This window comes from Cololabis saira, chromosome 2 (genome assembly GCF_033807715.1).
Source record: "Cololabis saira isolate AMF1-May2022 chromosome 2, fColSai1.1, whole genome shotgun sequence".
Lineage (NCBI taxonomy): Eukaryota > Metazoa > Chordata > Actinopteri > Beloniformes > Belonidae > Cololabis > Cololabis saira.
The window spans coordinates 27,715,441-27,787,529 of record NC_084588.1 but is presented as its reverse complement, the minus strand read 5'-3'; the positions used below and the strand labels follow the sequence as shown (position 1 = coordinate 27,787,529).

The 72,089-nt window shown below is 41.2% G+C and overlaps 2 protein-coding genes across 3 annotated transcripts; both read left to right on the top strand.

The window, feature by feature from the left end:
• Positions 1–8,836: 8,836 nt before the first annotated feature.
• On the top strand, positions 8,837–19,081 carry spi1b (Spi-1 proto-oncogene b). Of its 2 annotated transcripts, XM_061742223.1 has the most exons (6): positions 8,837–9,193; positions 9,735–9,822; positions 10,975–11,171; positions 13,307–13,372; positions 13,741–13,891; positions 18,442–19,081. In XM_061742223.1, exons 1-6 carry the CDS (start codon positions 9,152–9,154, stop codon positions 18,753–18,755), a joined length of 858 nt encoding a protein of 285 aa, XP_061598207.1. In that variant the 5' UTR covers positions 8,837–9,151; the 3' UTR covers positions 18,756–19,081. The 2 variants fall into 2 exon arrangements, with proteins under 2 accessions (XP_061598207.1, XP_061598216.1); XM_061742232.1 differs by lacking the exon at positions 13,307–13,372.
• A 15,506-nt stretch (positions 19,082–34,587) lies between these two features.
• mybpc3 (myosin binding protein C3) lies at positions 34,588–67,864 on the top strand. The gene is made up of 31 exons (XM_061742212.1): positions 34,588–34,734; positions 39,774–40,043; positions 42,536–42,658; positions 44,455–44,532; positions 44,812–44,960; positions 45,540–45,657; positions 45,757–45,805; positions 48,116–48,175; positions 50,481–50,507; positions 50,757–50,902; positions 50,998–51,130; positions 51,257–51,259; positions 51,389–51,513; positions 51,599–51,704; positions 53,578–53,744; positions 55,046–55,211; positions 55,289–55,395; positions 55,494–55,523; positions 55,613–55,752; positions 58,229–58,388; positions 58,479–58,583; positions 58,680–58,868; positions 62,384–62,518; positions 62,655–62,822; positions 63,234–63,322; positions 64,112–64,307; positions 64,424–64,563; positions 65,648–65,807; positions 65,888–66,024; positions 66,478–66,664; positions 67,713–67,864. The coding sequence occupies exons 1-31, from the start codon at positions 34,710–34,712 to the stop codon at positions 67,751–67,753; spliced, it is 3,729 nt and encodes a 1,242-aa protein (XP_061598196.1). The 5' UTR covers positions 34,588–34,709; the 3' UTR covers positions 67,754–67,864.
• Positions 67,865–72,089: the final 4,225 nt, after the last annotated feature.

Below are 72,089 nucleotides of genomic sequence, written 5' to 3'. Positions count from 1 at the left end.
CATCCCATCCGGGTGTTCACTACTCAGCTTCCTCTGTGCTAAACATATTGGTGGGATTAAAAAGATCCTCGAAGTGTTCCTTCCACTGCCTGCTGACATCCTCAGTTAGGGATAGCAGAACTGTATATTTACTATACACAACCATGGTAATGGACTGCATCTTCTGACTGAGCTGACTAGTAATTTGCCAGAATCTTTTTGATTATTCTCACTTTATGTTTGGGCATACTAGCTCCTCCTGGGTGCTGCATCCTTCCCAGCCAACTCCTCTCTTCATCCGGGTGTTCAATACATAAACCCGCAAATCCAATAACACAACTATAAAGTCGATGGGTGTCCTGGTGCCACTTGCCTTTATAGAGAGGCTTATGTTTGAATGTGGTGTTCATTGTGGACTCCAGGGTAGAATACAGCTTTGCCCCTCCTGAGGAGAGGGGTTCTGAAACCTAAACCCAGCAATATCTAGTCAGTACTGCTTGACCTCATATACAGTACAAGCTCAAGTTCTTTCATCACTGGAACGGTGACATTTGGTGTCTGAAGGACTAGTAGACCAAGAGTTGAAATGTTGAGGCCCTTGACTATAGCTGCTAACTGTTGCACAGAAATGGACCCCTATTGACCCACTTATAGGTGGCGAGTCCACAGGAGGGCAAACCCCACTGTTTATTCAGGCTAACCCCACTTGAGCCCCATGGATGAAGGCCCAGCAATCCGGCACTCACCCAAGCCTGGTTCTAGGGTGGGGTCCCAATGAGCTCATCTGAGTGTGTTTCTCATGTGTACTATTGTATCACTCTTATCTGCCCATACCCCTGGACAAGTTTGCCTTTCATTAAACATACCATAGTTCCTTGGGAAGTTCAGAGACGCAATCCTCCAGCACTATAAAGCGACAATTTGAGAAAAAAGGTTGTCACTTTCGATTAAAAGAAGAATAAAAAGAGTAGCAATTATTTAAATCTCTATAGTCAGTGGAGAAAATGTATATATCTGGTTACTACCCCATTGTGCTAGTTTATTATAGCAACACATCCTTTACTGAAGGATCATTAATGTTTGAACTTTGTTCTTTATTTCTAACAAAATGTAGAGGATCATAAAAAGTTTAATGTAGTCATTTAAACACTAGTACTATTTGACATTCGCAAGTATACTACAGTGATCTGTGTAGCTGTTAAGAATAAGGACTTCTATGCAGAGCCGCCGCAAGGGGTGTGCGAACCGTGCGTTTTTTCCCTTATAAATATCAACAGTCACGTTCCATTACAGACCTAAATGTGTACTAGTCTGTGCATATCAATAAAATATATGTGCAATGATGCGCGTGTCTGTTGTTCAACACAACTGATCAGACCAAGCGCAGACACAAGCTGCTCTGATCCAGACGGGTGGAGTTGGAACAAACTGTCACACAATGTCGAGAGAACGAGACAGATTCAGGAAATTTCCATCAGGGGATGAAAAAAGAAAAAAACTAAAGAAAATGGAAGAGTTTAATGCCTCTCTGAAAGGCTCGGTTGATAAATTTGTTAGAAAAATCACCAATCCGACCGGGTCTCAAGCAGCCGTGGGGCCCCGCGTCCAGGCAAGTCCAGATGATGATGAGGCAGGGGAAGGTATCCAGTATTTTGCTAATTGGAGAGTTAAAATTGCGCATATAGACACCCGATCCGACCCAAAAAACCCCAAAACTTCGCGCGCGCTCGCTACGCTCACGCGCAAGGGCCCCCCCAAGCCATTTTGCACAGGGCCTCGCAAATCTCCCAGACGGCTCTGCTTCTATGTAATACTTTAATAAACTTATAAGATTTCTAGATTCTTTGGGCCAAGCAGGGATGCGGTTGAAGCGCATAATATGTATGCCAACATTTTTCTGGCACATAGTTAATCCATCTCAACCTGATATAACAAATGTGAGCTTTTACTTTTCAGACTTGGACCAGTACACACACACTGTATCAACCTTTTCTAAATGCTCCAAACTGTTATAATTTGAAATATATTAATATGCATGTTAGCAAAGTCAGTTTTTCACAATAGAAGTAGGCTTGAAGTCTCTGGTGGTTATTGCTTCATGTTTTCAGAGGGATAGAAATCAATGGTTTTAGCACCATATTTAAAAATTTCTAGAAAAATATTTTTGTAAGCCTTTTAAAAACATACCCTCACAAGATTTTATGTTTTTAATTTAAGAATTGAATCATCAATAACTGGTAAAAGTTTGAATCGTATACGCTCAGAATTGTAATCATTGTCTGATTTTTCGAAGTGAGTTGCCAGTTAAGTAGTAAATCTCTGTGAGGACAAGTAAGAAAGGACTAAAACGATGTCCGATTTTATATTAGCAATTTTAGTCAAAGCCAATTTTAATCATGTGCATATGACAAATGGAAATATTTCAGAAACACAATTGCATGTGATCTGTCAGGATGATGTTTATATGTTGTTTTTGAGATGTTGCAATCTGTAGGCAGAATGTAGAAAATAAAAGTGAAAGGCTTAACTGTGCTCAACAAGAGTTAGTCAAATTTGTAATTACTTATTTATTCATCATAAGAAATAAAGAACAAGAGCTTATGACCATTGCTGTGGCTGACTTGTACATTTTCTGAGCTCTGTGGAAAAAACAAACAAAAAAAAAATGTTGGTGTAATAAAGGCTAAAGTGTTATCTGACAGCATCTGTTTTTGTTGTTTTTTTTGTCTTTCACAATATTCTAAACCATAAGTGTTGGCAATGCAACTTTCATTAACATTATTAACAGTGTCTGGATGTTTTCTGTGAGATCTCATAAGAAACTCAAAACTTAGAGGAGATTTAAGTTCAGCACCTGAAACCGGTGAAGTGCTTTGCCATTTACGCAGGACAACGTGCTTGTTTTCTTGGCACAATAGTTAAACAATAAAGGATGCAACCTTCTAGGCCACCAACTAAAACGCAAGAGTAAAACATGTCATTGCAACTAGCTCCCCCAGCCAAACGTGGATCATCCTGACCATAGGCCACCTATATGGATTCATTTAAATGCAATCATCAAGGAAGTGAATCTCAAAGACAAGTTGCAGTTCCTTATTTACGAGTGGGCTATGTCACTTTTGTTGGGCATGTGCGCTGCAAGTAGTTTAATCTCCCAGGCCACAATGAAAACAAACAGTGGTACAATTATAAAAGCAGACTTTATCGCAATAAGCTATCACAGTAACAAAGTAGAGGAACACGCTGGTTTTGTGACATTCAGCAATGTCTGAATGAGAAAGGAAATAGTCAAAGATAAAATAAAAAATACATGTTATGCTGTTAACAGTTTAAATTACTGTATATTCATGGCCCAAAAAGCTTAAATATTGTGGAAATATTGAAAATAGCATTTAAACCTGTTATTTCATTGCAAAAAATACAAAGAATATGTATCTATTAAAAAAAGAGAAACACTGTGTGGTGTTTTTGTTAAACTCCTCTGTCAAATTTGGATCTGACGCTAGATCTGTATATAGTAGCCATGAAGAAAGGAAAATGTTAGACTAAAAATAAGATTTTTTTGACATCAACAGTATTTAAATAAACTTGAAAAATTTCAAATAATCCATGGAAATTACCTTACATGTCTTAAAAGCACAGTGAGTGGTTGTGATCTCAGGGCCCACAAATGGTTGCATTTAAAACAGACACAAATAAAAGGTAAACTTTTATTATTAAATACAATTGGATACTACGTACAGAGGGTTGCAAAAGTATTCACCCCCCTTGAACTTTGTGACCTTTTGCCACATTTCAGGCTTCAAACATAAAGATATAAAACTGTAATTTTTTGTGAAGAATCAACATCAAATGGGACACAATCATGAAGTGGAACGAAATGTATTGAAAATTTCAAACTTTTTTAACAAATAAAAAACTGAAAAATTGGGTGTGCAAAATTATTCACCCCCTTTACTTTCAGTGCAGTAAACTCTGTCCAGAAGTTCAGTGAGGATCTCTGAATGATCCAGTGTTGACCTAAATGACTAATGCTGATAAATGGAATCCACCTGTGTGTAACCACGTCTCCGTATAAATGCACCTGCACCGTGATCGTCTCAGAGGTCCGTTTAAAGCGCAGAGAGCATCATGAAGAACAAGGAACACACCAGGCAGGTCCCAGATACTGTTGTGGAGAAGTTTAAAGCTGGATTTGGATACAAAAAGATTTCCCAAGCTTTAAACATCCCAAGGAGCACTGTGCAAGCGATAATATTGAAATGGAAGGAGTATCAGACCACTGCAAATCTACCAAGACCTGGCCGTCCCTCTACACTTTCAGCTCATACAAGGAGAAGACTGATCAGAGATGCAGCCAAGAGGCCGATGATCACTCTGGATGAACTGCAGAGCTCTACAGCTGAGGTGGGAGACTCTGTCTATACGACAACAATCAGTCGTATACTGCACAATTCTGGCCTTTATGGAAGAGTGGCAAGAAGAAAGCCATTTCTTAAAGATATCCATATAAAGTGTTGTTTAAAGTTTGCCACAAGCCACCTGGGAGACACACCAAACATGTGGAAGAAGCTGCTCTGGTCAGATCAGACCAAAATCTAACTTTTTGGCAACAATGCAAGACGTTATGTTTGGCGTAAAAGCAACACAGCTCATCACCCTCAACACACCATCCCCACTGTCAAACATGGTGGTGGCAGCATCATGGTTTGGGCCTGCTTTTCTTCAGCAGGGACAGGGAAGATGGTTAACATTGATGGGAAGATGGATGGAGCAAAATACAGGACCACTCTGGAAGAAAACCAGATGGAGTCTGCAAAAGACCTGAGACTGGGACGGAGATTTGTCTTCCAACAAGACAATGATCCAAAACATAAAGCAAAATCTACAATGGAATGGTTCACAAAAAATATATCCAGGGGTTAGAATGGCCAAGTCAAAGTCCAGACCTGAATCAAATGGAGAATTTGTGGAAACAACTGAAAACTGCTGTTCACAAACGCTCTCCATCCAACCTCACAATATCCAATACATTTCGTTCCACTTCATGATTGTGTCCCACTTGATGTTGATTCTTCACAAAAAATTACAGTTTTATATCTTTATGTTTGAAGCCTGAAATGTGGCAAAAGGTCACAAAGTTCAAGGGGGGTGAATACTTTTGCAACCCTCTGTACATCCACAAAGCACGTTGAAACTCCACCATGCAAAGAAAAAACCTACAATATACAGGTAATATAAACAATTTATAGAAAAACTGCTACCTTCTGCGTACAACAACTTGGCAAATCAAAGACGCTACATACATGTGGTGAGCTCATAGCTTCAAGACAGCATCGTTAATGTTATGTGGGCCCATCTGTGCATATACCGCAGACAACTTACATGTCATGTAGACCATTATTGCAAAACAATATAAAAAGATTTGGACCAATATGCTGCACTCAGAGTGGTGTCATTGTTGGGAAAGGTCTTTCTCATTTAAGCAAGACAATGCAGACATGGTGTGCTTATAATGAAAAAGCATAAAAACAGAGTCTAGGTGCTAAACTGGCCTGCAGTCCTGCCTTAAACTAAAGACTTGTGGTGAATTGTGAAACAATTTTGCAGCAAAAGAGGCACTATATTTTTGACAAGTTGAAATCCTGCATTAAGTAAAAATGGGAAATCCAGAGTGTGTGTAAACCTCAAAACTTCAGCGGGGACCGCAATGAGAGTTTGACCAGTTGTTACCTTGACTTTACTTGACTTTAAACCAAGTCTTCACTTTTCCTACATGAAGGGATTAATAGCTCACATTTTTAAAGAAATATGCTGATGCATGTATTGAAATCATTTAGTATATTTTTATTGTATTTACTTTAAAAGTATAAGTAAATTGAAGACTCAATATACATTATTTAACACTGTACTTTTTCACACTCTGCATCACCTTTTACTATAAATCTATGACTGAATCCAAGTTAACAACATATCTTATTTTTGAAATATTAAATTAGCATATGATTGTACTTGAAGTTGAATTTTATTCAGTAAAACATTAACAGTGTTCATGTCGTGAATCCCTTTTTGGTAATTTTTGTGCATGAGAAACCCCCCTACATTTTGACTTCATTAAAAATAGTTGTGATAGAAATAGTTCTAGCTCCTGCTGCAATGCTCTTTGTATTAATATTATCTTAAAATGACACTGTATATGTTATTGGTTGTGCTCTGGCAGCTGTGATTAAGACAGAATCTAGTTCGGGGGGGTTGGCTTGGCCACAGTCTTTGTGGTTTTTAACAGCTTTCCAAACAAAGACTTCTTTTAAATTGTAATGCACATAACAAGCTTTAAAGAACAAACTTCAAAATGCAAATCTGCACACACTGTTTGTTAACGTCACCATAAGCACAATCTGTTGCAGTTTGTGTGTTTTAAAAGAAAATTTGGCTTCGTACGTTGATTTCAGGTCCCCGACTGACCCCAGTTTAGGAGATCAAGATAACCTCAGTATTTTAATCTCAGAAGTAATATTTTCAGATTACTGCCTTATCACAATGCTGCATTCTTCCTCTTAAACAGGCACGACTAATAATATACACTTCTACACGGTTACTGTACTATTCAGCAGTTATTTCACCATCAAGGAAATATGCATTTATTTTCAGCTGTTACAGTTGCCATGGCTTGCCTCCAACATATAACTGTAATGTTGCCCTGATGTCAAATCAAATACTTTATTGTAATGTAATTACACCAGTCCACCAGTGAATGAAAACGAATCATTTTCTTTTAGTTTCCGTGTTTACTGTACTGCTTGACAGAAAGGCCACTCAAACCCTCAGGGGGAATGGTTGCAGACAGTATCTTTTCAGTTTGATTATCATAATCTCCATTTACAGCATGCAGACTGTACCTTCATCTTATCTTCCAGCTGTGTGTGTGTGTGTGTGTGTGTGTGTGTGTGTGTGTGTGTGTGTGTGTGTGTGTGTGTGTGTGTGTGTTGCGTGTGGTGGTGTTACTGGAATGAGGAATTGGCTTGGCCTGGATGCCAGGATGCCAAACCCTACTTATTTAAATGGCTTTTTCAGTGTTGAAGTGTGGTTTTAGTTTAGGCTCAAAATTTGTTCTGGAGAAGGTTTAGGGTAAGGGTCAGATCATCATCAGTGATTGTTAAAGTTAGGGAAGTATAACATCAATTTATAATCAATTTAATCAGAAAACAGCTAGCAAGCCAATGATCTTTTTGTGTTTTCATTTTCTCTCTGTGGTCATTGCATAACAATTCACTCCAGGCTCTTTTGAGTACAGTTTCAGTCCACAGGTTTCAGGTCCGCAGTCAAAGTTTGGGCAGATGCTGGTGTGCGGGGCAGGTATGTCATACACAATGTGAATACAGTCATTTGACATGCTTTGTCAAATGGAAGCCGGTCTTCCTTTTGTAAACATGTACTGTAATCAAAGCAAACTTTTCAAATAAACTTTTCTGGAAAAATCTTGAATCTTCTTGCTCACTGTTATTGTGTGTATCAGAATGGGAGTTGCTGGAGACTGACCTGAAATTTACCGCATGGCAACAAGAAAAATAAAATAAAAACTGGGCCGAAGGTAATTCCCTTATTCACTTTGTTTGTTTCTTTATATGACTTTGTTTAAAGTTTTCCACTTTAGCATAATTAAAAACCATATTCCCATTTAAAAATGGTCTACAGAAGTTTGCGATGCTACTTCTCCCAATTTAGTCAAAAGTTAATTGTTTGAATAATTTTTTTATGCACAGTGTTTATGGAAAGCAGTAAAGTTGTTCACATATTTTTAAAGTGACTAAATATTTTCAAAAGCTATACTTGCAAATGCTATCAAGCTCTTTATGGAGGTAGATTTGTGTCTTAATTATTCAATCAAAAAAAAAGATTGCTTCAATCAAAAAATATATTTTCAATTAAAAACAATCTCACTTCAATCAAAAAAAATTTCAATCAAAGAAAAAAATTGAATGCAAAAAAATATTTGAGACTCAAAAAAATTATTTGAACACTGTTTTTCTTTGATTGGAAATGTTTTCTTTGATAGAAGTGAAGTTTTTTTTTTGTTTGAAGCAACCTTTTTGATTGAAGTAGTGTTTTTTTGTGTCTGACATGTCTGACCCTATGGTCTGACCAATGGGGAAGCATCCGCTCCCTGCGGGATGTTTTTGTCAAAATGATTCAATCAAAAAAAAAAAAGACTTCAAAACTTTTTTCACTTCAATCAAAAAATAATCACTTAAAATCAAGTATTCAAATGCAATTTTTTTGGGTCTCAAATATTTTTTTTTATTCAAACACTTTTTCTTTGATTTAAATTTTTTTTTTTTATTGAAGTGATTTTTTTTCATTGAAAATATTTTTTTCTTTATGAAGCAACTCCTTTTTTGATTAAATGATAAATACACAAATGTCCAACCCATAATATGGCCCAAACACAAAAAAACTACTTCAATCAAAAAAGTTGCTTCAAACCAAAAAAACTTCTATCAAAACATTTCCAATCAAAGAAAAACAGTGTTCAAATGCATTTTTTTGAGTCTCAAATATTTTTTTGCATTCAAACACTTTTTTTCTTTGATTGAAATCATTTTTTTTTTGATTGAAGTGATTTTCTTTTAATTGAAAATATATTTTTTGATTGAAGCAATCTTTTTTTTGATTGAATAATTAGGACACAAATCTACCTCCATAGCTCTTCACTGTTGCCGATGTTAATCACCTGTAAGATATCTGCTGGAGGGAGAAGGAAACTGTCATTGAGGAAAGCCCTCAATGATGATTGGCTGCTGAGGGAGGGGACAGTATATAGACCCTGATAAATGTGGAGTTTCATGGTCTCCTCTGACAAATCATCAATGGCCAGGAACCTTTAGCAGACACACTCTGCTGCTCCCACCCACACACATTTTACAGAAGTTAAAAGTTCCTTTTTCATTTTACTCTCAAACAGCAGGTCCTTGTTTATTTCATTTAGCTGAAGGCCTCTTACAGAAGCTAAGGCCAAAAGCTCATTCTATACAATAAGAGAGAGGGAAATATTCGTTTGGTTTCGTTGGGTGAGAGGAAATTTTGAAACATTGTGCAATGGTGCCGCAAAAGTTTTGAAAGGTTGTGAGAGCGTTTTGCCAACAAGATTCGGTCTGCTGGAGAAAAGGTCTCCATGTTGCATCCATACAGAATGGAGAGCTACCTCATCCCTCCTGTAAGTAGGATTTATTTCATTATTTGTATGTAAATCCGCTGGAAACTTTCCTCCAGCCGAGGCTTGAAACTGCTCCTTGATTAGTTTGTTTTCAAATATTACAGAAAGCTTTTATTGTTACAAGAATGGATGACAGACAGTATTTGAAATTATGTGACTTATTGTGGTCTCCACTTAAAAATGAACACAGGACACAAACTGTAAGTCTTTAGTACGGGCAACATGAAAACGAAACTCAAAAGTTCTTGAAAGTTTCAGAACTACGGAGGCAAGAAAATACTCTGTCCTTATTCCAATACGTCTAATGTGCCTCATCTAATTTAAATGTAAAAAAAATGGAGCCAATGTAAATTTTTTATAAAATACAGATAGTGACTGTTACTCTGTTAAATTAAAAGGTTTAATCAGATGGACGAGGATATAATGTGTGCTGGCATTACCATAAACTCAATTCAAGACTATAGATTTGTTTCATGATGTAAAAGAAAAGTACTTGCCATTTTTTATTTATTCTAATTATATATTTTGTTTGCTTCTGCAGCACACAGATGAAATGTATGAGCCTGACATCTACAGGCATCCAATTGAGTACTATAATCCATATGTACTAGATGCAGACATCCAGGCAGGTGAGTTTCATGTCAACACTGATTTTGTCTGATGTGAGTTTAAATTTAATGAGCCTTTAAAGCGCTTTGTATTTTAGAATTGTAACAAATGATAATAAATCTCTCAATTTCATGTCCTACACTCAACTTCAATTATCCTATTTTCACACCAATCTTAATTTTTATTTGGAATAAGAGAAAGTGAATCATTCGTTCATTTTAACATTTTACGTGTACGTCCGAATGTGGTAAAGCACATTTTTTCTGGTTTATTGTTCATAAAAAGACTGCTGTGGGTGCAGCTGGAGCGCACCACATTAGGGTGTATGGAACACAGGAAACAGATGCCTTTCTTTCGGCTGCTACAACTACAGACATAGAACAACTTTTGCCCCATGGGGTTTTGTTGATACATGAGAGGAGCTTTACTTTCTCTTGTAATCTACTTTGTATATTGCCCCAAAACAGCCGAAATACAGAGTTGGATTGTGGGTGTGGGAGCTTGTGATAAAAATATCTGCTATATTTGCTTGTCAGATTTTTTTCCATATATATCTATAAATAAAACCTATTAACATTTCTTAAAAAAAATGATGTGCTGAATATTGATAAATTAATGGCTTTTAAACTATATATATATATATTTTGAAGAGTATACAATATAATTTGCATCAATTTATATTTGAAAGACAGGCAACCCTTTTTTGTATAGAATCTAAAACATGTTACGCCTATTGAATATGCAAAGCTTATTCGCCAAACTTTTTAATTTGGTTCTTGAATTAATTTTTTGAAATGGAAGGAAAAAAACAATGAAAAAGACAGCTTTAAGAATGTATATTCAGCTTTGACGGCTGTGGCAACACTGCTTATGTGGCAACAGAAAGGCGAATAATGCTGAATTCTTCACCTTACTTCACCCTGTTAATACAAATTCAGGCATCATGAGTGAGCAGTTCTTCATTAAGTCTAGTTACTTTTGACTATTAAATTTTTTTTATAATATAATGACTACTGTGTCTTCACCAACTCTATTTGTGTTTTAATTGGTGTCTATGATTAACATTTGTCCATCTCTGCAATGGTGCCAACTGCAAATGCTGACAGGAGTGATAGAGTGAGCCAACAAAAGGCCTTGGTCATTTTGTGGCTTTTCCATCGTCTCTTTTTTAGATCACTGGGACTACCACCCTCACCCTCATGTGCACCCGGCAGAGTTTGAAAACCTCCAAGAGAGCAACTTTACAGAGCTGCAGAGTGTACAAGCCCTCCACCCACCAGGCCTCATACGACACGACACCATACGATACGACCCAGAAAACCTGCTCGATTCCAGTCTTGGTGCTCATCCACATGTGTTGCAGCAGCCAGTAGGTCCTTCTCTCACCTACTAGTTAAATCAAATATTGCATTTAAAGACTAACATGGATTCTGTGTTATAATGCATTGCTAAATGTTGACGATGACTTCTGAGTAATACTTAAATGACTGATAAATCCCAATTAGTCACAAGGCTCTCTGTGTGATGACATACAGTCAGTAGGTGGTTGAAACTATGACACAAACATTTGCTGTCTGACAGAAAATCTTATATAGAAGTGTTATAAGATGTTTATTCTCATGTCCACAAGATTTTTAAATCCCAAAATATAATTTGACTCTGAGAGAAGATTCAAGAAGGTCCTTTAAAAGGTCCTTTTGACAAAAATTGGGAAGTGAATCTTAGTGAGTTACAAAAAACACTTTAATTTTAGCTAGTTTTACTTTTTTTTGTTTAAAAAAAGTTTTCTTTGAATAGGCTTTGACGACTCAGCTAAGCTCACTAACAGTCACATCTCCACGCCTCAACTCTCCATTTGTGAACCATTGAACTAGAACAGAGGCATCTGGTTTTGGACAACATCTATGTTCAGCATGTCTAACCACGTCAACATTTTCAGTATGAAACGTTCACCCTCTCGCATTGTGTGAGGGCCAACATTACAAACTCTAAACTGTACTTTGTATAAACCCTGTAGTTTTTTTTTCCAGCTATCTGCTAGATGCTCAAATTACGATGTTCAGGCCAAAGTTTTCAAATATGAAAAAAAATACAATTACACTAAATTTTAATATGATGTTAATATATGTTAATATATTCATAAGTAAAGTACAATAGGAGTAACAGTGCATTCAACTTCCAATCAACCAATCAAAAGTTATGGCAGAAAATAGGAACTATCAAATATCGACAAATCAGAAGAGGGGGCGGGGCTAATTTGCACTAATTATGGCCAAAGACTCAAAACCGAGTCCGATGACACCACCCACGACTCTGTATGCCATACCATTCAAAAGTTATGGCAGAAAATAGGATCTATCAAATATCGACCAATCAGAAGAAGGGGCGGGGCTAATTCATGCCAATGAAGGTCAGGTATTCAAAAAAACGAGTCTGATGACACCACCCACGACTCTCTATGTCAAACCATTCAAAAGTTATGGCAGAAAGTAGGAACTATCAAATATGGACCAATCAGATGAAGGGGGGGCGCGCTTTTTGGCGTCTATCATTGCCACGGTAAAGCTTTTGACTGAGAAAAGTAATGCCCATCGTTGCAGGATCAAGACGCACATTTTGATGTATAACACACCTGGGTGCACGTTACGGTTTGGGCGAAGAAACGGCCGAAGAAATGGCATAAATTGTGCCAAAATTACACGATTAATTAAAAATGGCCGACTTCCTGTTCGGTTTAGGCCATGGCACCAAGAGACTTTTCTTTAAGTTGTGACATGATACAGGTGCGTACCGATTTTCGTGCATGTACGTCAAACCGTATTGTGGGGCTTGAGGCACGAAGTTTTCTAGGGGGCGCTGTTGAGCCATTAGGGCACGTCCATTAATGCAAACCATGAAATATCAAATTTTTCGCCAGGTCTGGCTTGCGTGCAAAAAGGCCCTCATTTACATCGGAAAAATAAAAACAAGAAAAACGAGAAAAAAAAATTCCTACAGATGCAATAGGGCCTTTGCACTGTCAGTGCAAAAAAGGTCTGCCCTTTTTTAACTTTTTTTTTTTACAGTGTGATGGCAATGTGTGTACATTATGGGGGTTAAAACAAGATAAGGTGTTAATCCACTAGTGTGAGAATAACTTGACAGCTCTCTTACGGAAGTCAAGTGTAGCAAACCAGAACTCACTGTTTACTTGCAAGATGCTGTGAATAGATATAGAAAATTTCGGCCTGCATGCACACACAGCGGCGTCCACACATCACAGCTCATGCAGAGAAAAGTTTGTCACACTCTTCACTCACAGCGGGGAGAAACCTGCATATGTTTGCTCATGCATTTACAGTTCATGTTAATGATAACTTGATCTGAATAAAGTCCAGGGCTGAGCTCATCCAGTCCATTGGAGTAGATGAGCTTAGTTACCCATATTATGTGTTACCTGTTGCTGAAGATATGGAGAGGGTTTGAATCAACATATGCTGCCATGCATACCTTCTTTTTTTTCAGATTTTTAAGCAGGACGGAGCCAGCCACAACAAATTCTGCACTTACTACAAAAGCATCAACAGCATGGTATAATAATAGGTTGAAGTGGGTGCTATGTGTGAGCCAATTAAAACATTTGGTGGAATATGAACTTGAGGCCCCAAGCTTTTGGGTAGCTTAAATTTGGTCCTTAATATAGGGCCATGGGCTGAAATGTGTTCTTTTCCTTTTTTATTTACATTTCATGAGTGTGTCAACCTATTTGGAAACCGAGTAGTAGCCTCATTGATTGCTAACATTAGTGATGCTATTGGACATTTTTTGAAGTACAATACTTGAATATATAGTATAGTATAGAGTATTTCTCTTTGTCTAAATGGTGTGGGGGACTTTAATTTGAGCAACACTGTTAATGTTGACTGATTCAACCAAATTACCTTTGATCCTCATGGTAGGTGCCGTTCTTCCCTCGGACCGTATATGCCCCTCATGTGTCCCAGCGCAGCTCAGATGATGAGGATCATGGAGGGAGAAGTCCCCCACTAGAGGTGTCTGATGAGGACTGCTTAAATGATCGAGCCCCTTATATCACACCAGGAGAACTGGGTAAGGATCCAAATTACCATTTAATGTTATGCGTGCACTCAGATTACTGACACAAGACACATCACATGCATTGACAGTCATGACACTCCCCATGTTCCCTTGGGTAGCTAATGTGAGCTACCCTCACAAAAACATGCAGCAGTCCTGGGCTATACTGCCCCCTCTGGCCAGCCGTGGCGGCCGATGGGGTGGGGAGGATCTGGCCGGAATAACGTGATCCTTCCATGCGCTACGTCCGGCCAGAGAAGCGACACCCTGTCTGGTGAAAAGAAGCAGCCTGTTCACTTCTCAAGTTAAGGAGGATACTTGAGCTCCGGACTGACTTAACACTGGGTGATAAAATGGAAAAAAATTGGGATAAAAATATATTTAAAAAAAATGTACATTTAACATCTAAAAAAAAATGATTGTACATTTAAATGAACATTTAACATCTAATTTAATTTCTTTTATTCCAGCATTTCAAACCTGTAATCATTCCAAATTATCAAGCTTTTATCACTGTGTTTTTGCCATGTCATCCCACAACAGAGTTGAACAGAGGTTCTGGTAAATATAGCCGCTAGCAGCGATAACAGGCCCTCACACTTCCACTGCACGCACTGCAGACATGACACACCCATCCTCAACAAATGCCAAACTGTATGAAATTTCAAGTCTCAACACATTATGCCAAATAACAGCAAGTGAGTTTGGTGCATGTAGGTGACTCACACAGTGGGGACTGCTTAAAAACCGAAAAAAAAAAGTCCTTCTCAATTCTGATTAGTGTTTAAAATAGTGTATAAAACACCCCAAGCTCCTCAAACGTAATTTATTCCTGGCATGTAACCTGTTGCCCTAGCAATTGCATTGAATAAAAATCTCACACATTTAATGCATCTTTAAGGTGTTCAGATTATGCTGGCCCAATCTGTGCTGATTCAGAGCTGACTTCTAATGATTTTTTTTTCATGTGCACCCAGCACAACCATCCGCTTCCTGTTTCAGTCATTTGACGTGCATCAAAATGCAATATGGTGAAAGAGGACAATTACTCGAAAATAAATCATGATGCAATCAAAATCATGTTCCTATAGAGTTCATATAATATTGTCATGGGCTCTCATTCAGAATGAGATCCTCACTTCATGTGTACATTTTAAGGGAAGATTTGGACAATGCACATACCAAAACAAATTTCAAGTTCTTATTAATTCTGATGAGGGTGTAAAATTTCACAAGATTTTAGTCACTCCAAGATCCTAAATCATAACTTTGTTATTCCTGGCATGTATCATGTTGCCGTAGCAACCACATTTAATAAAAATCTCACTCTGGTGCATCTTTAAGGTGTTAAGAGTTTGCTGGCCAAAATTGAGCTGATTCTAGGCAACCTACTGGGACCGAATACTTAAGCGAAGGAGTCCATGACTTCCTGTTGTCTGCAGGTGGCGTTATGACCGTGTTTTAACAATCATAGTGTCCTTGGGCAAGACACCTTACCCACCTTGCCCCGTGTGAATGTGTTTGAATGTGTATGAATGTTGGTGGTGGTCGGAGGGGCTGTTTGGCGCGATATGGCAGCCACGCTTCCATCAGTCTATAGGGCAGCTGTGGCTACAAAACATAGCTTACCACCACCGGTGATAATGTGTATGAATGGTTATGAATGGTGAGTTGGTAGAGCGTTCGCCTATGAACCTGAAGGTCAGTGGTTCGAACCCTATTTCCGCCTGTGTCCTTGAATCCCCCGGTCAGCGCCGTTGTGTATGGCAGCTCTGCCGACAACCGGTGTCTGAATGTGTGTGTGTGTGTGTGTGGGTGAATGTTTGGAGTTAGGAGTACAGCTGGAAAGCGCTATATAAGTGTAAGCCATTTATCATTTACCATTATTATATCCTGTCAAAGTCTCAATGATCTAAGATCAATATCTGGGAACAGGCACCACCAGCAGCCACAATCCCCTGGGACCTCCCCCATAACATGTGGTGTCTTAAAGGCATATCTACCAACTTTTCATAGAAACCATGACTATAACACTGAGTCAAATATCTTTACAATATATTCATCCATTTTCTATACCAGTTTAATCCTGTACAGGGTCACAGGGATCTGTTCTGTTGGAGCCCATCCCAGCTCCCTACAGGCAAGAGGCAGGGGTCATCCTGAACGGTTCGCCAGTCCATCATAGGGCCACATATATAGACAAACAGTTATACATGGACGTTCACAGACCTACGGAAAATTTAGGATCATCAATGAACCAAAGATACATGTTTTTGGACTGTGGGAGGAAGCCAAAGTACCCAAAGGAAACCCACGCAAGCACGGAGAGAACATGCAAACTCCGCACAGAAAGACTTGCTGGCCAAACAGTCCAAAAAAAGTGTCTAGTGTCTAAAATGTAAAATATTCACTGTATGTGTACCGTTTGGCTGACTTGATCCAAATAACTTAATGAGATCAGGGTGTGTAATGTCTGTCTTGAGTTTTAACTCAATTGGAAAAAGTATGTCAAAATCATGACACTGAGTTGGGATTTTATATTTTCAAAGATACAGAGTAATGGACTTCTGAATAGAATACATGTTCATGTATATGAAATGTTTTTCGTTGTGAAAGGGATGTGTGAATAGGGATCCTATGAATTTACCTCCCTGGAACAAACAGGTGACTTCTAATGAATTTTTTTCACGTGCACCCGGCACAACCATCCACTTCCTGTTTTTTGACGAGTCATTGGACGTACGTCCACAAAATGCAATATGGTGAAAGAGGGCAATTACTAGAAAATAAATCTCAAGTTAATCTGATAAAATACTGAGAAAATACACAACATAATGCGATCAAAGTCATGTTCCTATAGCGTTTGTTCAATATTGTCACAGGCTCTCGTTCAGAATGAGATCCTCACTAAATGTGTACATTTTAGGGGAAAATTTGGACAATGCACAAACCAGTTAGAACAGCTTATGGATTCATGGCGAAGCGTCCAAATTGGCCATGCCTTTTCTAGGGTACAGTTATCAATTTCACACAGAGAATATTTAATGTCTTCAGGGTTTACTGACCAACTTTAGAATTAATCTGATCATCCTGCAATAAGAAGCACATCAGAGACTACAATCCCCCCGAATGCAGCTTTGCATTCTCTTATTAATAATTACATGGACATTACTGGATGTCAGACTTTTCTGCATATTTAACACTGAAGTGAAAATGACCTTCGCCATCATCCATGATAAAACCCCATCCCATCACAGAGCCTGGATTTTAGAATGGGTCATCTCAGGTTCCTCCGAGCCCAGAGATGTTGACAACCTCTCTAGACAAAGTTAACACAAGGCTTCATTTTTTTAAATAAAGTTTGAAGTCACATTTGTGGATATACCTTTGTATCTCAGGGGTTGATGAAAGAGTCCCATAGTTATCATTTGCTGAAGTAGCTACATTAGCTACTCATTACTGAACGGCTTGATGGAGTCCCATCTACAGTTAGAAGCCAAGAAGTTAGAAAACAAGAGACATCTCGTGTTCATTGTGTCTATTGTCTTTTTACACCCCACTCAACCTTTTTTTTAAACTATAATGTATTGTTCTAGGTAATTGCAATTTCTTCCATAGTGGAGATAATGATGAGCAGCACCAAGTAATGTCAGTTAATCTGTCAGTTAGCTGCTAAGGTTCCTTAAGCTCTGCAAGTTTAGCTGCTCTATAAAGACCCCTTTCTGAATAATGGCTGAACGTGGCCTTCCTGGCATTTAGATGTAGGAGCTTTGTCAGAGTTATGTCAGCTTTATGTTCTGCTGACAAGATTAACTTTAAGGATAGGCTATGGGTTGCAAAACTGCTGGTCTTGCATCTTCAGTGAAAGTGGACCATAAAAAAGATAGGGAGGGTTCTCATAAATAAACATGAACTTTTCCTCCAAGGCTGAATTTCATGCTCGAATGCCAAACCAGCACCGGCTGTGTTCCAAGAGAATGACACCTTCTAATGAGATGCCTCCCTGTCAGAGATCTGCAGGGCGATATTTTGCGCATCTGCATGACTGTGACACGCAGTCGCATGTTTGCTGAATATGTTGACTCATTGTGGGTTGAGAGCGTCTTTGTCAGTGGAATTATAATTCGCGGTGGTTTCCTTTTTTCTTTCAATTTAACTGCAGTTTGCTTTGCACTTACCTAACACCCACCGAATCATCTCTTTAAGCCAATTTAGAATTTGACACGACCGGCTCAGCCTGAGCAATGTCTGTGTCAATCAGCAGTTACTTTTATCTAGTAGTTTGCACATAATTTACACCACTTTTTAAATATTTACATTACATTTTTTGTATATTTTTGTGAATATGGTGGTACCTCTCTTTTGAATGCACCCTTATACATAAAACCTTATCTGTGGTATATTTTAATTTTAACAATTATGAAAGTGAATGAATGTATTTTGTGAAACTTTGGTTACTGTAAGCACTGGTTAATTTAAAATAGCCATTTGTTTCTTTCAATTCAATCTGTAGGCAACGGATGAAATATTTTTAACAATTCCTCCCTTTCTTGTTTCCAAAGGCAGTAAGAAGAAGATCCGTCTGTACCAGTTCCTGCTGGACCTTTTAAGGAATGGTGATATGAAGGACAGTATCTGGTGGGTTGACAGAGAAAAAGGGACATTCCAGTTTTCTTCCAAACACAAGGAGGCACTCGCACATCGCTGGGGGATACAGAAGGGAAACCGCAAGAAAATGACATATCAGAAGATGGCTCGTGCCTTACGCAACTATGGCAAAACTGGAGAGGTGAAAAAGATCAAGAAGAAGCTGACATACCAGTTCAGTGATGAAGTTCTTGGGAAGAGTCATATTGAGAGAAAACAATACATTTAGGCAGAGGGAATCATTTCTGGGGCAACTGTAGATACTTTTTCAACTCTGCTCATCCGGCAAATAGCATTATATTAAAGGCATGAATCTCTTGAAGAGAAACCCTTCTTCCTAATATGTTTGGCATATCTTGTGTTGAAAGAGACACATTCTCTTAATCTGTGCATTAATCTACTGCGTACTGTGTTTGTATATAGCCTATTGACGTTACAAGTTGATATTTAAAATTGCCAACCTGCCGAACTTTGAGCATCTATTATGATTAGGTAAGACACTGTCCTACATGCTAAATGTATTTACAATAAAGGAAATTAAATTGTACAAATAAATTAACCTTTGTTTGACCAAGGACTGTTTGTAAAAAAAAATTATTTCATCAATGAATATGTATTTTAAAATTTGCAAGGGTCATTTGGAGGTGATTTCAACTAACATAAGTGACAACACTCCAAAAGAGGAAGAGGTAAAAACTTTGCACAAATAAATAGTGTCAGGTTTATAGATCTTATTTTTCACTCTTTCTCAGAAACAACTGGTAAACTATGAGGAACTTTGAGGTTAGTCTTGGCGGCTGCTTGTCACTCTGTACTTGCTGTCAAAGCCCTGCACAGACACAGTTGTTGCCCAGGCAACAGCCAATTTCCCCCTCATTGCCTTGAGCTGCCCCTTTAGAGGGAGGGAAATATATGTATGATTTTGGTTGTTGTGGCTTCTGGTACACAAGTTGCTTATAATGTTGGCATTAGACCAAATTAAATCTTCATGAAACCCACATAATCCAAACGTTTGATTGACATACCTTGACACATTTAGAGGTAGAGTAGCAGCTCGGTCTGGCTCAGAACCAAAAATCAATACATGGTCAGAGGTCACGAACATCGTTAGCAGGTGAATGGTCACATTCATGACCATCCCACTGGTTTAGCTGATTTATACTTCTAATCAGCGGTGGCAGTAGATTTAATTTTTTGCTGAAACTACTTCAAACATGTATCTCAGCTTCACACTTACTGAAAAATAATTACATAAATGAATAATCAAGTGTGTTGGGTGTAGTTTCCCATCATGCTATCGACATCGTTTCTTAACATGAGGCAAGGCACGTTTATTTGTATGGCACATTTCAGAAAAGAGGCAATTCAAAGTGCTTTACATAATAAACACACAAGAGTAAATTAGGAGTTACAGTACAGCGGCAGAGAAAAGACAGGTTAGACTAAAGCTAAGGTTACAGTGTAGCACTGATCAATCTAGTGTATTGCACCTTGAGTGAGAAACCACCCCCAAGTCACTGTGTGCTCCACTGGTCCGGGCTCACAATGAAGGGACTCCTTCGTTGAAAACTATTTGGAGAGTTCAACAGTTGAATGAACTTTCGGACACTGATCCAGCAACCTTATGAGTGCTGTTCATTGTGTCACTGCTGTTGCACTGAAAGACAACAGTTTACCACCGGCATGTGCATCATATCCATCATATATACCTGCTTATTCCAATTCAGGGTCGCGGGGTGCCAATGAAAGACAGGTGTACACCCTGGACAGGTGGCTTGTCCATCGTGGGCTTTACTGTCTAGTCTATTTTAACGTCTTTCAAATTAGATAAAAAACACACTATTACTGTTTGTATTATGATACCTTGCTATTTTCACTGCACAACATTTACTGCACAACATAGCTCATGAATTTGTTGCATATAACCAGTTAAAAAAAAAATTGCCTTCGAAACCGTGTTAGATATTATGTACTAATCTAACTAATATTAATCTTTTAGCATAAGTCGTTCAGGTCATTTCTGAATACCGTCACTGCAAGTATTTTACAAACTAAAAAAAAGTTGTCTCTTTTGCATCACGTTGCACAATATTGTCAATAGTGCACATCATAGCTGAGCCACAAGCTGCCGGGTACGCTCTCGAACTCGGAGCAAACGCCATGGTGTCTTTCAAGCCTTGGATTCAGCCCAGCAGCTCAAGCATTATGACCGAAATATTCAACAACTATTTTCTATTGTCAAATTAATACCACGGCAAAGGTGTTTTCTCAGAAGCAGTTTCATTTGGATGTAAACGAACCAAAAGCAAATTTTATTGTCAATGATAAGTACAAAGTATACCGTATTGCGTCTGCAATACTGTGAAAGAGTTCACAAATGGTGATAACCCCAAAAGCGGCAGTTCATAAACTGGAGAGGCTGATGGCCAATGAAATTATCTGCCTATCTCAAGTTAAAGTTATGTAAGGGATTTATATATAGGTTACAAGTTTCCAGATACTCAAATTTGCTTTTAATTTGAGCTTTACATGTTGAACACTATATCAGCTTATAGGTATTTAATTTTAAATAACTTGAGATTTTATTTTTAAAACTATGGTTTTCAATCCTTTTGGTTTCAAAATATTTTTTCAAAGACAGAAGTACAGAATGTCTAATGTCGATAACAAGCAATTAAATGAGGAACTCTTGATATAAAGTCACACAAGGTATTTATCTTTTACAATCAAACTTCCTGGCTAGATAGCAGTGTGCAGCTCAAAGTGGGAAAAACGTGCTTTAAATAGTTACAATAATAGCTGGCTTTGTTTTCATTATTCTTTTTTTATTGTTTCCATTAGTTTTTGCATTTACATGTGCTAAATTTACCTGTAGCAAATTATTTTTACAACTTTTAGATGTTATTACATCCTGATGAGTGAAATTTAGGGCTGGGGGGTTTGTGAGGGGCCATGTTCAGGTTAGGGCAACAGCCCCTTGGAATATGTACACAAATCCCTCCTTACTCTGAATCTCAACACATTGTGCGCGCCTGCTCTCCGTCCATTGTGGGGGCAGACAGTCTGCAGGATTTTCAACTCTCTAGTCTGCACACATAAAAGTTCAGTGTTCATTTATTTTGTCCATATATAGACAGACTTCTGTGCAGTGTCATCTGTAAGTGCATGTGCAAGTCAGGGACATAAAGCAGTACTGGTCTGTTCAGTAGAGCCAAGCTCTTACACAGAGACAGCGAGGCAGTTAACTGGCAAGCACTGAAAGTCTCTGAGCTGCAAAGTCCATGTCTCAAAATTTAAAGCATTGGTGCTTTGTCATTGGACCATATCTATTGTAATTATACAGAGAACATAATTAGAGGCTTCAAAGAACACATCTGCAGCTTTCCTTCTGCAACACAGATCTTTTTATTGACATTAAAGGTCAATACATTTCTTTATTTGGTAATTTCTTAATAGATTTGATTAATTCTTAATAGATGTATTTTTTGATATAATCTAGAGCATACAGAGTAATCATTTTTGGCCACAGTCCCAATCACATCTCTAAATCACTCATTAATTGTCTGCAGTAAGTGTTCAATATTTTTTATTTCAGTTTAATTTTGCAGGTTGTAATGTAGCTTTGACAAGAATAATTTAAGTTATTGATTCCAGTGAAACTATGTTTACCACAGGGGGGAATCTGGGTGCTAAATAAATTAGAAATTCAGCCTCTGAGCCATGTCTTTAACATCCCATTCTTTAACCTCATTCTCTACAGTGGGGAGAACAAGTATTTGATACACTGCCGATTTTGCAGGTTTTCCCACTTGAAAAGCATGTAGAAGTCTGTCATTTTTATCATAGGTACTCCTCAACTGTGAGTGATGGAATCTAAAAAAAAATCCAGAAAATCACATTGTATGATTTTTAAGTAATTAATTTGCATTTTATTGCATGACATAGGTATTTGATACATCAGAAAAACAGAACTTAATATTTGGTACAGAAACCTTTGTTTGCAATTACAGAGATCAGACGTTTCCTGTAGTTCTTGACCAGGTTTGCACACACTGCAGCAGGGATTTTGGCCCACTCCTCCATACAGATCTTCTCCAGATCCTTCAGGTTTCGGGGCTGTCGCTGGGCAATACGGACTTTCAGCTCCCTCCAAAGATTTTCTATTGGGTTCAGGTCTGGAGACTGGCTAGGCCACTCCAGGACCTTGAAATGCTTCTTACGGAGCCACTCCTTTGTTGCCCTGGCTGTGTGTTTCGGGTCGTTGTCATGCTGGAAGACCCAGCCACGACCCATCTTCAATGCTCTTACTGAGGGAAGGAGGTTGTTGGCCAAGATCTCGCGATACATGGCCCCATCCATCCTCCCCTCAATACGGTGCAGTCGTCCTGTCCCCTTTGCAGAAAAGCATCCCCAAAGAATGATGTTTCCACCTCCATGCTTCACGGTTGGGATGGTGTTCTTGGGGTTGTACTCATCCTTCTTCTTCCTCCAAACACGGGGAATGGAGTTTAGACCAAAAAGCTCTATTTTAGTCTCATCAGACCACATGACCTTCTCCCATTCCTCCTCTGGATCATCCAGATGGTCATTCATTTCAGACGGGCCATGACATGCACTGGCTTGAGCAGGGGGACCTTGCGTGCGCTGTAGGATTTTAATCCATGACGGCGTAGTGTGTTACTAATGGTTTTCTTTGAGACTGTGGTCCCAGCTCTCTCCAGGTCATTGACCAGGTCCTGCCGTGTAGTTCTGGGCTGATCCCTCACCTTCCTCATGATCATTGATGCCCCACGAGGTGAGATTTTGCATGGAGCCCCAGACCGAGGGAGATGACCGTCATCTTGAACTTCTTCCATTTTCTAATAATTGCGCTGGAGTTGTTGCCTTCTCACCAAGCTGCTTGCCTATTGTCCTGTAGCCCATCCCAGCCTTGTGCAGGTCTACAATTTTATCCCTGATGTCCTTACACAGCTCTCTGGTCTTGGCCATTGTGGAGAGGTTGGAGTTTGTTTGATTGAGTGTGTGGACAGGTGTCTTTTATACAGGTAACAAGTTCAAACAGGTGCAGTTAATACAGGTAATGAGTGGAGAACAGGAGGGGTTCTTAAAGAAGAACTAACAGGTCTGTGAGAGCCGGAAGTCTTACTGGTTGACAGGTGATCAAATACTTATGTCATGCAATAAAATGCAAATTACTTAAAAATCATACAATGTGATTTTCTGGATTTTTTTTTTTAGATTCCATCACTCACAGTTGAAGAGTACCTATGATAAAAATGACAGACTTCTACATGCTTTGCAAGTGGGAAAACTTCGGCAAAATCGGCAGTGTATCAAATACTTGTTCTCCCCACTGTATGTGGGATTCTGAGTGGGCGGGGAGGCTATGATAATGAGGCACTGTGCTGATTGGCTGCCTGAATGACGCGATACACCACTATGAAAAAATGGCGGAAGCTCTGGCCGGCGGAGTTAGTTGTGGGCGTGGTTCACGCATCGGAGGCCAACCTATGTAAATCGCTCCTGTCTTTACGTAACGACGGGAGCAGAATCTGAACGGCTCGTAGAAGCCACATCACACTTGATGGCTCATCCGGGCGGCTGTGCGGACACTGCACATTTGGTTGCTTTCCTCCTTCTCTGAGTTGGCAGGCTGAGGGGAGACCACTTTATATATGTTAAAGCAAGAGAAAATGTGTTTTTCATAATAGGTCCCCTTTAAATAAGTTTTACTTCATCCTATCACTTTTGAGACAGGTTAAACAGGATTTGTGTGTTATGTCTGTTGTTATGCATGTGGATGTGGTATGTATATATATTCAATTAAATTAAATTCAATTTTATTTATATAGCGTCTAACACAACAAAAGTTGTCTCTAGACGCTTTCCAGAGACCCCTACCCAGAACATGACCCCCGAGCAGTTATTACATAAACATAGGTGTGTGCACATTGGTTATAGATTTATTTTATAGTTTTATTTATTTTGTGTAAATCCAGTTAAAATAGAATCATCATTACACATACACATACATACACATAGCTACATAGACATATACACACTCACGCACACCACACACACACATAGCCACAAAGACAAGTACACACCCATGCACACATACACACACACACACACACACACACACACACACACACACACACATATAGCCACTCAGTCACATACATATACACACACATACACAGCCACACACACATATAGCCACAAAGACATGTACACACACACGCACGCACACACATATACACACACATACACGCATGATCATATTCATACACGCATACACACACATAGACATAGACACTGGCTTGTTCACCTGCATGCTTGCTCTGTAGTTTTTGGGGTTAGGTAGCGGTAATGGTAGCTTAGCTCAGACTGCGATCAGATCTCAAGATTTGGGTCGATTGCTGTTCGTGTTTTGGTCGGCTCCGTGCAGGTTCCGTGTTTTGTTTGTGTTTTTTTTTTTTTTGCAGATTTCCAGTGCTTGACGTGTGTTTCCGTGTGTTCCTGCTTCCTGGATTGGCAGTGGATGTCGTCACACGTCACGTCAAGGGCTGGGGGCGGGGCTGGGGACGGTGTTACTGAACAACCAAAGCAGAATAAACATGGAAGAGCGCCGTTTTTAAACAACGGAGCGTTGAAGACGGCGGTTAAGTTAGCAGACTCTTTTATTATTACATCCATTTATTTAATAATGGATGTTAAACAGAAGCAGCAGTGGTCTACGGTACAATCCATCAACAGTAACGTTGGCGGGCTCCGTGCCCGCCGATGGAGCGGCAGCCTCGTCCGAGCCCGTGGGGAAGCGTTCCAGCCCTGGGACGCCTGGGACGCGAGGCTGCCGCTCGATCGGCAGGTTCCCGGCCCGCGGGGAAGCGTTCCAGCCCTGGGACACTTGGACGCGAGGCTGCCACTCCATCGGCGGGCTGCGTGCCTGCCGATGGAGCGCAGCCTCGCGTCCAAGCCCGCTCCCAGCCCGTCCCCGCGGGCCGGGAATTTTTATAAAATAAATGGATGTCATAATAAAAGAGTCTGCTAACTTAACCGCCGTCTTCAACGCTCGATCCATTTATTTAATAAAAATTCCTGGCCCGCGGGGACGCCTCCCAGCCCGCGGTTCTGGTTCCGCGTTACACCAACGCAGAGCCTACGGCGTTGGTTCAGGGTTCAGGGTTTTCCACCTTACTCTTCTGAGTGAGGGTTTGGGGGACTGTGGTTATCCGTGAGTACTGGGAAACACTTTCACAAGGATACGTGCTCCAACTCAACAAGTGCGCCAACGATATGGTACCATTTTGACTTACAAAACCCCGGGGTATTCATTTTATTTCTTTTTATTTTATTATTGAGCTCAAGGGTCACCAGGTTGAATTAAAGGGTGATGCCCTATGTTTTTTTTGGTTGTGTAAATAAATACGTTATTCCTGTTGAACATATCTGCAGTCATAAGTGTTTATTTAAGTGTGGTGTTATCAGGACTGTAGTGTGTTAAAGCTACATGCATGGGAGTGTTTATTATGACAAGGTAGCTATTGGATCAGCTAACCAGGCCTCTCTGGACCCTAGTGAGAGTCATACATTCTAAGGTTAATTAAACTCAGTTAAACTGTCATATTTTCGTGGGCTCCCTCCAATTCAGCTCCCATGCATCAGGGGTCACTAACCAGGGGCGGATCTAGGGGTGGGGCCATGGGGGCCGAGGCCCCGCCTGTAATCTGATTGGCCCCTGAAGTGCCCCTGTTCTGTCAATCAACGGGCAAGCTGAGAATTTGATGATCATTGCTGCAGTTCCACCCCCAAACTGGTGGTGGCGCCTGTCGCGTCAATACAAGTGAATAGAAGAAGAAACAGCTCGGTGCACTCTAGGGAGGACACTCTTTAAGAGCGGACCGCTCTGCCGCCGAGCTCCGCAGCGCGCAAGAGGCATGGATCTATTATATAAGAGAGGGCGCCTGCCACGGGGTTTGTGCTGCCCCTGCCTGCCCGAATTGAACATTTTTTAATTTCACCGCTCAAAGCTGCTTTCACATAGAAAGCGGTTTGCGCCGCGCACACGACCGGGTGGGCGCAGAATCAACACAGAGTTGGCGCAGAGCAAGGCGTGCATATTTGTTGCCAGTACTCGAGTTGTAAAACAAAAATCAGGGGGGATGGTGGATTTTATCATATGGGGACAGATAATTTGTGCTGATTACAAATAATATAATATATTACAAATAATAGCAGTGACCAAAACCCCTGCAGAAATACTGCAGGAATGACATAGCTTTTAATATCCACTGGGCTTACATCAAATACATCAAAACACAACAATAAAAAACACTTTTTTGAACTTATCAATATGACTCTGTCCTTCACAGGATAAGTAACATGGATCAAAAACTCAAAATCTTAACAAGAATATTTGTCTTATTTCTAGTTAAAATGTCTCAATTTAGTAAAACAATCTCATTACACTTAAAACAAGACTCATCACTGGAAAAAACAACAATTTTCACCTGTTTCAAGTAGATTTTCACTTAAAATAAGTAGAAAAATCTGCCAGTGGAACAAAATTTTTTTGTTTGTAATGAGAAGATAAATCTTGTTCCACTGGTAGATTTTTCTACTTATTTCAAGTGAAAATTTACTTGAAACAGGTGAAAATTGTCAAATAAGTTATTTTTCTGGTGATGACTCTAAATGTTGAAATAGCAGTAAAAGCACATTCATTGATGAAATGACATAAGGGATGGAAAGGGGGATGATTTGGACCGTTTTTATTTTTTCCCGCCTCATCCCCCCTCAACTCCAGTACTGTTTGTTGCTAGGCAACCGAAAAAAGTTTTTCCGATCTGGCGCCCTTTTCCCACTCGTTTGGAGGTACAGTAGCTACAGCTCAAATTGCAAAATGTATCTGTCCCTGCTTCAAAGAAAAGCCCTGGCTTTAGTTCTTCTGAGGAGGAGATGAGCAGCAGCAGCAAGGAGGGTCCATGAAATCCTCATGAGAAGACAGGATTTGGGGGAATCCAGGCTCGTTGGAGCTACAGCTCCATGATGACCAGGTCTACTTCAGATTGAACAGGGAGCAGTTTGACAGCCTGTTGGGGAGTGGGTCCTCAGCAGGATGACAACCATCTTCTCTCCTATTGGTCGCACCGAGATGCCCTCACAGCGCGGTGAAATTAAAAAATGTTCAATTCAGGCGCAGGCAGGTGAAACGCCCGTGGCAGGTGGCCTCTCGCGCGCTGCCAAGCTCGCCAGCAGAGCGGTCCACTCTTGTGCCGCGTTAGCACATGGGAAAACCAGCGGCGGTCGCCCTATGTGAAAGGGGCTTAATACTGTTGGCCCCTGAAGGTTACATTTGGCCCCATAATGGCCCCTGTTTCAGAAAAATCCTAGAACCGCCAGTGTCACTAACTATAAGGGATTTTGCGGTGACTAAGCTGAAATAGAATAGAATTGGTTGGGAGGGCTACACAAGTATTAGTGGGAGTAGTTATATTCTTTAAGGCAAAGAATACCACAGTGGGCAAACAGATGGCGATTAGGTGAATTAAATTCAGTCCAGGAGATGGCACAAGTAATTTTTTTTTTCTGTAAAAGTTCAAATTTTTTAGATAACTGGGATAAGTATTACACCAAATAATATCAAATTCATTTAAATGTGGTTCAAACAAAGTTTTATAAAGAATGAGTAGGACAGAGCGTGGGAGCAGGTGTCTCGGTTTGAAAAGCAGACCGACATATTTAGATTTTTAGATATTTAGATATTTAGTTTTTGCACAAGGTGATCTATATGACAATTAAAGTTTAGACAGTCATCAATGAGGACCCAAAGGAACTTTCTAGAGTTTACTTTCTTTATCTCTTCATCATTTATTTTGATCTTAAAGGCCAGATTTTCCATATTCATTCGTTTTTTATTGACACTAAATGATATATAATTTGTTTTCTTAATATTAAGAGAGATTTTGTTCATTTTAATCCAAATATCCATCTTAGAGAGATCATTGTTAAGGAGGTCTTGAAGTTCATGGATGTTGTTATGTAATACAAGAAGGGTTGTTTCACTGGGCATTCCCAGAAAACATGCCAGTGTTTAGCCCCTGGGGCAGACCATTTTCAACTTTATTCTGGGCGAAGATATGTCTTTATTTAACATTCAACAGTGAACTACGAAGGAGCTTAACAAGAAGGAATATGTTTTTCATTTATTGTAATAATTAATTTGATCATCGACCAGTATTTTGGGCAAATGTGCCGTAGTTTCGTGTGAGCTAATGATTTTTACTTTTTGTTGCCTAGAAACGCCATTTTTTTCCACAAAGGAAACGTTAATCAAGCGGACAATCCTAAGTACCCCCTGACCGCTTAAAGGATTTAACAGAGCAATTTGCAGGTCTGGATTGTTTAGGTGTGTGTACACACAATGCCCAAAGGGAAAGAAATCAGTAATGTTCTTAAAGAAACAATTATTGCTGCACACCTTTCCTTATAAAATTATAAAATAATGTATTAAATCATCTGGAGTTGAGTATTGTGTAGTAGGTAAGATCATGAAGGCGTTTGGAAAACGCTGGATGGCACACGCAAATATGAAGACTAAATTGGCAAAAATCTGTGCACAGACCAAAATGACATGGGTGGACGTGCTACCCTTGGCCCTGATGGCCATGAGGATCTCGGTGAACGCGGGCCACGGACTGACCCCGTACGAACTACAGACCGGACGACTGTTTCCAGGGCCGTAGAACGCGCCCTACTTGACGGAGACTGACAAATATCAACTTGGTCAGAAAGCTTACTTCTCCGAACTGCAAAGTTTGGTCTCTGCTTACTCCAAACAGGTTGGGGACTCCAGAGACAGACAGACACCAACCCCACAGACGGAGTGGGTTCTCCTGAGAGTCATCAGAGGAAAGGGCTCGGAGCCGAGGTGGACAGGACCCAGAACGGACCTCTCACGCCGCTCGACTCCACGGGAAAGGTGACACGTGGTGTCACTGGTCGCAGGGTACCCCGACTGACCCGCCACGAAGATCAGAACCCCAGATCCGGCTGGATTTGGCGCAGCAGCGGAAATCAGACCTGAGCCCTCAACAAAGGGGGAGAATAATCCCCTGGGCCGGTCCAACGGGTGTCAGGGTAGTCTACCCCTGACACCTGAAGAAAGAAGAAACACAGGGTGATCTCTGGGGAGAGATCAAAAGGGGAAATGTTGAATAAAATAATTCATAACCACACTGAATATGTAAACTGCATGTGCTGATTAACTGAATGGGTGTATGTGCTGAGCTTATTGTGAGTTTACTCTGACTTTTCACTGAAAGGACCATTCTGTACCAGGCACGAGATAAGGGGGGTCACCAAGCAATAAAACCTGGGGTCATCCTCCCCCTTTGAAAAGCAATAAAACTTGGTCTCAGACACAGAGAACTCAGAACTCAGCGGAGCAGGCTGACTTCTCCCTCTGCAGAGGCTTCTTAAATTCTATCTCAGTCTTGTGTCCTTTTTAACTTTTCCAGCTCGATCAACAAACCCGGGGTGATCAGGTTCGATCACCACACTATGGGCCGGCCTCCTCCATCATCGTGACTGAAGAAGCGTCTGGTTGCCATGGAATGGCAACCATAGTCTGGAGCGCTGCAACGAGTGACCCGCAAACATTCTGAGCCCCAAATTAGCCGAACAAGGGACCCTTGCATGCCTCGACGTGAACGCTTTGGACCAACCTGGAGCTAAAGGAGGCCCAGCTGCGGTGCCTATGCCGCATCTTCTCATCCACAAGGAACAAGAGTGAGAGAGAGAGCCGCTTATCAGGATCACCTGCAGAGCGTAACCACCCAGCTGTTCACTAAGGAACGCTGACTGGCCAGCCCAAATCACCTTTTTATCCAACAACAAAGATCCACGTAAGAGGCTGTTTTGTGTCTGGGAAGAGAAACATAGTTAACAGATTTAACAAGTTTACTTGTAGGTTGTGAGCTGGACCGCTGATCCCGTCACAACTGTGTTTATTAGTTTAAGTGCGTTATCATTTGTCTGCTGTTGCATGCACGTTGCTGGAGCGCACGTGTGAAGTTAGTTCCACATTGGTGCGTCTCTGTGTGGGAAACATTAGAAGAACTTGGTTTTTCGGGAGTGAAAAATTATTCTAGTGTCTTGGGTTTTACTTTTTTTTCCTCTCATCATCTCCTACTAACCCCCCACACCCACGCACACTGTTATCTTGGCCATAAAGCCTCAGAGTTTGTTTACACTGGATGAGACGAAGGATGATGACTTTGTCAACCATCTTTTCTTTTGCCTCACCACGTGTATGAACAGCCATCGTGACACACACACACACACACACACACACACACACACACACACACACACACACACACACACACACACACACACACACACACACACACACACACACACACACACACACACACACACACACACACACACACACACACACACACACACACACACATATAATCTGAAGTTTGTGTTTACTGTTAGTTAGTTGTTGTTTTTGTGTAGTTTAGCCATCAGAATGTATCCTAAGTGTTGTTTTATCATCTTTTTAACACTTGTGTAACAGTGTGTAAATAAATTCTGATTAATTTGAATGAGAGAAGTTGTTTGTGTTTATTTTATACATATTTGTCATAGCTGCTGGTTGCAAAGGTCTGTGCTCGGACTCCTTCCTTCACTGTTATTCTGTAACGCCACCCCTGGTAACAGACTGGCATGTATGGAATAACAGCTACTTTGAGACTGATTTTGCTGTTTTAGTTATTATTTTTCTGATAAGTCAGGTGGTGCCCCATTTTGATTAATTAATTTTGATAATTCATTTTGATTAGTAATCTTCTTTATTAATTATTAATAATTATCGAAGGACAATTATTAATAACTCTTTAATAATTGAACCAGCACCCCCTTTGTGGCACAACAATTATATGACATGTAATTCCATTATTAGGTCAACCAAAGTTACAAAAGGTGAAAATGTTTATTAAGAAGTTTATTACTATGGCAAGACCCAGGTTGCAGGGCGATTCAGTGAAGTTTGTAAGCAAGAGGCCCATTTCTAGTTCCTTTAAATTAGGTTGTTGTTTTTTTTTTGTCAAATGTTTATCAAAATCACACCATCTTTTTCTCTATGGCCACATCTCCATTTGAACTGAAAAACAGGAAGTCATAACTTCACAGTTCTGTTAAATTATATGCAATAACTTAAACTCTTCAGATGAAAGTTTAAAAAAAAAATCACCCGGAAATTAGTTATCATTTGCCAATGTGTGCAGAACAGACTGTAAATGAAAAAGGACCAGATGCCCTGTTGTCCCAGCTCTTAAGAGCCAACAGCTCCCCTCAATGGTCAAGTTGCAACTGATATGTAGAACTGAGAGGTGGGAAGATTCAAGAAAATGCACTGAACTCAGTACAATGCTGTTCAAAAAATCTAACCAGGAACAGTTTATCTAACTGCAGGAACAAAAGGTGATGTGACCTCACAATATATTCATAACATATCTAAAGCATATTACACCAAACTGTGATGTCTCAAAAGTAAAGTACAAATTGAATATAGTATGTTAGCAGTGTAATATAGTACAGATAGAGTGCAGCATAGTGTTGTGTAAGTAGAACAGTAAAATAAAGTATAGTACAATTCAAATACAGTCCAAAGTACTCGGGTACCAGTAGTGTGGAAAGTGTGTATTGTCTTGTACAGTACAATATCCTAGTTCATCAAGTACAATGAATCAATCCATCTGCTTGTCCAGGTCCAGGTGGTAGGGGCAGCAAGCTGAGTAGAGAGCAGACCACTTCTTTCTGAGACATTCCCTGGCCAGCCAACAGGTCATGGGTCTGCCTTTGCTGCCTTCGGACTTCATACGGCTTGAGATGCCTGAAACACCTGCCACAGGTAGGGGCCCATATGCCTGTATGTACACTGGTCTTGATAGGTCGGTCTGATACTATATATATATATATATATATATATATATATATATATATATATATATATATATATATATATATATATATATATATATATATATATATATATTTGCACTTGCACTGGTTAAGTGCTGGTGTAACAACCTTGGTATTCAAGTTAGATGACTTCGGCTACTGATTCTGGATAAATTGGGGAAAAAGGGAGGAAAACAGGTGCTATGATTACAGGTTCAATAGAGGCTGTAGTACATGGACCTATTTCAATCAACACAGTGACCCGTCTCTTTAGAGTTCCACATGTGCCATTTATGCTGTGTTGTCAGCTGGTTTAGAAAAGGTTAATCTGCATAATGGAAGTCCTGAGTCATGTCCACCTCATTATTCTTGAAGTTGTGTAAAAGACTAATCGGAACATGTTATCTAAGCCACTACTTTCTCAAGCAGTCTGGGAGCTCAGCAGAGGATTAGGCCTGTTTTAAAGCAGAGAAGAACAAAGAGAACCTGGCCCTGCAGTGTTGACGTCACTGACCAACACTGCATTTTCAAGGAGATCTGAGATGCATTAATGGGGATAATTCTCCCCATCTGCGTAGACGGCAGATGCACATACCCACCCGCGTCATAACTGATTTAATTCCATGTGAAACAGGCCTGAAACTAGTCTGAAAATATCTGATTCCATGAGTTTTTTTTTTTTATTTTATTTTTATTTTATTTTTTTAATGCAGTTTGTTCCTGATCAGGATTACGTAGCTCGAATCCTGCAGTGTAAATATGTCAGAGGAGCCACCCCAAGCAGAAAACTCATTTCAGCCACTTATGTCCACAATTTCATTCTTCCAGTCACCATCCACAGTTCATGACCACAGGTAATGGTAGGAACAAAATTTACCACATCTGGCCAGCACAGACTATGCACCAATTCTCTTGTGAGATACTTAAACTCCTCCACTTGAGCTTCTGCCTCAAGTGGAGGAGTCACTGTGATTCTCAGTCACTGTGATTCTCATGGTGACTCCTCATGGTGGAAACCATGACCTCAGCTCCAGATTGTGGCCCATTGACACCAGCAGCATCTGGAACCCTGAGGTCATCAAACTGGACCCTCCTCCCAGAAGCAATCCTGTTTGACGCTGGTACTGGAAACCAAACTGTCCAAACTACCCAACACCCTGAGGGACAAGGCCCCCGGCCTTCTCCAAGTCCAAAAAGTACATGTGGATCATTTGGGAAAAATTCCTAACGCCCTCTCTCGGACTCAAGCGCCAGTATAAAGCTGGTTTAGTTTTCCACAGATGGGAGGAAGCGCACGTTGTCTCTCTTGAATCTGAGGTTCAACCATCAACAAAACTGTCCTCTTCTACAGCATCCCTGAACAGGCTCTACCCAAGTCTGCGACTCACCCACAGTTCGAAGTTTAATGTTTTTCATCTTCAAAATCTGATTGGATGGCTATATTAGGTTCACCTAATCAGAAGTTTTTATTTATCACATTTCTGATTTACTGTAAGGTGGACTACATTTCCAGTCAAGGTCAACAGCACTCCACCTTCACGGAACACACAGTATTTGACCGCAAAAGTTGCCATAATCTTCTCTGAGTAGATCAAATTTGGCTTTTCATGAATTCACCAAATTCCTTCAATATCTCGATTTTTCCTCCTGAAGCAAAACTTTTAAACATGTAACTGAGTTATAGCTGGATGAAAGGATGTCATCCACCTTGTGGGTTACAAAAAAGAAGGGAGGCTTAGAGACAAAAGATTGACTCCAATACAGATGGAGAAACGCCCTAAGCTCTCCCACTCTGTAGCATCATAGTTGTCATTCTCAGATGCTGAGCGTGACAGAGTGTAGCACAGATGTGACAAGAGCAAATACTTCCTTTGGATTCAAAGTTCTATATTTAACAGCTGCCTCACATCCCTTTCCTTGGCTCTCAAGGCCTATCACTCAGCCGAGGTGCTGAGCAAAGGATGGTTGATATATAGCTCTGGGTCAGATTTGACTGGGGGTGGGGGTGAGGTGACAAAAGCTGGTTCACTGCATATGGGGAGGGGGGATTATATGTTGTGTTAGGACTAGAAAAAAATGCCAGGAGAAGTGGGTTGGGTTATGACAGGAGGGGAGGCTGTCGGGAAACAGGACCACTATTAAAGGCAGCGTGACACAGACACAGAGTACCGTTCAGTGACTCCGTTGAGGAGAGAGAACCTTTACAATGCCAGAGCCAGTCAAAAAACCAGGTAAGTGTCCTTACTCAACAACGCATGACCCCTTCTGAATGGAACAACTTAGTGACATTGCATCTACATTTCTTGACATCATCTCGGTATACTTGTTGTCAAATCCGTCTGTTTTTAACAAAGTAATTAATTTCAAAGTCACATATAGAACATTAATTCATTGTTGTTATCAGGATGCTTCAGCTTGTAAATGCTGCTAAACTTGTGTGAGAAAATATTCTACTATGATGAGCCGGAAGCCTCTATAACAAAGTCCTTACTTGAGACCTATATGTACATATCCTGAAATAAAGCTTAAAACAACCACCACTGAACAAACACTGAACATTATAACAGTCCTCTATATTCACAATTTTCTTATATCATTATTCTCTCATAATTGAACATTTTTTTGGGACCTTTCTTGGCCATAAAACAGGAAAAAACATGCATAAAATTGTTTTAAACATCATAAATGATGGTATCCATAAAATGTATTGAGACAAATATGAAACTACATGTTAGTTAAAGTATCTAACACCAGCAGCCTAAAATAAAGTCCTGATAATGCAGTGGACTAAGTACAAGTATCCTTCCAGCTCCTCTAATTTAAATATATTCCATGGCTGTAAGAGGCCACATTCTTGAGCCAACATCAGAACGTACCACCTGCAATCGCATGTCCTGACTTCAAAGAGTTTCCAAAACGTTTTGGCCGTGTTTCGGGTTCCCGTCAGCAAGGCCCAGGTGGAAACATTGTCTGATGCAAACCCGATGCCGTCACATTTCTAGCGTTACTACATTCACAAAATGATCCACTAATCCGAAAATGCCTCCACAGAATTCCAACCTGACAAATGACTTTGAACAGTTTTCTTTTCCTCTATGGTATGAGTCAACGCCCGTTTGTGGCGCGAGAAGGCCACCGCCTCATCTATCAGATGACACGATGGTGCCTAAATGTCGCTAAGACCTTCACTATGGAGGATTAGTAGAGGACAATAACAATTAACACTGACTTGAGTCTGAAACTTTAATAACAAGGTTTACTAATATCCTGCAGGTTAGATGTTTGTTTTTACTCTTATTATTTTAGCTTATTTTAGTCAGTTTCTCCTGTTTTTTTGCAGTTTGTTTTTTTAAATATTTATGTATTTATTTTTTAATCCAAATTAGAAAATCTCTTCAAGAAGACTTTAGCAAGGCAGTGGCAGAGCAATCAACATCAATTAAGACATGTAACAACTGCACTGAATATCTAAAAAAGTCAAATGTTGTTTTTTTAACCTTTGCTCAGCATTTGGGTACTACACAATTCCCAGCCATCCCTGGTTCCCTTGATAAACACAAGGAAATTACTAATGTTAAGAGGTGTTATTGATTTTTTTTTTATCCCATTAGAGTTGCATTACAAAGTCAGCCTTTGCTTCCACTGTTTACGCTACCAGAAAAAATGGTAGTCTTTGAGATGCTCATCATTGAATCCAAGCCGAATGACATCATAAATGTAACTAATAAGATACTCTGAATGTACTTTATTAATTAAAGTTGATTTGACTGTGATTGTTATCAACTACTGGACAAAAGCCACAAACTGAGATGGGCTTTGACAATCTGATTAACATTTTGTGACCTTTCAGAAAACCTTTCCCAAACAAGCTGAAATCAACGTTATCAGCCATGAGTATGAGCTGTGACTTAGTTTTCCAAAATGAAATGAATCTTTCTGACTTTAAGAGTAAAGTTTAAAGACATAAAAATAAAGATGAAAGGTAAATCAGAAAGTTAAATCAGAATGAGCGTGAATGACAACATGACGGGAGGGAGACGACATTCTTCCATCTCTGCCTCCACAATCATAAAAATAGTCCCAGCCTAATCCCTTGACTATCATATCTTCTGCAGCTGAGGCCTGTTGGCCCCATGAATTCATACTCTACATGAAGTGCACCTCCTATATTTAAACTCACACTTGTAGCCCCTGGAGGCTTTTCTTTTTTTTATGTTTGCGTTAAGGTGAACTCCTCGCTCAAACATGGAAATAGCTCCCATCTGAACCGCTCCAACATATACTTCATGGTTCCAAACACATGATACCCGTGTTAAATGCATCCACTATAAGAGCTACCACTTACATTATTTTTAGGTCCCTCTTGAAGACGGCAAGTTTTGGAGTGTAACAATGCTGAGCATGTCTTACACCTTCTTCAATGGAAAGAAAGAAAAAAATTAACAGATAACGTTGGAGACACTATGTTGCTAATTCTATGGATCCCTGTAAGATAATTGATCATTTATGTCACTGATTTGTGTTTGACTTTGCAATGTTGTGTTGATGTTCAGTTGGGATGCAGGTGGTTCTTGAGCTTGTCAAGGCAAAATGATGCAAGCATATACGCATCATTTCATTGACATGAAAATGAAGGGTTGTGCAGTCACCTGAGATCTGGTCGAGATCCAGTACACATGTGGGATCACCTTTGTAATGCGTGGTGGAGGCACCATTGGAGATTCCAAGGCTATTGATGGTGAGATTGGCTATGGTGTGTTTTGAATAGCACAACATTACAAAACCCATCCTTGAGGGTGCAAGTGGGGAATGGAACAGGCTCCATGTATCCTTGAGTCTTCGCAAGTGGATAGTGAGTGCAGTGTGGCAGCTTGGACAGGTGGGGAGGGTGTTGGGGATAGGCTTAGGAAAGGAGACTGGGTATGGTCAAGGACAGGGAAGGGGGTATGGTTAAGGTTAGGAAAAGGTTACAATTAGGGTCAGGTTATCAAGTTAGGGTTAGGTCATCAGAGCCGTGGGAACATAGAACATTTCACTTATCACACGGAAATGCAGCTTTGAACCTCCTATCCAGATAGTTTCCCAATCATGTGCATCATCATTCACTCAAGTGAAGACATTTAAATGTATACATACCTTTAGTATCAGTAAAGGTATGTACACATTTACAATTTCTATTCTCATGCTGTTGGAGACTCCCAGTCATCCAGGTCGCGGTATTCACAAGGGCTTGAAAGGGCTTTGTCAATTTAAACTGTCATGTGGGGAGCTTCAAGCTTATAGGATGTTAAAGTTATATGCAAATCATCAACTCTCCTTTGAGCATTGCCAGTGATTTGCATGTGGCTGCAACAGTTTATTAATGTGAAACTGAAGAACATTCTGCTGGAACTGACAAAGCTTTCTGAGTGAAAGGTGACACCTCTTCCACAATCAAGAAAAGGAAGTGCAGTTACATTTATTTCAAGCCTTAGAGACTTGCTGAATGCTTCAGATTTAGGTTTTCTCTTGTGAGAAGTAAAAAACATCAGAGAATACTGAATCTACTCTAATTTTAATGCCAGATGTCTGTAAAGAGGTTGAGCAGCAACATGGCAAATGTGTTGGTTTCAGTTTGCACCATCCAGAGTGATGCAGACTATTCAGCATTTTTACCACAAGGCTGTTATGGCTCTGTTATAAATGCCCCCACCCATCTGCTCCCTTTATCTTCCTCTCTGGTCTTAACGCATCATTTACAGCACATGCATTGCCCTTTTTTCAGGCGTGACATTTATGTTTGAATCACAGCAGTTTTCAGGATGTTTTTCATTCATTATTGCGGGAGGAGATCACCAGATATGTGATGTTCTGACATCATGAACCAACTTTCAATGAACATCAAAGTGAGACAAAATCCTGTGCAGGTCGACCATCACACTTTATCAGCAGTTTCCACAGTATGACTGAAAATATTACTATTATATTATCTATATATCAATGTGTTATATTTTATTAGGCAGCATGGGAATGAGTGGATATAGATAGTGGATGGATATTCATATTTTTCAGATTTTCCTCAATAAGGTGATTTGCCAGCACCCAAAGAGCCTACAAGATTAAGAGAGTAGACTTAAAGGGGACATATTATGGCATTTAATGTATATTCTAAACAGGCCTTGAATGTCTTAAAAACAATCTAAAGCTTGTTTTTTCTACATAAATCAGAAATTCAGCATGTGGGCCATGTCTATAGTTTTACTGCTTCTAACCCCTTTTTCTGTGCTTCATTCTAAGGGAAGGGGGGGGTATGATAATGAGGCTCTGTGCTGATTGGCTGCTTGAATGACGTGTAGCAGGGGAGGAGAATAAGCCTCGCTCCGGGGAGAAGAGCAGCCGGCTATATGTCCCATGCCAGGGAGCTTCTGCGACAAAATAAAATCCATTGCTTTATTTTTTTTGTATTGACTGTCCTAACTGGCCGCGAGTTTAACGGTTTCAGCGGGGACAGAGAGCGTCCGATGTCACACGTGATAGTCGGACGCTTGCATTCAGTTACACGGTGTAAACGGATCTTAGACCCCGTCCACACGTAGCCAGGTATTTTTAAAACCGAATATTTCCCCCCTTCGTTTATGAAATAATTTGTATCCACATTCGACCACATTCATAAGCATTCCAAACCTGTAGATCATCTGCGCCTGCCGGGGAAGCGCTTCCCTGGCAGGCGCGTCTGCTTCTCGGTTAACGAGCCCCCGTGTCCCGCCACGGAGCTGCCGCGTTATCGACGCAGCCCTATGCCGTAGGGTACGGCGTAGGGCTGCGTCGGTGTATTGCAGCAAACGGTGGTCAAGAGCAGAGACCATTTATTTAATAAATAGCTTGGAGAACAGATGGTGGATCATCTGTAGTTCTGTAGTAAGTAAGTAAAGTAAGTGTCGATGCAAAATCTAATTTCTACTCTCCCTCGCTGTTCAAACAGCCACCGCTTCTAAACAATGGCTGAAGCTCCAGCCGGCGGAGAGAGCTGGTTGTGGGCGTGGTTTCAGCAGCGGAGGCTGAATCTATGGATCGGCTCAAAAAAAAAATCACGTGACACTGGGGGATTCTGTCGGGCGGGGGTCAGAGACCTTGCAGAAATTCATGGGATTTTGTCTCCCCTCTGCTGGCAGGGTGAGGGGAGACCACTTTATATATGTTAAAACAAGAAAAAATGCGTTTTTCATAATATGTCCCCTTTAATGCTTAATGTGTTTACTCTTCTTTTTTATTTTGAACCTGCCCTCTTCAGTTTCAGCATTTGCCAGGAAACCAAAGACTCAGGAGGCAGAGGAGGGTTCCTCCGTGGTCTTTGAAGCAGAGACTGAGAAACCCGATGTTAAAGTAAAATGGCAATGCAACTCAAAGGACATTACCAGTGGCGACAAATGTTTGATCGCTGCTGATGGGAACAAGCATTCCCTCACTATAAAAGATATCACCAAGGAAGATGCCAATGTCTATGCAGTGATTGCTGGTGGGTCGAAGGTCAAGTTTGAGCTGAGGGTCGTATCAAAGCTAGGTATGGTGCTTTGATGCTGCAGCTGTGCGTGTGAGGTCGCTGCTCACTCACCTCCAGGCTGTGTAGTCGGCACCGAGTACAAAGCAGAGCACATAATTCAGAAACCCACCGAGGAAGTACTCAATGCACTGCACGTGCTTGATGTTTTGCACCATGTTCTGCATTTTCTGAAAACAAACCACACTTCTGAGAAAAAGCATGATGTATGTTGGCTTTTGAAGGTTCACCTGACCATCTTGGGAAATTTTCCACTTCTTTTTTTTCAACCAAGTCCTTTAATGATTTAAATATTCAACTGTTAAATTTAGGCGAAGCCTTACCCTGCGTTCACACTGAAAGCGTCACAGGCGTCATAGGCAGCCATTCATTTTCTATGAAAACGCTCGTCGAGAGGCAGCGGGAGCAGCGAGAGCAGCAGAGGCAGCGCATCAATTTGAAGTTGAAAAATCTGAACTTTATGCAAATGAGCAGCAGCGACGCCGAGACAGCGTCCAATCACAGACCGGGATTCCTGAAGCGAGCAGTCTCAATGCAGATTGTACTTTCGTGTACACACAAACGTACACTCATTCACATGCGTACATGAGCATAGCTGTGCACTAACAAACTTATTTTATCAGGAATGAATATATTTCATCCAGCAAAATGACATTTTTGCTGATTTGACTACCGTTTTTACCTGAACTGCTCACATGAAACACGTAACTGATGGTTGAGGAGCTGGTTGGTCCCAACGATTTTATTTGCTACATTGATCCAACGCAAAATAATTAAAATCCGTGCTTATTAATCACAAACCAAATCCGCTCCGACCCGGTGTGTCAGTGATCAGCGCAGACAGACTGCAGCAAAGCCTGAATTATGGTTCCGCGTTAAATCGACAGCGTAGCTGACAGTGTAGGGTTCGCGGCGACGCGCACCGTACGTTGTGCGTCGCCACAAACCCTACGCCCTAGGCTCTGCGTTGGTGTGACGCAGAACCATAAATCAGCCGTCAAGGCTGATTTAATCAGCCTTCAAGGCTGATTTATGGTTCACCGGGAGCTAGGGCTCGCTGGCGGTTGATGTTGATCCGTGGACCAAACTTGTTAAGGAGCATCAAACTCACTCTTATCTACGCGGAAATAACGCTAAAATATAAAGAAGGCGTCCCAAAGTGTGATCTATGGTGAAATAGGAAACTGAAGATGTGCACGCTATATGTGTAGGCTACACTGTTCCCTCCAGTTCTGCAGCGCAGCTTTAGCCCCGCCCGCTGAAGCCGTCGACAGTACCTGCTGCTTTCAGTGTGAACGCACCAAGCAGCGCGATGCAGGAGATTTTTGACGCTTTCAGTGTGAACGCAGGGTTAGTGGAGCAAGGATTCGAAGGTGGCGGATAGCATTTGGTAGCATTTTTAACTTCTTTGCAGAATTGATAATGATCCTGACCACTTGAGGTGTTTCATTGACATTCAAGAAGCACAAATGAAGGCTCTCTTTATGCTGACTGTTGCCACGATTCACAAACCACATTGTAAGGTGGTAGAAAGTAATGGACAGTGGCTTTAATCAGTCATTAGGAAAAATGCTATCCAATCCAACATCTGACTTTCTTTTACAACTTTGCATCCATTTCTTTGGCAGATAGTCACACTTGGATGTTAAGGTAGATAAATAGAGTTACACATTACAAAAGAAATCCATTGGGAAAATTTCAAAATTACAAGTTTGAGTTTAGAAATTATAAAACACATGCTGGAGTTGACACAAATTATCTAAGCATATATCTGTGTCACACACTGTTCTCCGGTGTTCATTTCCTTTTTACATGTCTGTGTCCAGGCACCTGCTGGTTCCATTTTAGTTAGTCAGCTTTTTTGTTGTTGTTTGTAATCTGTGAAAAATTCCCCAAAATGTCCCACTCTTTAGGAGCCGGTCACTCGTGTACCCACCATCCTTTAGTCTGGCAACAGAGCACTGTAGTTTCCACTGTCGTGTGTGCCGAGTGTTTCACAGAGCAACATTTGTCCCATTAGTCAGTCAGTGTAAATAAGGTATAAACAAATCTGAAAGAAAGGCAGCAGAGCAGCGTGACCAGTGTGCAGCGAGGGGCTGGCTGCAGCTGTCTGTGCCTCATATCATAGCCACCCTGCCTGCGTCGGCCTGAATGGTGACCTTGACCCTCACACCAGCACATTATTTCCTAGTGAGTAACCACCACTTGACTGCCGCTAAGGATAGGCATGAGAGGCAGCTGATAAGACATGGAAAGTTAGTCGGCCATTCAGAAGTGATAAGACAAACAGAATATTTGGGAGATAAACGTGCACTTGGAAAGATCTAATAAAAAAAAAGCTGCTTAAAAGGCTGTCCAATGAGTGTAATGGCTCACGTGTGTAAATGTCACAAAATCTCCATATGCTCAAAAACAAATGCAGAAAGGCAGAGGTATTATTAGATGGTATCACTCACTTGTGTCTTGATATCTCTGTGTTGATGATAACACTGAAGCTGAAGCTGATGCCCCTGTTGATGGACCTGGGGAATCCAGTGAGAAGCCAGAGCCGGCCCCTGCAGCGGCACCCACGGAGGGAAACGGCACTGCTCCAGCACCTGACGCTCCTCCAGCTGAGGGTGAGTCCCTTTGGGCACGTGTTTATCTTTGTTTTTCATGAACACGCTAAAAACAAGACAGTTTAAAGTATTTGTATAAACGCAACAAACTGAGTGTTGCTGTTCATGAAAAAGCAAAGACCTGTTGAGTTTATCACAAGAGAGGTTTAATCTTGAATACCGTGATTCCATACATTTATATTCCTATGTTAATTATTATCACTAATAATAAGATCAAGTGGGGATATATCTTGGGGAGACACTCCAGGTGAGCAGAGTAATGCTAAAAGACACTAAAATGAACACTCCTTAACCAGGTTATTACCCAAAATGATAATTTGAAGCAACACCTCACTATAACTGTACAGGTAGCCACTCATTTTTGAATGAGGGTGAAACGTATATATTTTTATAACGAGTTTTTGGTGTGAACCCAAAAACCAAAATGGAGGCAACTGGCAGGCAGGAGTCATTAATTTTTTTTTTTTTTTTACAGAAAAAACAGTACAGAGCAGGACATCTGACATCCAAAATACATCCATAAAAAGAGCAGGGAGGAAAGATGAAAAAAGCACTTGAAGTGTTGCAGAAAAGGGGCAACGGGAAGAGACTGTAGTACGACAAACCAACAGGCAAAAACACAGGATAAGATGAGCAAAAGAGACGCACGTGTAGATGATGAAGACAGAACAGATCAACAAAGGAAGTGGTACACCAGGAGTAAAGACTTTCAAAGTAAAACAGGAAATCAAACTAAACTCGAAGCAGGAGTTTAAAAGCAAAAGAGAAGCAGTAAACCAAGACCAAACAAAAGTATCTAATGAGTCAAGTCTACTGAGCTAAAACCCTGATCAGTACTATGAGATAAATCTTTATGGAAACAATGATACAAGAACAAAATAAGATCATCTTGGATCACATTGGCTCTTCAGTTAAACATTTTTATAAATAATTGAATATATAATGTAGGTATTATCCAATGTTCATTAAAGCTAACTAAAACTACAGTCTCTGACAAAAGTCTTGTCACTTATCCATTTTGCAGAAACAGCTTATAACATGACTTTTAATTAATCCATTGGTTTTAGAAATGGCTCATCTGAGAGCTAAAACCCTAAAATAAATTTGGTTCACTGAAGAAATATTGATCATTTAATGAAGAGAGGAAAGGTCAGTGAAAAAATGTGTTGCACAACATCAGTAAATTAAGTACCGGATTGAGTGAGAAGACTTTTGGCAGGGACTGTAAATTCACAATTCACACATGTGGAGACATAAATAGCTGGTATACACGGGGTATTTTGTGAAAATGAAAGGAAAATTAAGAGAATGATTACTGGCTTTAACAAAAGAAAATGTTTATGATCGCTGGAGTGACCGAAATGAATACCAGTCAGGACATCAGATTTCATCTCCTGCCCTCCCTCCTCTGCTTTCGTTTGTCAAGGTATTTAAAACCAGGCGGTCTGGAGTCAGGGAAACACGATGGTCACTTGCAGGATACATTTTTGCGTAAAAATACATTGATGAAATATCATCAAGTTCTGCTATTGTACGTCTCAGCAAAGATTTCAGCATCCATACAGCATTTTCAGCAGAAATATGCATCTTGTAATGTTGAAACAATTGCAACACTTACAACAAAGGTTGACTTTTAAGGTCAAATGCAAAGAAAATCTGACCTTACTCTTCTTCAAGGACAAACGTGTTGAAGCCTATTTGGCTCTAAGGTTGTGATATACTTGTGTCAACACTTTTTGATATTGATCAGTTAACCTCATGTTGTGCTATTTAACTTTTGACTGCTGGATGTTCAGAGGCAAACCCTCCAGACACCAGACAGGACCTGACTGGGCTCTTCACCGAGAAACCACAAAGTGGAGAAGTCACCGTCGGTGAGTGGCTTCACCACAAGGACCTGTGGGTCCTGTGTTTCCTACAGCATTATACCCATTACACAACGTGCAGGAACGGTGCTTGATATTTAGTGTTAAAAGTACAGTAAGTGTTTAAATTCATGTCCAGAGGTTAGTATTTGTACATATACCAAGAGATTCAGTGTGTAAAATAGTAGCAATGCAGATATTTTGTAGAATTCTTAAAGATTCTTAAAAATTCTTAAATGTTGAGAAAATCTTAACATTTGTGAATCCCTTGTCAATCCTTTTTTCCAGGTGAAAACATCACATTTGTGGCTAAAGTGAATGCTGAATCCCTGCTGAAAAAACCCACCATTAAATGGTTCAAAGGGAAGTGGATGGACCTCGCCAGCAAGTCTGGAAAACACCTGCAGCTGAAGGAAACGTATGACCGCAGCATCAAGGTAGAGCAGCGGTGAACAGGAGTTTACTGTCATTTTCTTTCTCCTGCTTGTCAAATGTCTTTTTTTTTTTTTTTTGTGCTCATTGTACATAGTGGTAAATTACAAATTTCTCTGTGAGGCAACATTGAATTTTGCAAATTTTGACCTTTACACCCTCATTTGGGCAAGGTCTTGCTTCAGAGATGCTGATGACTTTACGATCCGCAGTCACGACAAAGTCACATCATAACAACAGCGATCACCTACAAACATCCATTTTATGGGCGCTAAATGGTAAACCTGTGTGGGCCAAATATATGGGCCCATGAGGGATACAAGTGGGATAAAGGTCCATGGGCAAAAAAGGGGGAAATTGTGCGGGCCCCATAAGAGGGACAAGGGCTTCACATGAAGCCTTTTCAGGGTCCACACAGGGAACCACAAACCATTGAACCTGCAGACAAACCCACGTGTGAGTCCTGCAGCTCAGAGCCAACATGTTAATGTTGGTTGGGGTACTGCAAGGCCGAAGCATGAACCTTTGAAATTTACGTGTGAAATCTTACCATTTGACTCTTCTCTTCGTGGATATGGTTGCAGGTGTACACATTCGAGATGCAGGTGATTGCTGCCAAGCCCAACTTTGCTGGAGGTTACAGATGTGAGGTTGCATCCAGGGACAAGTTTGACAGTTGCAATTTTGACCTGGCTGTGCATGGTGAGGGATTCTTATGGCACACTTTATTTCCGTGTGTAATGTCATTTAATTATTCCCCGCTCTGTCTGACTTGATTTTGGATGTTGTTCTGACGTTTAGACGCTCGAGCTCCTGAGGGACTGGATATAAGAGCAGCTTTCAGGCGCACGTAAGCTCCTTTGAAAGTATTTCATGTTTCTGGTTTTACTTGTACTGATTTTCCATTAACTGTTAAAACTGTGTTGTATCAAAGAAAAAAAATGTGATCAGTGAGCGCCCAGTACCTTTGATAATGTTGCACATTTGGGATTGTATTTCCCGTTTACGGCTCTCAAGCAAATGATTGAATGATCCCTCCCATGTTTCAATGGATTATGTTCCCACACATGAAAAATAAATAATCTTTTTTGTTATAAATCAGGTAAATACAACCTCAAATCAACCGAATACAAAACCTTAAACCATAACAGGAAAAAAGCACACATTGCTTTGGTGTATTTAATCATATTTTATAGAATATCAAATGGTCTTTTTTGCTTTATGGTGTAGAAATGGAAATGTGGTGACCCACTTATGCCAAAGGAAATAAAAAATCATCATTGGCATTAATTGATTAATAGTAGCATGTCAGGAAATTGCATAACTTTGTATGTGTAGTTGATATCAAAATTGATCAGTATTAAAACTTACCATTTGTAGATGGCCTCACGTCCAGTGAGCTTTACGTGTCGGACCTTATGAACCAGAGCAAATACAGACACAGTTGCTGATGAAGTGCAGTGCATTGTTTTCATACTCTGAGTGAAAAATAACTGTGGAAATGCTGACCTATCAGGAGTGAAGCCGGTAAGAAGAGAAGTGGATCAATGACAAGGTAGTAAAGGGGTTTGTTCCAACAACAGAGGCTTGTCTTCAAACCCCGAGGACTCTGATTGTTAAAGCACAGAGAAACCAGGACGAGGATCAGAGGCTGATTCTCTTTTCTGTGGCCTGTTTCTTCTCTGCTTTCGAGCCAAACAAAGCCGGGGCTGATTGTGCAGCCTCCAGTCTGGCTTCTAGCAGACCGACCACAGGAGGAAAACCATGAGAGCCAGATATAGATCTCAACACAGGCCTCCAAACTTTAATCCTTAATAATATCTGGGATTGTGTTAACCCATGACTATCTATATATTGAGATTTGGCAGACTAAACTGATAACTGGCGTGCACTCGCGTCTCTCAGCTCTCTCTGATCTTCCCCTGCGTCTCCACCAAGAACACAGGAGCCAGCTGCACAAACAGCTACCCAGCAGAGTGAGATTTGACGGTGGTTTGATCACACTAAAGGGGCAGGATGTGCTAAGACACACGGGCTTTTCAGTAGCCGAGTTCCTAGAGGAGGCGTTGCCTCACAGAGGAAGTGCAACTATGTCGTGTTGTAACCTCACCACACAAACCAGCGATGCACCTTGTAATCCTGCTGTTGAATCCGAGGCCAGAGACACACTTTCACATCCTTGTACTTGTCTTTATCTTTGATCTCTCTGATAAGCGACAAGCAGACTTCATTAGTGAATGCCTGTTGCTTTGTTTTTTAACCTCGAGTGTTTATACTATTCTTGTTTGGATGACTGCTGCCGCTCATGACTTGGAGGGACGGTTTCGTACTTTTGGGAAATGTCGTTGTTACAGGAGGCCCTTTGTTGCAAATGTCTCTTCCTCTTCACTTTTCTTCCTGTCTGCATCCTTATCATGAATGCTCTGATATTGGTGCAAAAGCTCTCAGCATTTTGTAAATCCTCTTAAATCAAAAATATTATGCTTTTTAGAACTTTGGGATCTCAAAGACAAATAGATTTCTTTCTAATTGGTAAAAACGCAGGAGGCAAACTCATGCAAACCTCAAAGAAACAGTAGCTTACAGTGTTATGTGAAGTAGGGACCACATTGGTGCTAAAGAGACTAAACCTGAGGGCAAAAAGGCATTATTACTGGACTGATTGATATTATTACAAAGGTAAAACCCCAATCTTGGGTTGTAATTGCCACATTTCCCAAAACGTCATCGCTTTCTTCAAACATAGCTGCATCCGTCTCTTCAACAAAACATCTGCTTGCACAGTCACTTTTTTATCCATCACACCACTCATTCCCTTTCAGTTTCACATAATCATTCTGTACAATCCAATTTCTTCACGCCATCTCGGCTCAACTTTAATACACAGCAATGCCATTTCCAGAAAAGTTGCCCCAACTTTTTGGTAAACAGGGTTGCGTTTTTCCGGTTCTTCTCCAACATAGGACGACAGAAAGATACGAGTTGTCTGAAAGTCATCTTTCTGAACGTGTCCTTTGGAGTAAGAGTGAACTCTGCAAAAACTGTTGATTCATCTCATTTACATCCTACCGCTGTCCGTGTCATGTTAACATGTGTTTGTTCTTTGGAGAAATAAGGAGAGAAAGCGACATCCTGTGCTGTTGATTTATGATTTCTGCAGTAGCGTAGATGGACATGAGGATTCAGGCGAGCTGGACTTCAGCGCCCTGTTGAAGAAGAGGTGAGCCTTAAAGCATTATTAGACTAATTACAGATATTTTGAGACTTTATTCACTTGTATAAACCTATTTTTTTCTCTCTCATTCTTTCTGGGCCACTCTGTCTGCAGGGGGTAAGTAATCTCTACATACCCAAACTAAAACTGATTTTATACTACTTATTTCTTGGAAAATGAGCATGAAAAGTTAGGATGGCCTGAAACTTCTGAGTGGTTTCATGATTTCTCTTTCACTGAGAAACCATTGTTTGCCCCTGGTGAAAGATGTACACACACAGCCATTTAGAAACTGATTTGCCCTGATATTGGGTCCTGAAAAGCAAAATCCCACTGTCATAACTTTTTCAAAACTCTCACACTTTTTCATCTGAAGGACTTAACAGAATTAAGTAAAACTATATTGTCAGTCACGCATGTAAATGAATCCATGCATCTAACTTCCTGGGGCTTTTTTCCACTCAAACACCTATGTTAGACCCCGCCCCACCACATGTTACATACCTTTAGTTTGTACTTTCAGCCACCCGTTATCCGGAAAACACCAACTCAGAAGCCAGTCAGAGCACGATGTGAGCACCTGTGACTGACATTGTTCTTTACTACCCATGTGTGCAGGTTTACTTCAGTGCAGTCTTCATATTTGATTTGCTTTAACAGCATATTTGTAAAGTGCTGCTGTGTTTTACTGAAACTCTGTGTTCTTACATGCCCGGTTCATTTTGATATAGTATATGTGTCTCTTGAGTTCTCGCTCTCGATGAGCAGCAGTTTCTTTACATCATCATATCAATATAAATACAATTCAATTTTACATTTTTTTTTAAAAACTACTGATAAGCTGTTTTAATGTCATTATTGCTCAACTGTTCAACCTCTGAATTGTTTTATAGTTGTATGTACATACAGTAGCTGATAGACCGAGTGATCCTAGTGCTTGAGGGGACATGGGAGTTTGTCCAACCGGTCCGTGTGTGCTTTGTGGACTTAGAGAAGGCGTTTGTGGACTTAGAGAAGGCGTTTTGTGGACTTAGAGAAGGCGTTTGTGCCCTTCCAGGTATGTTGATGAGGGGCTCTGGGAGGATGGGGTACTGGGCCTGTTTCCACAGGCTATTAGCAGTAGGAAGTGGGATTAATTACACATGGGAGTTGGATCCTGCCAGGGCCGTCCTTCATCATAGACTGTGTCCCTAATGTTAATGGGCAGAACTTTTGAGCACAGCCGGTCAACAAGGTCCAGTTTGGTGGCTTTTTGGTGGATTACAGCTCTGCTTTTTTGCAGATCCACATCAAATTGAGCAAGTTGGTGGTGGTTTGGGTTCAGAACTCTCTTCTCTTGGGAAGGTGTTTCAGTCAGAGGCCTCGGGGAAAACCCAGGACTCCGAAGAGATGTAATCTCTCAGGTGGCCCGGGCACACCTCAGTATCATCCCAAAAAGCTGGAAGACAAGTCTAAGTTGATGTTTGAGCTTCTTAACTCAGGCTGAGGCTGCTGCCCCCGCGACCCGGGAACGGATAAGCGGAAGAAGATGAGTGAGTGAGTGAGTGAGCTTAGGCCGATGCCCCTGTGGCCGCAGCACAAGTTAATGGATACACATTATGGGATCAATATAACATCTTCTTATTCAATATTTAACACGTTTTTGTTGTTTTTTGTGTGGGAAGTTGAGCAGATTCAGAAATTAAAAGTTCCAGCTCATCGCTGTTATTTCCTGTCACAGGTCTGGCATGCTTTCACCTTACAATAACAACAACTGAGGTATAGAGAAAACATGTGTCACAAGTGGAAGAGGTGAACTTCTTTTACCCCGACAAGCAGTAGTCACATGCGGACGCCGGGTCTTCGCCAATCTTGGGTCCATTTGCAACTGTTAACAGTTAGTACTTCGTCAGAAGGGTTGATTTACACTGATACATATTAGTTTCTTTTTTTTAGGCTCCTTTTGTGGTCAGTTTGCTTGAGGGTCGAGTGCCTCTCCGGAGAATTGTGTTGTTTTTTTGCAAATCTTTGGATTATGTGGGTGATGCAGAGATCTTGGAAGCTGAAGGCCTATTTGTTACATGATGGTCAGAGAACTTCAGGTAAAAGCAGTTGCATTTAGCAATACAAGCTTACGGTAGCCTCAGCTGTTGTTTTATTTGTTTATTCTTTGCATGCTGCATGAAGCATGTCAAGTCCTTTGTTACACAACCTTAACAGTTTTTGATTGTTGTACTGATTACTAGTTAACATGTATTCACTAATATTAATATATTCATAAAAAAATATGCAGATTAATACACACGTTAGTAGCTACTGTTAGTAAAAATAGAGATACAGAAGAATCAATCACTTCTTTGTGTCCCAGTCAGTATTTTCTAATCTTGTGTGATTAAAAAAGCAACTTTTTGTTAGTTTGTTTGTTATGGAAATGGCAGGTGCGATGAGTGATGAGCTCTCCTGTTGGGAGACTGTTCCCAAAATGCTTTTTGCAGCCTGTATCCTGTAATTGAGATTCATGATGTCAGCTTTAACCTTGTGCTTCTTGTCTGGATTAAACTTTCATCTCTGGCTGCTTCACGGTCATCAGAGCCGTGCAGGTGCAGAGCGACCCCGACGTGGATGTGTGGAATATTCTTAGCCGAGCTCCTGCTTCAGAGTATGAAAAGATTGCTTTCCAGTATGGCATTACGGACCTGAGAGGCATGCTCAAGAGGCTGAAGCAGATGAAGAAGGAAGAGAAGAAGAGTCAAGGTCAGCATGACGATTCTGAAACAGACATCTCTTAATCTAACTAAATACAAAATAAAAAGACCAGTTGTGGTGTTTCATTTATGCTCTCATCACAGCTTTCCTCAAAAAGTTGGACCCTGCCTACCAAGTGTCAAAGGGACAAAAAATGAAACTTGAAGTCGAAGTTGCCAACGAAGATGTGGAAGTGAAGTGGCTGAAGAACGGACAAGAAATTCAAAAATCTGGAAGGTCTGAATTTACCTGAACAACATAAAACATGTTTGTGTCTTGCATTGACTGCTTTATTTTTCACTTCTCTTTCCTACCTCTGACTCACCGCGTCCAAATTCCCTGCGCTGTCCTTTACACCTCCAGCAAGTAAGTCAAATCAGTCAAACAAAAGTATTTTATCTAGTTTCTAAGAGTTAATCTGTCTGAAAGATGACGTCAGCTGTCCCCTAAGAGAATGTTTTCGTGGTGTGAAAATCCTCCTGCTCTCTTGTCAAGGTACATATTCGAGAGTGTCGGCAACATGCGCTACCTCACCATCAACCACTGCTCCCTGGCGGATGATGCCACGTACACCTGTGTGGTGGGAGATGAAAAATGCACCACTGAGCTCTTTGTTAAAGGTAGTAAAGGATGAGGAGGAAACTAAATATAGGCACGTTTTGCAATGCATTGTGTCATTATTTATTTTTCTGTCTTTGTATGCAGAGCCTCCTGTGCTGATCACAAAAAATCTGGAGGATCAGATGGTCATGAAGGGTGAGCGTGTGGAGTTAGAGTGCGAAGTCTCAGAGGAAGGAGCCAGTGTTAAATGGTAAGAGACTCTTCTCTGTCACTACCAAGGTGTCTGTAGTTTTATTTCCATCTCCCTGAATCACACATATTTGATGTAAATATAAAATTAAGAAATGAATGACCGCAAAGCCACCAGAGCAAGCTCAGACAATGTCCAGACAACTGCTCATCTTATAAGGAGAAGTTTCCACAGAAAGCGAAAAAAACAAGACAAAAACAGCCATATTTTCATATCTAATAAGACTCCTTTTAATCTATCTTTGAGTTGTCAGTCTCCTTCAGTTGCTCAGACACCCAGCAGATGGCATTTGAGATTGTCACGTCTACAGACGGGGGCCAGTGCTCGTGTCTCTGAGCAGCCGAGGTTTGCTACCGGTTGTAAATTATCACCTCACTGAAAAGGTCACATGAGCACTGTAGCATTTTCCTGGTGACCTTTATCTGAGGAAGAAAGTTATGCTAAAATGCATAAAAGCTATTATTCAAGTCCAATTTCCCTTTGTTGAAACTCGAGCCAGACAGCCACACGAAGATGTTTGAAAGCTGATGAACCTGTTTTGTGCATAAATTACCTAAAACATCAGCGTTTAAAGCCGTACAAGTACTCTGTAACAGACAGTTAATTGGTTATTTTCCTTTAGATTTCAGTTTTTCCATCAATAATGACAAACGGCCTGCCCCACTCATGATACTACTCGTGCCGTGTTTCACCAGACGTTGTCCTTTACGTATTTTCTATTTCACTTTCACTTATCCAGAAAACAAAAAAGTCTTTTGACAGACTTGGTCTTGTGATCAAAGTTCAGACAGGCAGCAAAGATGAGGAACGTTGTCTTTGTAGCTCTGGTACACACAGCAAGAATGTCTAATGTTTCCGATGGTGAGCTTGTCAATTCTGACTTATCTGAGACAGGCCTTGAGCAGCAAACCTGGTTTCTTGGTGATCCTGTGAACAATTACACACCCGACTGTGAAATCATCTAGTGGGTCAGCAACAGCCGGACACCAACGAAAGCTTCGAAATTCCTCCACATGTGTCCAGACTCTGGATGGGTGGAGCACAAGCTCTTGAAATACACTTTTGTAATTTTTCCAGTCTTTTTTGCTGCTGTTCTCAGATCTCATTAGTTCTTGCTGTGATATAAAACAACATGTAAAAAAATTGAATATTAAATTAAAATATGAATCCTCCGTGGGATTCATGAATCTCATGAAAGTAATCAAAAAGTACTTATGCCACTTTGATTTAGTTATTTAATATTCCTTCTCCTCTAGAATAATTTTTCTTTCAAAAAAGAACATTTGAGGGGGTTTTCACACTTTCAAGCACAATCAAAGGATTAATGATAAAAGAGAAATAACTACAAAACTGCAAAGGGTGATACACGCTATTTCTAATTTATAGTAAAATTTAAATTTAAATTTAAAGTAGAATTAATACATCAATAATCTCAATGAATTTGATGTCAAATTTTGTATATTTAGCACCTCACACAGTTCAGTTCAGGTCAGGTCAGTTCAACTTAATTAGTAAATTTGCTTTGCAATAAGGTGAGTCTAGTGAGTCTAGTAATAAGACACAATTAATACATACATACAACATAAACATAAACCGGTTCAGTATCACACAAGCACGTGCAGTCTGAGCACAGATGTTTCCTTTAAGGAAAGATACATGTCAGTTTAATTAGTTTTACACATCATGATTGCATGAGATTAAATTGATCATCTCTTCAAAAAGGTAAAAAATGATAAAGTGAGATATGTTAAAATGCTCCTTAAGAGCTTGGATTTAGGTTACTTTACCTTTGAACAAGCATAAACCTGCTTTCATCTATTAGCACGGGTCTTCATTAACTTGGTTGCTGGGATTCTTTTTTCTTTCTGTTCAGGGAGAAAGATGGTGTGGAACTTACCAGAGACGAGTCTTTCAAATATCGCTTCAAGAAAGACGGCTGCAAGCATGTGCTAATCATTAATGAGGCCACCAAAGAGGACTGTGGCCACTACAAGGTCAAAACAAACGGCGGCGAGTCGATGGCTGAGCTCCTGGTGCAGGGTGAGCGCCGGTCACGCTATCAGTATCTTTTTCACCAGCGGTGAATTCTCCAAGTACACATTCTCATGGTCCACCAATAGACAGCCATGTGGCCCTGCCATTCTTGGCATCTTTGTATAGCCCGCATGCTCTTGCCAAGGTTGCAGCAGCGACAACATGCCAGCTAAAGTTAGAAGACGTGCATTTCACCTGAAGGGCACAGGTCTGCCTAGATGGCCTTGGATTTCCTCCCCACGCCCTTTTTCTGTGGTGTTGGATGGTGCTGGTTTGAAATCTTTTTGAGACACTTTCTGTTCAATGTGAAGCAACATAAAGTAAGAAAACATTAAACTCTGCTGATTCTGTGGCAGGAACAGCAGCTTCAAGGGAACATTTTTCAATAACGAAGACATTTTCCATTTTTTCTGTTTGAATTGTGATTAGTGATTAGTTTAAATGGTAACCTTTGCTAATGACTTGATCTTTTAGATTAGATTTAAAGTACAGTTTGATTTCTAGATTTTTAGGTAACGTGCTCAGACTGTGACGAAGGGGGGCGGTTTAAACTCGTCCCTTTATGGACGTAGGCAGAATCTAAACTCTACCTGGTGTTCATTTCATCTCACAGAGCAAACAATAATAGGATATCAAAGGTCTAGATGGCGTCCATCTAGTGTTTAGTGAATAATTTCTTTTCTGTTTTCTAAATATATCTCCTCTCTGTGTGTATTCACATGTGTTTTTTGCTTGTGAGTGGAAGTAAACCCCCTCTTTGTTCCTGCTCTCAGTCCAGTTTTTCTGGCTTGCTACAACATCTAGCTTGCCAAGAATTACCAGCTGCCATTGTGCAGCAGGGATCAACACCCCAGGCCACAAAAGACATCCCATTATAATGCCATTCCCACCATATTTGCCTCCTCTGGCAGTGCACTGACGTGAAACTCCTGTAACCTTTTACAAGGACTGTGTTGTGAGTTATCTCGATCAGATAACAGTTTCTTTTGGACCACTTTAATAACTTTCACGTATAGTATTAACCCAATAACCCAAAGCTCCTGCATCTGATCTTCATATCCTCCCACTTCCATATCCACCAAAAAATCCAATTAACTATCCCTCTTGTGCCTGTTGCTATGATACAGCACACTAAGGGACGCCTCTAAATGGACCACCGTTATCGTATTATCCGAGCAGAAAATAGTTGCATCTTTTTTTTTCTTTAAATCATTTTGTCCTCAAAGATCATGTTGGTGCATAAACGTGTAAAAGCCTTGTTACATTTGAGTGAGTGTCATCTGACTTGCGTGTTTCTTGCCGTGCAGAGAAAGAGCTGGAGATCTACCAGAGCATTGCAGACCTCACGGTGAAAGCAAAGGACCAGGCCGTTTTCAAGTGTGAGGTGTCAGATGAGACCGTGAAGGGAACGTGGTTCAAGAATGGCGTGGAGGTCAAGCCTAACGCCAGACTAAATATCACACATATTGGCAGGTGAGGACACAAAACATGTCTAAAGATTACTGTTAAGCAGTACATGTACGCCATGAACTAAAGTCTTTAACATGCAGGATCCACAAACTGACCATAGATGAGGTCAAACCAGAGGATGAGGGAGATTACACGTTTGTGCCTGACGGGCACGCTTTCAACCTCTCTGCTAAACTCAACTTCTTGGGTAACATCAACACTTTTAACTGATGCTTTTAAATCACAATTTAAACCCTGCCAATTAAATGTTTAATGATTTTCCACCCCTTTTTCTGGATTTCCCAGAGGTGAAAATAGATTACGTGCCACGTCAAGGTATACATCACAAACTCATGCCCTTTTCAGTCCATACAAGTAACACAGGGGAAGTTAGCTCACTTTAATCATTGTCATTACGTTCCAAGATCCTCCAAAGATCCATCTTGACTGTATGGAACGCACCGCTGAGTCCACCATCGTGGTGGTGGCTGGAAACAAACTCCGACTGGACGTCCCCATCACTGGAGATCCTGCTCCCACAGTGATCTGGACCAAAGGAGAGAAGGTAAAACATCCATCCAGCCTGGCGTTATGAATCTGCTGACACGCAGGTGCCGTCCGTCCAGAGAGAGGTAGGTAAGGTCCAACATCTCAGCGTCCTGAGAAAGCAGCACACTTGAAAGCCTTAATCAAACTTCAGTTCAAATATTTGCCCAAGGTATGCTTTCTTATCAACTAATTATTTTCAGGTTGAAAATAACTATGACGTGGCCTAAGTGAGCTGGACGCAACTAACAGCTTCAAGCAATGATTTGGGGAGAAAGAGAGAAATCCTCTCTGTTCTCCTCGGCTTTTACTGCTTTGCTTTCCTCAAACATAGGCTAGTTCTGTAAATCCTGCTGGAGACGAGAAAGGAGGGCACACATTCTCTTGGACCGTGAAGGATGGAGAGGTAAGTCTGCACTTACCAATTCACAGTTGGCTGCTTTTGGCTTTTTATGTCACAGTCAATAGTAGTACAGTAGTTGCTGCTAATATCACCCTTGCATCCAAGCCTTTTAGAATATTACACAAAAACAGAACAGATAAGAAACCGTTTCTAAAAAGGTAATGTTGCCAATTGTAAAAAAAAATGTAAAAAAATTACAGGAGTGGTAAAAGGGAAATGGTTTATTTTTCTTAGTTCGTGTAAAATTTGGGCTTGACAGTCAGTACAGACTAACAGAAGGTGGCAGGATTAAAAAAAGAAAATTTCTCACTGAAGAGTTTTAACTTGAAGCATTTCTCAAGTTTTCTTTAAAGAATATTTTGGAACGTCTTCCTTTTGTTGATGAAATTCCGAAGTGCTGCACAACATTTCCCAGTGTTGAACATTTCCTTTCCTTTACTTTTGACTCTGACTCTGCCTTTCTTGGAGGCGGCCCTTTACACCCACACACTCCACACATGTGGCCAGATGTTCTAAGTAGCAGTGTGAGGTTCCTACAGATGTTTGTAGCGTTACTCAATTTTTCTGATCATTTGCCCCATTCAAGCTTTTTAACATAAGAATGTGCATTTAATAAAAAGGTCAATGTGTCTATCCTGGTAATATTTACGGTTACATCCAGGGTTTAAAGCATTTGCAGTGCAACTTTTTTAGAAACAGTTGTGTTACCTGCATTACATGTGCAACTGTAGCTGGTGGAGAAGTAAAAATGTGCATGTGGCATCATTTCAGCACATTGTAATCACATTAAAACCTGATTGGTTCTGTGATTGTTTTTTTCTTTATTTTTCAAATTGATTGTTGTTAACGCAAAAGGATCATCTCCACGCGCTGCACTTTTCAGGCATGTGGTTATTCTGTGTGTGAGTTTCAAATCCTAGATTAACTACGGTAATAGCACGAATAACAAGCAGCATCCCTCTCGCCAGCAAGGTAAGCACATGAATCTCCCACAGATCACAGGAGACTGGACAGTAAGTATATTTCTGTTAAAGGAGCATGAGGCTCCCTTTAAGAAATGAGACTCTCTAGCGCCACCCTTCACCACGACGGCTGTCGGGGGTACTGCAGCCAACAGCGAAGCCGGCACGGGAGAACGGGGAGAACGTGCATGCAGCGTCATTTGACGTCACATCCGCAGGACAGCGCGGGAAATTTGGGCCCGAATTGCAGCACATTTTGCAGCACACAGCCTGTTCAAGGCAACGGAGAGATACACTAGAGGGCTCATTCTTTTTGGTTTGGAACGCTTCATCTGTCATTGTTACTAGAAAACTTAAAACGTATACGAATTTTTTTCATAAATCCTGCCTCAATCCGGCCTCAAGCTCCTTTAAGAAACTTTACAAAGCAGCTCTAGGAAATCATTTTCCAATTACACCTTGAATCTCCACCCATCTGTGTTTTCCTTTTTTCAACAGCTAATTGAATGAGTGGGTCATTATCAGGCCTGTACAGCTTGATGGAGCGTCAAAAAAGCTGAACCTTTTTTTTTTTTTTTTTTAACCAGGTGTGTTGGATCAGAGAGGCGTGTAGAGCAGGGAGGCCCGAGAACCAGTTCTGGAAACGTTAATCTACAATGATATGAGGAAATTAAGTAATGTGACAACTACTCTGGGATTGTAAACCCTCACAAGGATGCAGTAGAGCACGGCCTCAGCTCAGCTTTGGTTCTCAGTGTAAAAACAGATAAATGAATAATTAAAATTGAATCAAGGGGAAAACTCAGATTTATTTAGCAATGGGTTGCTATAAAACACATCAGCGTGTATAACTTTTAGAAGGACGTCACTGCTGCCTTCATCAGTCCTGAATTTGCATGCCGACATCTTGAGCTGTATGTTCAAATTCAGGTATATTTGAACAGCACGACTTGCTCAAGATTCTTCGAGTCATTGTGTGAAAGGTGTGCCCATAAAACTGGCAAACATGGAATGAGGTTTGCCGTAGTTTTATCCCTGCTATGCACAGATAAACCTTTCTGCCAGTATATAGTTTTGCTTAGAGAAACATTTCCGTCAGACAGTGGTTCCTCTGGTTTTCATTGGTATAGGTGATGACAGAAGGGGACGGCAGGGTCCACGTCGAAACGACCAAGGGCCACTGTGTCTTCACCATCGAAGGGGCTGAGAGGCAGGATGAGGGGGTCTATTCTGTTGTGGTGCGAAACCCTGCTGGAGAAGACACCGCTGATATCAATGTGAAAGTTGTAGGTAAGACTGAGATCCCTCCCTTCATGCAAAATAAAAGTGTGTTTTGTTTTGTCTCTTTTTGTTTTTTTACCGCAAGGCTTGTCCCCTCAGATGTTCCAGATCCTCCACAGGCCCCCAAAATTCTCAGTGTGGGCGAGGAATCCTGCGTTATTCAGTGGGAGCCACCTAAGTTTGATGGCGGACAGCCAATTATTGGTAAAAACATAAAAAAAACCAACATTTTTTTCAACCATAATTTGCTCATCTTTGATGATTGAAGAGAATAAAATGCAACAATGTTTGATTTCTCAGGATATGTGCTGGAGAGAAAGAAGCTGAAGAGCTACAGGTGGATGAGATTGAACTTCGACCCTGTCGCCCAAACCACCTATGAGGCCAAGCGCATGATTGAAGGTGTGAGCTACGAAATGCGAGTCTACGCCGTCAACGGCATCGGCATGTCCCGTCCCAGTCCTGCCTCGCAGCCATTTGTGCCAGTCGGTGAGTCGACAAGCTTTTTGCAGCTTTCATCCTTTATTCTGCACTTGTTCCATCACACGATCAATGGAAAGTCCTGGGGTTTTTTCTTTCTCAAACTTCATAGCACAGAGATCGCTATGTTCGTTATAGCTGCAGGATTTTGGTACAGAGTGATGGAGTTGACTCGTGTGACCGCTCAAAGGGGTCTGCTTGGCATGATAGGACATGGTTATGTTTAGTCTGTTTAAAATTTCAAGTGTGGGTAAAAAAAAATATAGGCACACACACACAAAAATAAAAAAAAACAGTGACATCAGTCAAAAGGGGGAGCATGTGTCTGTTATGTGATCATTTGGACCGGATGGAGGGGCTGACATTGTGGAACGCCATGTGCCAGACCATGAGTGGGGCAGCTACTATTTCTATTTTCACTGAATGTACATGCAAAAAACAACAAATAAATCAAAACAATGGTGGGGAGTTGGGGTGGAGTCATAGATAAAAGGCTTTGAACAGAATTAAACAAGGTGTATAAAATGTCATGAAACTTAAATTAAGTGTTTTCCCCTAATGGTACATTTTGCCCAAACGCCTGTGCAGTTATATTTAATCATTTTCCTTTTAGTCATTAGTTACTAATTGCTGAAGAGATCATATCCTAGTACCATGTGGAAAAACCAACAAAGCACATTTAATCATTTTGTCTTATCATTGGGTGTGAATCCTAAGCGAATCAGAGACATGAGTGCTGTCTGGAGGTTTGGAAGAGGACGTACTCTCTGTGATTGTGGGCTGTAATTCAGGGGCGGAGATTTGGATCTCAGTCTCAGACTTTTAACAACGATTGATTCCTTTACTTGTTGATTTAAGAGGGAACATCATTGTGTACAGATGGCCAATCACTCGTAAGACAGCTGATTAGGAAACTATCCATGGTATCCCTCTATAAATACTGGCCTTGAAACCCTGAATGCTGCTTTGACCCGCTGCTAAACACAGAGGCGTTTATTGCTACTGTGGGGGCTGCTGCATTGTTGTCACTAAAAGAATTGACGGTAGGAAGAGGAGTCGGTGAGTGTGAGAAAATGATAGTATAGGTGAGAAGATAGAGACGCACTCTCAGCAGCCTCGATCTGCAGCAGGACAGCTGAACAAAGAGAATGACCAAGCCAATGCTCCCCAAGACAGCTGAGAAGAAACCGGTGGAAGGAGACAAGCCGGCGGAAGCAGAATCAGAAGACCCTGCCCCGGGGGACACACCTGCAGAGCCTGAAGCCAGCAAGGCAGAGACAGAGATACCTCTGTCCCCTGAGGCCGGCGGTGAAGCGCCAGCAGAAGCCCCCCCTGCAGAGGAAGCCTCCGGTGCACAGGAGGCAGCTCCAGCTCCAGCTCCAGCTCCAGCTCCAGCTGAGGATGCGGCGCCGGCAGCAGAGGGCGACCCCCCTCAAGCAGAGGAAGGCGCTGCACCTAAGACCGAAGAGACGCCCGTGGAGCTCCCTGCTGAGCCTCAACCAGAGCCAGAACCTCAACCAGAGCCAGAACGTAGGCATTGTACTTTGAGATGTCAAAGAAACTTTTTTTTTTTTTTATTATTTCCATTAGTTTGTTTAAATGTGATGCCTCAATTTCTAGGTTGTGTTTAATTTTAACGGCTTTTAACAGTGTCACAAAAAAAGTCAAAACTAGTGACCTTCCCGCTCTGACCTGTGCACCTTTAGTCCAGACAACCCTCTGAACCAGCCATCGCCGCTCTGAGTTTGTTCTCGCTGAAAGAAACCCTGACCTTAGACAGCTGCTAATAACATTTCCTCTCACTTTATAGTTAGCCCGTGTCTTCTCACGTCATCTCCATGACAACAAGGAAACAAGTCAAATCAGAGCCATTTCCATCTCTCAGCAGGTTGTTGCAACTGCATAAGGATTTACGGCCGACTATTTTACCTCACCAGAATAGTCAGATGTTTGCTTCTGAAATTGCACTCAGTATTTTTGGAGGACAAGCCCATATTTCATTTTATTTTTTATCACTGGTTCATGTTTTTATTTAGATCATGTCCACAGCAACATCCACTTTATCAAAAAAAAATAAAGATGGCGAAAACAAATTATTTGCTGCTACAGGGACCATCTGATTGCGTTATTACGCCTACAAGGCTAACTAAAGTATGATTTTGTCATTATTAGCAATGCAACTGCTCTATAATAATTATTGCAACGCCGGTTTGCTTTTGGCACCTCTGCAGAGAGAGAATTGCATGTGATGTAACAAACGACCCAAATTATTTTAACGTGCACTGGATTCGTGTTATTTTATCCTCATGGGACACAAAGTGCAGCAGCCACTTAGACTTCAGCCCAGCGGTGAACTCCAGGTCAGTCAGACGGATCACGTTTCACTGCATGAAAGAAGACGCCTCGCAGAGGCTTACAGGGTAATAGGCTGCTGGATAACTGATGTTCGCGTTCCAACTAACAGCAACCCGATGCTGACTGCACCCCTGCGCCCCACAACTCATAATCTATCTCATAATGTAGGGTTTTCCCCTTACAAAAAAAGTTAGCTGGCCCCTGTTTAGTAATCGTTGAAACGTAAGCAGGTGATCTTTGCTCCATATAAGTGAACAGTAACAAACATTAAACACAAGGTAAAGTTCTAACCTTGTTTTCTCAGCTCTGCGGAGATGGGATCTTCTCTGATGCAGCTGTGTTTGTATCACCTTCGTGATCACCTGCCTGCTCTACTCAAGTCTCCGTGAGATGAACAGAGCTCGCTGAGTAAATATACTGTAGGATATGTTCTGAAAAAAAAGAGAAAGAGATGCAGCATACAGCAGATGTTCCTTTAAAACAGTGCTGGATAGTAAAGCACACTATACCCTCAGGTTGTTCATTTATCACACTGTGGATAAGAAAAACCCAAATACAACTTGAAAATATTGTTGTAATTTGATATGAAACACCCTCCAAAATACAGCTTATAACATACATGCATCTAATGTATTTCCAGAAAGATTTAAATCTTCTCCTGATGTAGCAATAGTGTTTCATAAAAGTTATTCTTCTAAGCTCCATCTTCAGCAAAAGTGACCAATAAATATGTGTGTGTGTCAACCCTGCTAGCACTTAAAGCTTTGTGGACTTTCAAAAATGTCTGTTTCAGCACATTTTTCTTACAACTCTGTTCAGAGCAGGTGGCTCAACCCTCCTCTCCTCAACATTTTTTGATGTCTGTGACATGACTTTTCACAACCCTTCTTTGTAGAGACTTTAAATGCTGTATAATTTGAATTTGGAGGGGACAAAGCTGTTGAGGCATATTCTCTGATCTGGATCTGTGATGTCACAGAGCCTTGAAAAACATCTTTTCAAAGTCACGCTGCCCAAAGCTAAGTGACAGGAGTTTAAGTTGGAGTTTTTGATTTCTTATGTTCCCTGTAATCATTCATAACCTCCTGACTTGTAAAGCATTGAATAAAATTTTTAATTTGCATTAGTCCCGTAACTTGTTGCTAATCTGCCCTCTGCCTCTTCCTCAGCCCCGACAAGTGAACCCCTCGCACTAGGTGTCGATGACATCAGCGACACAACCATCACGCTGAAATGGCGGGCTCCTGAGAGGATCGGCGCATCGACACTCGAGGGTTACGGGATCGAGTACTGCAAGGAAGGAAGTGAGTGTTGGAGCCAACAACCTGCGTGCTTTTGTCGAGAACGACTTTTAATTCAAACAAACAAGAGTTTGTGCATTTTAAGTGTCTAATAACACAACCACCTAATGTTATTGTGGTGCATCCTCTCTGGTGGCAGCTGAAGAATGGATCCCAGCAATGGAGGGTCTGACGGACAGGACATCGGCAGTCATCAAAGACCTCACCACCGGAGACAGACTGCAGTTCCGGGTGCGAGCATACAACATGGCGGGACCCAGCGCTCCTGCCACTCTGGCTCAGCCCGTAACCATCAGAGAGATTATGCGTGAGTATTTATTGATTTCGGAGTACTCTTTGGTATCCTCTGTGTCCTATCTGAGCTGTAATAAAACGTAGTATACAGCAATTACTCTGTGAGGTGACCGAACTGGGCGAGAATATAAGATTGCATCCTACAGGCAACTACAGGAAATTTTTTAGGTGTCATAAAAGTCAGTAATGGCTTCAAAAGACCCTGGCCTGGTAAAACCACATTTACATAAAAACTGGAGCAGATATTTGTTTGAAATTCATCCATGACAGACGGTTAATCTAATCACCTGCCACATATATTTTGAAAATGCCTGCACATTTTCTAATGATTGTGGAAATAATCTGATGTGTCTGGTTAAAATAATGCATCTAATATAACCGTACAGTTCTTCCATCACTTTTATTCTGTTATCCTCTTTCACAGAACGCCCTAAAATTTGGCTCCCAAGAAATCTCCGCCAGACTCTGGTGAAGAAGGTTGGAGACACTGTCAACATAGTGATCCCATTCCAGGTTCGGTGCACTTGAAGTCTTATTTCACTGCTGATTGGTGGGCCGACACTATTCCCAATGTTTTCCGGAGTAATTATCAGTAATCACATTTTATTTTCATACAACAACTAGAATAATAATAAGGAGGATTTCACTGTAACATAATAAGGTTTTTTTTTTCTTAATGTAAATATGCAGTATATTACATTGACAGATGGTCCAATAGCTTTATCTCATCTTAAAATGAAAGCTGGCCCACTAGTTAACTGTAGTTTATTTATTTAAATGAAAATACCATTTGTACAAAAAATATATGGTTATTTAAATGTATTTAAATAGTTACATATGTATCAACAGTGAAGTAAACATAAAAATTAAGCTGAAGGTGACTCAGTCTTATTATCTAACATGAAAACCAACAAATTCAAGTTAATATCCCTCAAAAGCACTTGGGTGCTGGCCCTTGGCAGGCTTCCAGAAGCTGACCAATCAGATCAAAGTGGGTAATTAAGGAGGCGGGGCCATGATGCATTATTGAACTGTATAAATTGACAGTGACTTGTCCAAAAAAATACTCAACTGTAACACGAAAGAGAAGACATGCCGGGACTAAAGCCAGTAGATGGAGACAGGAGTACAACAGATGAAGTCTACTTAAATAATATAATATATATAATATAATAACTAAGTTGCTAATGAATATTGAGAGCTTTAATCAGATGCATTTCCTAAAGGTTTTGTTTTTATACCTTGTGACTTGAGAGAACGTCCTTCTCAGTTTTGTCTTTGCTTGCGTCGCTTGCTCCGCAGGGCAAGCCCCGGCCAAAGGCTATTTGGAGCAAAGACGGGGAACCTTTGAATCCCTCATTTGCTAATGTGAGGAACAGCGAAGTAGACACAATCCTCTTCATCCGCAAGACGGACAGAACTCACTCGGGGCAGTATGATCTCAAAGTGCAGATTGAGAACGTGGAAGATGAAGCGAAAGTCACCCTGCAGATCGTTGGTAAGCAAGAATAAACACCTGGAGAGCTGTTTCTGGAGCCGTGAGAGGAGGACATGAAATATCAGTGCAGTGAACTGTCACCATCGGTAATTAAAAAGGATATTTCCCATCTGTAGATCTCCCAGGGCCCCCGATGGCTCTGAAGATTGTGGATACATGGGGCTTCAATGTGGCGTTGGAATGGAAGCCACCTAAGGACGACGGCAACTGCGAGATCCAGGGTTACACCATTCAGAAAGCTGACAAAAAGACCATGGTGAGATACCAAACACTTAGATCCTGGAGGTCTTTGTCATACATATGACACCTAAACAAGTCATTTCCTGTTTGGAGAAATCTTCCAGGTGACACCAGCAAGGAGACTTTGGAGAACATCTGAAGTTTTAAGTCCAAAATTTGACTTAAATAAACCAGAGGACAGTCCCAAAATAGGACACCATTGCAGAAAATAAATAGATAAAATAAAATAAAAGAGCCTCTTTATTGGGATAATTGTCAATAGTTGTTGGACAAAACTGCGGGAGGGCGAAAGATGCACAAACATGGGGTTATATTGCAGCCTCCCATGTGATATGTACTGTAATTAGCTGATGCTGAGCACGCGATCCACTCTGTGGGCCAGTAGTAATGCCTGATGGGCCGTCTGGCAGGAGTCCAGCCGCTGCCATCCTCCACCTTGAGCTGCCAGGAACAATGTCGCTCAGGAATGTCCTATTCTTGTCCTGCCAGCCTTGACCTGGTCTAGATTGTCTGTGCAGTGACGCAGAGCCAATGTTCCCCGGCCCGTGCTGCTGACAGCTCGTGTTTCACCCGAGTCATTATTAGATCTGATTAATTTTACTTAATACACAGTGAGCTTTGAGATGTTGCCGATCATGTTACCAATAACAGTGTGGTTGTTACATGTCAGAGATGAAAGCAGCGAGGCCAAACGCACTTTAAGTCTACCCATATCTCATTTCAGCCTGTCATCTGAAAAGTGGACTGCGAGCAGTAACTTAACTCCTTTAGTTTCAGATACTTTCGGAAGAGTTTTTTTTTTGGCTGCATTTCAGTTGGAATGAACAAACCATGTTTGTTCATCTGAACATCTGCGCCAGGGGAACTTTATCTGGGACTTATTAGTTTAATCTAAATCCAAAACAAGCAAATTGACACTATGGAGTCCAAAAAAGAATATGTGAATGTCATGAACAGTTTGGGGCCAGATTGACATCCAGAGCAGCTTCTTGCTACAAAGAATAACAACTGTGTGTGTGTCAAGCTCATGTGTAGAGGGATTTCCATTTTGTCATGTTATAACCCTTCATTCACGCCCGATTTTTGTGATTCATTTAAAGGAGTGGTATACAGTCTACGAGCACTACAGGCGAACACACTGTGTCGTGTCCGACCTCATCATGGGGAATGAGTACGTCTTCCGGGTGTATTCCATCAACCTGGTGGGCCTCAGCCTGGATCCCTGCGCCACAAAGGACAGTGTGTACATCCAGAAAACAGGTGGGCTCAGTTCTGTGAAAACAGAGGTTCTCAGAGCTTCCAGAAGATAAAATAACCACATGTTCTGGTCACTTCATCAGGCATCATATACAAGCCACCGAACTACAAGGACCATGACTTCTCAGAGGCCCCCAAGTTCACTCATCCTTTGGTGAACCGTTCCATCATTGCGGGATACAGCGCCACCCTCAGCTGCGCAGTGAGAGGAATACCAAAGGTCAGTCACAGAAACAATCATCCTGGATGTCGTCAAGTGTTGGTTATTTTGGCTAGAACTCTTGCAGTCCTTGTTTGGCCTGATTTAGATCGTGGCAGTGTGCCTACTCATTTCAGTAGAAACATCTGAGATTAGGGCGAATGGAAAGATTCGATCAGAATCAGTGTGAGGTCATGTCAGTTAGCATCTTAGGTGAGAGTGAGATGAGCTGAAATAGTAATTTTGTGGTAACTGAGGAAGAATGGGTGTGTTTCTACCAGCTGCCAGGCTTGTACGCTCACAGGCGGTTTGTCTGGTTCTTTTTTTATACACACATGCACACACGCACACGCACGCACGCACGCACGCACGCACGCACGCACGCACGCACACACACACACACACACACACACACACACACACACAAACAATATTTCACCTGCCAAACTAAAATACTTTGTCCTGCCTTCTCAGCCCAAAGTGACCTGGTACAAAAACAAAATGGACATCTCAAATGAAGCCAAGTACCGGATGCTCAGTAAGCAAGGTGTCCTGACGCTGGAGATCCGTAAGCCGTGCCCGTTCGACGGGGGCGTGTACATGTGCAAGGCCAGCAACGCCAGTGGGGAGGACGTAGTGGAGTGTAAACTGGAGGTTCGCCGTAAGTATCCTGCTGGGTGGTGCAAAGATGCACGTGTCCTCATTTTCATGGCCCACTTAATATCAAATAAAGAAATGTGCGTTTTAGTGAATGCACAATAAAAACGTTTCGGATAAATCGGAGTAGTCATATTTGCTTTCCAATTTGAAAAATTTGGATTTAGTGATTATTTTATAATATTAACCTTAACAACGAGACTAAATGACCATCCCCACTGCTCTGCACTTATTTAAACTCAGCAGTTCAGCTAAAAATATCAAATATAAATAAGGAGATGTAGCTCTGTTTCTTTTCATAAATTACATTTCATGCAGGTTCTTCTTATTTCAACTTCTCAGGTATCACTGAAAACTCAAAGACCTGTGAACTAAAGTCATCAAAAATGGAAAGATCACGAAAATAACAAATATAAACATAGCAGCACATAATCTATTGCTCTAGAACATATGGTGAATAAACCCTATCCCTATTTTTTATAATCATATCAAACCAGCTTGTAATTCAGAGGTAAGACCTCCATCCATCCATAAAGCGGGTCAAAGCTTCAAAGCAGCATTGACGACTGAAAATAAACATGCTGTGTGTCATTTATTGGCTTCCAGTGGAAAATCTCATATTGCAAATAGGTAAATGCTTCTCATCTTAACCTCCTTTACAGAGGTGTAGGAGGCTGCTAATGATGCAAAGGGATGTTTATTTTCAGAGGTTCCTTTTGGCATGTGGATGAAAAAGCTTAAAGTCAAGCCTGGGTATGCATTTATTTCAGACTTATTTGACCTGGGACTGAGTGTAGAGTAAACACTTACTTACTTCCAGATGTTATTGGGTGTTAGTGGGGTTTTATCCAGTATGAAAGAAGCTTTATTTCCAAATTATTTATGAATGAATCAAGTAAAATGTATTAAGTTCTGGTGGAGCTCCCCTCAGCCATGTGATCTACAGGAGTTTGCAGACGTGGACGAATGTATCGTCACATATTGCTGATTGCTTGCTTGATTTGTAATGTCATGGCCTCGTGTTCTGATGTGGATATGCTCCTGTCTTGCAGCACAAGTCCCAAAGGAGGAAAAGAAAGACGCAAAGAAGTGAGCGTTTATAGCTGTGACTGAAGAGCAGATGGATGATTCTCCAACACGTCGACTGTTTTGTGCCAATAGACTCTTCATCTGCATCAAAAATAAAAAAAAAAGTGTTAATCCAGCAGCATCTATGTCTTTGTCATAGCTTTGCTCTCGTGCAGACCCCCTGAATCACCTTCTCTGTTTGGGCCATTACTGAATTGTCTCACCCTCTGCAAAAAGACTGTAATTTCTTAATGATTAATTGAGCATTATTTTGAAATGAACTTGCAGTTTTGTCATTCTGGCTTTTGCTATTTTCAAAAAGAAAGAAAAGAAGCAGATTAATGGTATTTAGTCAAGATAGATGATACGAGAAGAACAGTAGAACTCATTTGTGAGTTAATCAGCTAATAGAAGGAAGAGTAAAATTACTGTGTTTGGATGTGTTAGTGTGTATAAAGCAGATTTAAAAAATCTAAAAATTGCTTAATTCCCCCCCCCCGTGTGAACGCTTGTGGTATACAGTTGCACTGTGGCAGGTGGACTGCTTCACGAGAGCTGTGACAAATGTGGAATAAAGAAAAGGAAAGGACGAGAGTTGTCACAGCTTAGTTTTATTGTAACAAAGCCCCACTTACGCCTGAAGTGTGGAGCATGTTCCTAATGTCCACGGCACAGCAGGAGGGGGGCAGCTGACGTGTCCTTTTACCGCCGGGGGCATGTGTCAGCACAGCCAAACACTTGGTGGTGTTCGTCTCACAAAGCTTAGCAGTTATTTCTCCAATGCTGCGAATGCATATTTCCTGCTCCAAATACAGCTGCGAATGCTGCAGCGTGTCTTGTGCAAACCTCGCTGGGAACATACGTGACAAGCGGCCTGCAGCGCCTCCTTGTTTGTCAGGTGTTTGGACACTTTACCCACAAGTGAAAGACAAGACTCAAACTGTAACACGACTCACCAGACTTCATGTTGTTTGCTTTATGTGATCGTACATGTGAGTAGCAGCTCACCGCGGAAGAGGAGGAAGACGGCGGTGGTGGACAACGTAAACAGCTGGGGGGAACTCGACTGAAGGGCACAAACGGTGTCATTCTTAGTTGCAGCCACGGCAGCAGCTCTGTGAGGCCAAACTGAGCAGCAGCAAAATGTAGAAACACTACACTCCTTGTTTCCTCTTCCACAGGATTACAGCTGGAAAAAGCCTTTAACTAAAAGAAAAAGAGTGCATACCACACAAAGATGTTTGTCACTTCACTTGGGGATGCTTAATCTATTTGTTCAAGAAAAAAAAAAGGAAAAAGCAGCAGGTCTTGCCACTGCCTTGTGCCAAGATCGCACTATGATGTTCACGTCATGGTTCTGGCAGTAAAGTGAAAAAATAATAATACAACATGGATTTGGTTACGATAGCATGAAAATACTGTGAAAAGCTTCACTTCTCTGTGTATTATGACAAGTTGGCTGTTGGGCATATTTCTTTTGATTCATTAACTTTTTTTGTTTTAATCCTGAAATACTGTTGTTCTTTTTGTTCAGTTCTGTTTTACGACTAGGTGAAACAATCCCTTAAATGAACAAATACAGTGAGACATGAGCGGTGACGGTGCATCCATCAGAGAGGCTTGTGATGGTGTGTGAGGAGGGGTGGGGGTGGGGGTTGTAAGACTCATTGGGGTCATCAGGTGGGCACCCTCTTTCCCCGGTGTTTCGATGATAGGCCCACAACACCTCCAGAGGGCTCATCGGCAACACCTAGCGTCCCAGGTGTGCCCCCCTCTGCTTTCAACCCCCTGTGTCAACACTTGGGGGCCCAGGAGGAGTCTCGCCTCTTCACCCAGAGCCACCGACTTGCTTCTTCTGCTGCACCTGAGAGGGCTTTTATGGTCTGGCGTTGGGCTTGGCCTCGAATCCCCAGGTCCTTAAGCAGCCTGATGGTAGACTTGCCCAAGAAGACTCTGCAGCCAACTTCCACTGGGCAAACCTAGACTTTCCACCCGCGTTGCTCCGCATCAGCTGCGAGCTTGCTGTACTTAAGACTCTTGCGTTCGAAGGCCTCCTCAACAGCAGCCTCCCAGGGAACAGTGAGCTCTATAATATAGACCGTGTGAAGAGAGGAGGACCAGAGCACAAGGTCTGGTCTGAGGTTTGTTTTGGCAATCTCAGGTGGGAAGCATAGCCTGTGGTTCAGGTCTGCTACCAAATTCCAGTCTCGTGCCCCTCCGAGCTGGCTGATGTCCGAAGTTGTGTGAACTTTGGCTGGCTTTGCGCCTTCTCGGATGAACTCTCTTGCCGATGTGGAATGGACTGATGGAGGGGGAAGGGCATTGATCTTTGTCCGTTTGGTATCCAGAGTAGCTGCCAGGCACTTGAGGACGTGTTTGTGCCGCCAGGTGTAACGGCCTTGTGACAGGCTTGTCTTGCAGCCAACCAGAATGTGTTTGAGGTTTGCGGGAGATGGACAGAGGGGGCATTGTATTCTGACCCAACTTTATGGGCTGCAACATAAACTTGGGACCCAACATAATTTGGGAAAATCAAAGATGTAATTATAAATACTAACATTAAGAGGAATCCGAGTCTGCGGGTATCTTCAAGGGTAGATGAGCACCAGTCCGAGCTCTCATGGTTAACACGTCTCTCCAACATCACTTGGGTCTCAGCAGGAACACCTCTGTCGTGGTAGAATGAGGTGGAGGTTTCTCTTTTTAAGGAGGACCAGAGTGTGTTTCAGTTACAGGGGCCTCACTCCCCTCAGCCTCCCCAGTACTGTCTATACTGTTGTGCTGAAGAAGAATTTCTGGTTGATTCTGCTCAAACATTCATTGTTGTTATGATTTAAGTCTCTTCAGAAAATTATTGTAGAGGTTTATTGTCACGGGCAGGAAGGATCCCCTGATGTGGTCTGTGTTCTAGATCTGAAGAAGCCTACGTTTGAAGACAAGCTGTTGCTGATTCACTGTGTTGTGAAGATGATGCTCGTGGTTGTCCATGATCCTCTTCATTTTATGACGTACCCTCCTTTGCACAATCGGCTCCAGAGCAGAGCCAGCCTTCTTCATCAGCTTGTTCAGTTTCATTAAGTCGCTGGCTCCAACAGATGACTGCAGATGTGGTTGCACTCTCCACAACAGACTTATACAAGATATACAGCATATTTCTGCAAACACTGAAGGACCTAAGCTTCCTCAAGAAGTAAAGTCTGCTTTGACCTTCCTTATAAACAGAATCAGTGTTGTATCTCCAGTCTGGTATGTTGCCTAGGTGAACGCTGAGGTATTTATACTCCTCCACCACCTCCACTTCTCATCTCATAATGGAAAAAAAACTATTCAACTTCATCCTGGCTCTCCTAAAAGAGAAACCTCAGAACCCTGGGAATATGGAGTACTGGGTCTGTTGCCATGGCCTGTCCAGTCTCCACACAAACAGAGTGAGGGTTTGGTCCACAGTGCCACAGTGAGATTTGGACTCTGCCCTTCGTCACTGATTCTGTTCTTAAGTTTTATGGACATAACTTCTAGAAGCAGCCAAGGGGTGGAGGCAGGCTGGTTTGATGACCTCAGGATTACATGTTTTTTTGTGGATGATGCGATCCTGTTGGCTTCAAGTCTTGATTTTCAACCTCCACTGAAGCAGTTTGCAATGTCTGACTTCATGGTCCTCAGTTAGGAAAACGGTGGAACACCCTCGTTGGGACTGAAATGAGTTGTTGCATCAGGTAAGAGTTCAATACTCAATTTCTTGTCCATGATTGAGGGAAGAATGGAGCAGGAAATCATCAGGCAGTAGAGATGCAATGAAAGGTTCAGCCATCCAAGAGGGCCTTGGAGTAGAGTCGCCAAATGGAGAAGAGCCAGTTCAGGGGGTTTCGGGAGCGAACGGAACTATTTATTGGGTTCATTTGAACTGAAGTCACACTTTTCTTTAACCCCAGAGGGAAATCCAATCATTGTTGTGTAAACAGGGGAATAAAACTACCAATAGTCGACAAAAAAAGGTAGCTAAAGTTAAAAAATAAAGTCATGTAGAAATGTAGAAGCATGTAGAAAGGAGCCCTCTCTCCTGGCACAGAGGTTTGGGAATGGGCGGGAATAACTGCACTCAGAGAGAAGATAAGCAACATTTTGTTACAAACATTGAAGCTTCCTGAAGTAGTAGTCTGTTTTTTCTTGCAGACTGCCTCAGTGTTTCCATGACGTCCCCCCTTTTTCCCCCAGGACATAAATATTTTGGGTCTTCTCCTTGGTACCATGCTCGAGATGAGCCAATGGTTCCCACCTTGCCATCAGGTCTGTACTCAGAGATGTGCTACACCCTGATGCTCCATCACAGAGCCAAATGAGACAAACAACTTTGTACGCTC

Bases quoted from the DNA above. Each gene is read 5' to 3' on its own strand.
- spi1b (XM_061742223.1), top strand. From the start codon at position 9,152: ATGTTGCATCCATACAGAATGGAGAGCTACCTCATCCCTCCT. The intron at 9,823-10,974 runs GTGAGTTTCATG...TCTCTTTTTTAG, and splicing joins AGATGCAGACATCCAGGCAG to ATCACTGGGACTACCACCCT. The intron at 13,373-13,740 runs GTATAATAATAG...TCCTCATGGTAG, and splicing joins ACAAAAGCATCAACAGCATG to GTGCCGTTCTTCCCTCGGAC.
- mybpc3 (XM_061742212.1), top strand. From the start codon at position 34,710: ATGCCAGAGCCAGTCAAAAAACCAG. The intron at 55,212-55,288 runs GTGAGGACACAA...TTTAACATGCAG, and splicing joins AATATCACACATATTGGCAG to GATCCACAAACTGACCATAG. The intron at 55,396-55,493 runs GTAACATCAACA...TGGATTTCCCAG, and splicing joins TGCTAAACTCAACTTCTTGG to AGGTGAAAATAGATTACGTG.